Source organism: Nicotiana attenuata, chromosome 1, assembly GCF_001879085.1.
Source record: "Nicotiana attenuata strain UT chromosome 1, NIATTr2, whole genome shotgun sequence".
In the NCBI taxonomy this organism is placed as follows: Eukaryota; Viridiplantae; Streptophyta; class Magnoliopsida; order Solanales; family Solanaceae; genus Nicotiana; species Nicotiana attenuata.
In genome coordinates this window covers 109,157,382-109,229,470 of record NC_031989.1, presented here as the reverse complement: position 1 = coordinate 109,229,470, position 72,089 = coordinate 109,157,382, and the positions used below count along the sequence as shown (strand labels likewise).

Genomic DNA, 72,089 nt, shown 5'->3' with positions numbered 1-72,089 from the left:
CTTTACTTTAAAGTTTTTATTTTATAACAATATTATATTTATTGCAACTTAACCTGATGATTAGGGGTGTTCATAAAAATCCGAAAAATCGAACCAAACCGAAAACCAAACTAAACCGACCAAAAAACCGATACTTTTTGGTTTGGTTTGGTTTTGGTTTTGAATTTTAAAAACCGATCAAATTTGGTTTGGTTTTGGTTTTAATCAGGAAAAAACCGAACAAAACCGACTATAGGAGTAGCTATTTTAAATTTATTATTACACCTATATATATATATATATATATATATATATATATATATATATATATATATATATATTTATATATATATATATATATATATTATTATACAAAGTTTCAAAACATTTATGGTAAATGTTACCTAATAGTTTGCACTTTTAATATAGTTCTTTACCTTTACATTATAGTTTGATTGGTAGTTTTTGTTTAGTGTAAGAATCCATTTCGTGTTAAAAATCACAAATTTTTAATTGAGTCCTTAAATTTTTCATCACTATTTGATTCAATTATCATCAATATATTTTGGTAAATAATAGATTTCTCAAAGGGCAATTGATTTGATAGTGTTACATTGAAAATGTGGTCGCCGGAATATGTGTTTGGTAGTGTATGTCTTATATTGAATAAAAAACCGATAAATAACCGAAAAAACCGACATAAACTGAATCGAGAAAAATCGAATTAATTGGTTTGGTTTGCTTCTAATATCTGAAAAACCGACTTACTTGGTTTGGTTTCTTTTTAGGAAAAAACCGATCCAAACCGAACCATGAACACCCCTAGTGTTCGCCATCAGTAAAATCATAGACGCCAGGTGGTCCAGACCTGTACAATCAGATCCTTCGCTAAGGAATCATAACTTGATGTGTTAATTTCACAACACGGACGGTCACGGGACCGAGGATTACCACCAGCTCCGAGAAGAAGTAGCAAGACTACTCAATAAAGGTCACCTCCGAGAATTCCTAAGCGACCGGGCCAAAAATCAGTTTCGGGAAAGTGGGGCAGCCAAGAAGAACGAAACAAATAAGACACAACATGTAATCCACATGATCTCTGGAGGCATCGATTCCCCACAGGAGCCCGTGATGAGAAGAACAAAAATATCCGTCACCAGAGAAAAGCGAACCCGAGGTTACATACCCGAGGATGCTCTCACGATCAGTGACGAGGACATTGAGACCTTGTCTTAGCCTCACAATGACGCACTGGTAATCTCTTTCCTTGTAAATACATTTCAAATTAAACGTGTACTTGTGGATCCAGGTAGCTCGACTAACATCATCAGGTCGAGGGTAATAGAGCAGCTCGAACTTCTTCACCAAATCGTTCCCGCCACTCGAGTCCTAAACGGATTCAACATGGCAAGTGAAACAACGAAAGGAAAAATCACCCTCCTAGGAAACGTGGCCGGCACAACCCAAAATGTCAAATTCCATGTCATCGAATGAGACATGAGGTACAACGCATTGCTCGGGAGGCCGTGGATACACTGCATGAGAGAAGTACCATCCACCCTCCATCAAATGATAAAATTCCCACAAAGGACGGGATTAAAACTGTCTACGGGGAACAGCATGCGGCAAGAGAAATGTTCGCGGTGCACGATGCGGCGCCGACACCAGTACCTCCGCCTTCAAAGGAGCCAAAGGGTAATCAAACAGTAAAATAGCGATAGAAAACTACATCTTCGGTTAAACCCAATTAAACAAAGCAGAGGACCGTACCGCGTCCTCATCACAAGCGACTAAAACATATCGGAGCTCGAAACATCGCCGACACATTCCACACTGAGGTATGGCCATCTCCCTTTTTATTTTAATATATACTCCATACTAACCTTTATGCAGACGTCCGACCGAGGCAATCGAAATGCTAAACCAACTCGAAGACCTTAAGGTTTTAAAGTATCTGTTGCACTCTTTTCCTTCGACCGGGTTTTTATCCCAAAAAGGATTTTACCGGCGAGGTTTTTAACGAGGCAACATCCACATGCTACCTAAGGAAGACTCAATGAGTATTCAAGGCTTCTTTTGCAACCACCTCGAATACTGGTGGGCATATATATATAAAATACCCACCTAAATAATGTATCGTAGTTAACCCATTTGAGCCTATAATCCTGTTTCTTTGCTAACCACATTACAAGCCATACCCATTGTTTGAATAGACCATATATTCAAACCTTGTCACCTATTGTGAGCACTTGAATTGTGATGAACTATGAAAAGTTAAAGTGTAGGGTGGTGGGTTTGCTTTTGAGTGGAACAATAATATAAGGAGAAAGGTGCACCGGATAAAAACAATTGTGTCAATAAAAGCCATTTGGATAGAAAAAGAAGAATAGAAGAAGAGAAAAGAAAAAGAAAGAAAAAAAATATATATATATATATATATATATATATATATATATATATATATATATATATATATATATATAGTAGTGCTGACCCCAATACCACTATTATAATGTTTTTCCCTCAGTTTAGGGATGTGTTTAGTAGTGTAAGCGTAGAGGTGAATCCAGATTTTAATTTCTTTGGATTTAACCTTTAAGTTTTTTATAATTAAACTCATTGTATTTTTGAAGGTATGAATTCATATGTATCTACTATTTATTATAATTATAGTGAATTCACACAAATTTTAAACTACACGTCGAAATTGCTAAATTCACATGAACTTGGTACCAAAAAACTACATCCGCCCTATAATTAAGCGAATAAAAAATGAGTCATTGATACGTGAAGAAAAAGACACCAAAGTTTTTTGACCAAATTGAATTGGAGGATGAGGGTGACACTCTTAATGAAATTTATCAGAGGGATTGAAGGGCCAAGATTTACACAAAGAGATTTTTTCCTATAGATACTATAATAGTAAATATATTACCTAGTTAAGCAATAATTTTCAATTTACCAAAAGTATACAAATTATACAATTGCGCGAAGATAGATCTTATCGGCTAAGTGTTAACTTGTTTAAATAAGTAATTAGTGTGAATCACTAATATCTTTCGCTATAAAAAAATAATTCACATACAGATTTGGACGAAATCCTCACCCAAAATATCCCATGTTTCTAGTGCTGCCATAGACGTACTTAATTTAGCATTCAAAGTTCACAATTTCTCCACAATTTGTTAGACTACAACATAAATTGTATTTCAAATGAGAATTCACAATTAGTTAGCTTTAAATCACACGGATTCTGATACAAATGGAAAATCAATTGCTATCGCACACTGATATAGCTTTATTTTTTGTACTTCCATGACGACAATATATGGCAATCATGCTTCTACTCAATGATCGATGGAATAGTAGCCGGTGGCGGCCCAAGGGTAAAGCGGCTAAAGCAGCTGCTTTAGGCCCCCTATTTTTTGGGGCCCCAAATTTTCCTAATAAATGTATATTTTATTTTTTTTTAAAAAGATTTAGTGTTTTAAATGAGAAAGTATAGTTTTTCATAGTAAAAAAAAGATTGAACCATTGAGCATTGTAACGACCCGACCGGTCATTTTGAGCTCTAGCGCGTCGTTCAGCAGTTTGAAGCCCTGAGTAGCTTCACTTCAGGTATTATGACTTGTATGCGTGGTCAGAATTGAGTTCCGGGAAGTTCAGAGTTGATTTGGAGAGAGAGTTCTCATTTCGGAAGCTTTAAGTTGAAAGAATTGACTAAGATTGGATTTTTGAGTAAACGACCTCGGAATCAGGATTCGAAGGTTCCAGCAGGTTCGTATGATGATTTCGGACTTGGGCGTATGTCCGGATCGGGTTTTGGAAGACCCGAGAACGTTTCGGCACCTATTGTGGAAGTTAGAATTTTTTTAAGAATTTCATAAATTCGGGTTGAAGTGCATTTCAGTGTTATAAATGTCCGTTGGGATTCCGAGTCTAGGAATAGCTCCGTATGGTGATTCTGGTGTTGGGAGCGCGATCAGAAGTGAATTCGGAGGTCCGTGGGTCATTTTGGAAACATTTGGCTAAAGATAGAAATTTGAAGGTTTTCGAGGAGTTTGACCAGAAGTGGACTTTTTGGTATCGGGGTCGGAATCCAATTCCGGAAGTTGGAGTAGGTCCGTAACGTTGAATGTGACTTGTTTGCAAAATTTGAGGTCAATCGGACGTGATCTAATATGTTTCGACATCGAATGTAAAAGTTTGAAATTCTAAAGTTCATTAATCTTGAATTGGAGTGCGATTCATGTTTTAGTGTTGTTCAGTGTAATTTGAGGCATCGACTAAGGTTGTGTCATGTTATGGGACTTGTTAGTACACTTGGTTGGGATCCCATAGGGCTCGGATGAGTTTTGGAGCAGTTTTTGGAAGAGTTTGGCGTTTTGAGCATAAGCATGTAACGATCCAAAGGTCCATTTTTAGTTCTAGAGATCGAAACTCGATTTCGAGACTTCCGGGATTTTGATAATGAATTATAGGAGTGATCTGGAAAGTTTGGTCTAATTTCATCAAGTCGCGATTGAGTTTTTAGCGCAAAACATGAGTTAATTGTTTAACGAGCGAAATTGGTATCGCATTGAGTAAATGAGCTCTGAATTGAGTTTCGATTGAAGGAATAGATTGGTATTATTATTTGTGACTTACAGGAACAAGAATCGTCGAATTCCGAGTTCGTATGAGGGAGTTAGAGCATTTTTAGTGAAATTAAAAGCTGCTGAAATTTCTGGGCAATTGTTGTGTTTTTCGCAGGTGCGTGAACAGTACCGCACCTGCATGAACAGTAATCGCAGATGCGTGAACAGTACCCGCACCTGCGTGAACAGTAACCGCAGGTGCAAAAATGCTGGACAGCGTATAAATTGAGCAGTCCGAGATTTTTACACATTTTTGGAGCTATGGAGCTCGGATTAAAGCGAATTTTGAGGCGATTTTCACCATATGAATTGAGGTAAGTGTTCTATATCCAAAAGTGATTATATTTAATGATTCCATGGTTATTTTCATCAAGTATTAGTGAATCAAATGGAAGAAATTGGAGAAAGTTTGTAAACTTTTCAAAAACGAAAATTCTAGATTTGGAGGTCGATTCGTTATCGGAATTTGATAAAATTGGTATGGTTCAACTCGTATCGGAATGTATTGTTGGATTTTGTGAGTTTTGTTTTGGAATCCGGGCACGTGGGCCCGATGACGATTTTGTCAACTTTTCGAGCGGAGTTAGGAATTTATCTAAATTGAATTGTTGTGAGTATTAGAGCCTATATTTATGGATGATCTCATTTTTTTGCTAGTTTTGGAGCGTTGCGAATCGATTTGAGTCGTCGGAAGGGCTTGGAAGCCGGTTATGGAACTTCGGAGCGAGGTGAGTCTCCTTTATAACCTTGTAAGAGGGAATTGTCCCCATAGGTGAGTTAATTGGTTATGTGCTCCTATTTGTAGGGGCTGCGTACGCACGAGGTGACGAGAGTCCGTGCGTAGCTACTATTATGTTATTGTCTGGGTAGTCTAGGACCCAAAAGCATGCTGTACTTGGAATAATTGTAATGTTGTTTACAGTTGAATTGCTTAAATCCTGTCGAATTGGTAAATGAATTTCTAAAAGGATTAAACTTCATTTTTTCAAATCGTTAAAAGAGAATTGGCTTTTATTTGGATAAATGTTCCCGATAAATTCTTAGTTGGCTGTTTGAGCATGTATTTATATGTGTACCTTCGTCGCATGTATGATTCGCGAGCAGGATGATTGTTTATTTAAGTTTGACCGCGTCGCACGTATGATTCGCGAGCGGGGTAATAGATGCATCTATGGTTCGCGCCATTCGACCCTCTGGCAGTGCACAATTTAAATATTGTTGGATCGAGTCGTACGTCCTCGACATGATTTGCGCATGCTTGTATTGCTGCCTTGAACTTGTTAAAGTTGTTATTGCCTCTTCCTTGCTTGAGAATATTTGTATAAAGGACTTAAAGTAATTGGAAATTTCCTATAAAAAGAAAGAATTTTTTATTTGCTTCATTCCATTGAATTACAATCATGTTTATAAAAATCCACGATTTAATGTATTATTGATATCACATTATTGGACCACTAGTAAGTGTCGAAGTCGACCTCTCGTCTCTACTTCTTCGAGATTAGACGGGATACTTACTGAGTACACGTTGTTTTCGTACTCATGCTACACTTGATGTGCATTTTTGTTGCACAGGCACATGTACTTCTAGTGGCCTACAGGGCATAGCAGCATGGATGATACAGGGACTAGGTGAGCTGCATTACTCGAGGCGACCCGCAGCTAGTTTAGTCTCTTTCAGTGTATTGTATTTACTTTCTGTCCAGTTTGTATTCCGGACGGATGTTGTATTGTATTGTTTCTTAGAAATAGCTCATGCACTTGTGACACCAGATTCTGGGGATGTCTATGGGTTTATTCAAAATTTTAAAAGTTGTTAAATGTTTCATTTCTTATTTAGTGAAATTTACTATGTGTTGTCTAACCGTATTAAAGAAGTGATTTTGGAAATAGTTAAAACGAGAATTTAATTGAGTATTTTGGTTGGCTTGCCTGACAGCGGTGTCCGGCGCCATCACGATCCTTAGCGGATTTTGGGTCGTGACAACATGGTATCAGAGCACTAGGTTCCCTTAGGTCTCACGAGTCATGAGCAAGTCTAGTAGAGTCTCGCGGATCGGTACGGAGACGTCTGTACTTATCTTCGGGAGGCTACAGGGCTGTTAGGAGTACTTCCCTTCTTGATTCCTCATCGTGCGATTTGATTCCTTGAGGCTTATGCCCTTGTTTCTTTCCTACTCAATCTTACGCGGCGTGAACCGCTTATTATAAATCGAGAATTGAAGAATTTTGATGGTACTACTGAATGTGGTGTGGGGTGTTTATCCCTGCGGGGTTGTTTGAACTATTATCGTCACCTTGTGGAAAGATATTCTGTCATTTCAGCTCAGTAGCGGTACTTCTTAGAGCTCTGAGGCTAGGCACCAGTTGCCATGATGTTTATGAATGATCGTCTCGCAGTATTGATGTGATGGTAGGATGCTTGCCTATGTGTTGGGACAGTGAATGACTTGAAGGGAGGTTTACTCAGTGCATGATTTAGAGATTCGGTATATTATTCCTAGCAGGGGAAAGGCAATCGGGCTAAGAATGTTCAGATTTGGGATGATGGAGTAACGAGGCTTGGTATTTGCCAGCGTGGAGGAATTCTCATCTGTGATGAGGTGTCATTGTCCTTGTTGAATGTACTAAGTTCGCCGGTGTTAAGATCTTCTACAATTCGCCTTAGGGAAGGATATTGTAAGGTGGTATTAGAGAGGCGGCTGTTAGAGATCGCAGGGTGCGGTGGTTCAGGATTGAATGTGAATTTCTAATGCTGACGGCTCGAGAAAGACAATTCTTCGGAAAGATTTAAAAGTTAGTAGCGACCTATTAGTTCCAGTGCTACTGAGATAGATTTTGATCTAAGGCATTAGCTGAGCAGCAAAGGATGAGGAAGGACGTGGGGGGAAGTGTCATGCGGGGGTTAAACTTCCAGAAGGCCAGGTGTAAGAAGTGGAGGTCGAATAGTTTCTTAAAGAAGTGAGTCTGCCCAAAGTGGGAGAGAGGCAGAGCGGTATGTGGATTCAGTGGCTGGGTCTACGGACTTAATTTGAAATATCGCCTATTATACGGCGGGAGATTCGATATGGCGGAAATGAGCTTCTTGATATGGGGGAGGATACAACATAACTTTGAATTGGAGGATACTGTCGCATATTTAGTTGATGTCCACGGGGAGTGAATGGACTTGTGCAGCTGGTGAATGAGCACGGGCTCGGGTGAGTTATCTCCTGTGAGCAGATCAGCGGTCGCATGGTTGGCAAAGCTTCTGGAAGAATCCTACTGACTATCTAGTAAGAGGTCAAATATGCGAATGTTGCTAGAGATTCAAAGCATTCATGAAACACTAACGGAAGGATTCGAGGAATCTGGTGGTTTGATTGCACTAGGTCATGTCAATAAGAGATAAAGAATCTTGGTGGGTTCCGGAGTTGTGTAATAGTGGCTTCAAGCTAAGTGGGAGAGTCCCACCGCCTACGATTGGGTTGTATGATTATGTTCTTGTGAGTTTTCGGGTTATCGGCGTATTGGTAAGTTGTTTCAGCTAAGGGAAAAGGAACATAAGTGGCAATTTGAGCAAAGGAATTGAAGAATGTGTTCTATAATTGGCATCATCGATTCATGTTCGAACTTTGTGAAGACTCAGGAATTAAGCTTCGTGTAGAAGTGAGTTGCAAGGAAAGTGATTCGGCCGGGTGCTTCTTTGAGAGGGTGGTCATGGGCTAGCGGAGCCTTGCAGTTGATTATATTCGGGACCATGTCAGAGTGGGTGACTCTCAATAACGGTCCCAGTGAATTCAAAGGTTAAAAATGCGGTGCCTAAGGATTCAAGCCCGCAATGTGTTTAGGAATCGGGATTGTGAAGCAGCTTATGATAAGAGGCTCTGAATGTTCTATGATGTTTTGACGTGCAGTGCAGCATTAGGAGGAAAAAGAGAAAAAGATTTCGGATTCATAGAGGAATTATCATAATGGATGTATCAGTCGAGATGCGAACATACACACAAGGAAGGTATGAGATGGTTCGTGGGATTTGAGACAGCATGGTCTCGTGTTACAAGGACACTCGGGTTGAGTGCGTTATATGTTGAATGAAGTTATTATTGTTCTAAGGCAATTAAGGATAAATTGGAAGAGGCTGGATTGGTTAGCCATGATTGAGTTGGCATATTGGTGGCTTAGGCCAATACTTGAAGAATTACATCTTCTACGGTTGTGAGAATTCACTCGTGTCTTGCTAAGGTTCTCTTTTAATAAAAAGCTTCCATGTGAGGAAGTGTTTACCATGTTTGTGGTTCAGGAGTTGTGATGAAATTCTTGTGCTATCGCATGCTGGCTTGTTAGGTGCAGTAAGCGGTATGAAATTTTAAAGTGAGGATCAAGACTGCGGTTCGGTGTTTGACGAGGACGTCACGAGCTCGGATGAGCAGGAAGGGGATTTGGATATTTGGAGTAAGTTGGTATTATCTACAGTGTCGCCTGAGATCGGTGATTTGTGAAAAAGGCTTCGCACCCAGTATGAAGATTGTGGTGATATTGTTAATTTGAGAGTTTATGCCTGGAGGGCACTCGATTTATTGGGTTGTGGAGTGTGGAGGATTACTCGGGTTATGATGGTTGTTCCTGTGTGTTATGGGAAAAAGAGAGTTATGATGGACCCAGGAGAGATTATGGACTTAGTTCGGTACAATCAAAATCGGCTTGAGATCTGTGGATGGATTTAAATATGAATATGCTCTATATCAGGCCAAATAAGTTCATTTCAGCATAGCTCCCCTTATGGAGGAGTATTCGGAAGTTGGATGTTATTTCGTCGCCGGCTATTTCATGTAATACTATATTGTGCCGTGTGAGTTGCGAAACGGCTAGGTAAATTTCTTATGTGTTGAGGTTCCGCGTATCGATGGTGTTATGTGAGCAGGATGGCTCTTTAGTTTCAGGACATTTATCGCACCTTAGTTATGCTTGAGTTGTTAGCTTATGGCGCTATATGTCTCCCCATGGATAGTATTATGCACTTAGTGTGCTTGTGACTGATATTCGGTATTTTGTTGTAATGAGAAATTTAGCTCAGGGTGTATCTCCTTATGTGAATTTTATGTGTGGATCGGGTGGCACGCCGCCATGGGTATGTTGTGTGGATCGGGTTGCGCGACACAACAGTGTGATGTTGAGTACAGTTACCTATACTTGTTTCTATGTGTTTTGTTTCCCATTTTCTGAGGAAAGTCCATATTAGCAGCGTGAGTTGAGTAGTCCCTTCCAGAGTTCGGTTTCCTTATGAATCATGTTCGAATTGGTATCCTATTGGCACATTGTGGCATCATATGAGACTTTTGGTCCTGCCTGGGGTGGCTTGTTGCCTGAGCATTTTGTACTGGATAAGACAAGGTTATTGGATCTAGGATCAGTGCAATCGGATTATGTGAAGTATATTAAAGAGCAAATACCATTATCTGGTTCAGAATGAAGTAATGCTCTTGTCAGGAGTGTAGCCTCAATGATTTGTTGACTTGACAGTTGGTTATGAATTTCTACACCTCTTTTGTCGTGGCGGAATTGCGAGAGTTGGAACAAGACACACACACACACACACACACACACACACACATATATATATATATATATATATANATATATATATATATATATATATATATATATATATATATATATATATATATATATATATATATATATATATCTTGAGGTGCGTTATGAGCACCAGATTCGGGAAATGTTGGTTATTTATGATCAGAGAATGTTATTATGGTCCTGTGGATGATGTGGGCATGGTGAGAATTCGGCAAACATGTTCTGGTACATCGTGTAGTGATTGATACGATGTTCATATATTGGAAGCAGGCCTGGCAGAGAATTCTGGATGTTGGAATTGGGCTCTAAACTTATTTGCTTGAATAAAAGGGAATATCTTCATAATTTATCGAGCTAATGTGCTCAACTGAGTTGTCGAAGCACGGGTAGGTGCACAAGGTGTTTAATTGTGATTTCAGACAACTCTAGCGCAGTTCTTAGCACGTTCGAGGACGAATATATGTTTAAGTGGGAGAGAATGTAACGACCCGACCAGTCATTTTGAGCTCTAGCGCGTCGTTCAGCAGTTTAAAGCCCTGAGTAGCTTCACTTCAGGTATTATGACTTGTATGCGTGGTCAGAATTGAGTTCCAGGAAGTTCAGAGTTGATTTGGAGAGAGAGTTCTTATTTCGGAAGCTTTAAGTTGAAAGAATTGACTAAGATTGGATTTTTGAGTAAACGACCTCGGAATCGAGATTCGAAGGTTCCAGCAGGTTCGTATGATGATTTCGGACTTGGGCGTATGTCTGGATCGGGTTTTGGAAGACCCAGGAACGTTTCGGCACCTATTGTGGAAGTTAGCATTTTTGGAAGAATTTCATAAATTCGGGTTGAAGTGCATTTCAGTGTTATTACTGTCCGTTGGGATTCCGAGTCTAGGAATAGCTCCGTATGGTGATTCTGGTGTTAGGAGCGCGATCGGAAGTGAATTCGGAGGTCCGTGGGTCATTTTGGAGTCATTTGGCTAAAGATAGAAATTTGAAGGTTTTCGAGGAGTTTGACCAGAAGTGGACTTTTTGGTATCGGGGTCGGAATCCAATTCCGGAAGTTGGAGTAGGTCCGTAACGTCGAATGTGACTTGTTTGCAAAATTTGAGGTCAATCGGACGTGATCTAATAGGTTTCGACATCGAATGTAGAAGTTTGAAATTCTAAAGTTCATTAATCTTGAATTGGAGTGCGATTCATGTTTTAGTGTTGTTCAGTGTAATTTGAGGCATCGACTAAGGTTGTGTCATGTTATGGGACTTGTTAGTATACTTGGTTGGGATCCATAGGGCTCAGATGAGTTTTGGAGAAGTTTTTGGAAGAGTTTGGCGTTTTGAGCATAAGCATGTAACGATCCAAAGGTCCATTTTTAGTTCTAGAGATCGAAACTCGATTTTGAGACTTCCGGGATTTTGATAATGAATTATAGGAGTGATCTGGAAAGTTTGGTCTAATTTCATCAAGTCGCGATTGAGTTTTTAGCGCAAAAGATGAGTTAATTGTTTAACGAGCGAAATTGGTATCGCATTGATTAAATGAGCTCTGAGTTGAGTTTCGATTGAAGGAATAGATTCATATTATTATTTGTGACTCATAGGAATAAGAATCGTCGAATTCCGAGTTCGTATGAGGGAGTTAGAGCATTTTTAGTGAAATTAAAAGCTGCTGAAATTTCTGGGCAATTGTTGTGTTTTTCGCAGGTGCGTGAACAGTACCGCACCTGCGTGAACAGTAATCGTAGATGCGTGATCAGTACCCGCAGGTGCGTGAACAGTAACCGCACCTGCGTGAACAGTAACCGCAGGTGCGAAAATGCTGGACATTGTATAAATTGAGCAGTTCGAGATTTTTACTCATTTTTGGATCTATGGAGCTCGGATTAAAGCGATTTTTGAGGCGATTTTCACCATATGAATTGAGGTAAGTGTTCTATATCCAAAAGTGATTATATTTAATGATTCCATGGTTATTTTCATCAAGTATTAGTGAATCAAATGGAAGAAATTGGAGAAAATTTGTAAACTTTTCAAAAACGAAAATTCTAGATTTGGAGGTCGACCCGTTATCGGAATTTGATAAAATTGGTATGGTTGAACTCGTATCGGAATGGGTTGTCGGATTTTGTGAGTTTTTTTTTGGAATCCGGGCACGTGGGCTCGAGGGCGATTTTGTCAACTTTTCGAGCGGAGTTAGGAATTTATCTAAATTGAATTGTTGTGAGTATTAGAGCCTATATTTATGGATTTTCTCATTTGTTAGCTAGTTTTGGAGCGTTGCGAATCGATTTGAGTCGTCGGAAGGGCTTGGAAGCCGGTTATGGAACTTCGGAGCGAGGTGAGTCTCCTTTCTAACCTTGTAAGAGGGAATTGTCCCCATAGGTGAGTTAATTGGTTATGTGCTCCTATTTGTGGGGGCTACGTACGCCACGAGGTGATGAGAGTCCGTGCGTAGCTACTATATTATTGTCCGGGTAGTCTAGGACCCAAAAGCATGTTGTACTTGGAATAATTGTAATGTTGTTTACAGTTGAATTGCTTAAATCCTGTCGAATTGGTAAATGAATTTCTAAAAGGATTAAACTTCATTTTCTTAAATCGTTAGAAGAGAATTGGCTTTTATTTTGATAAATGTTCCCGATAAATTCTTAATTGGCTATTTGAGCATGTATTTCTATGTGTACCTGCGTCGCATGTATGATTCGCGAGCAGGATTATCGTTTATTTATGTTTGACCGCGTCGCACGTATGATTCGCGAGCGGAGTAATAGATGCATCTATGGTTCGCGCCATTCGACCCTCTGGCAGTGCACAATTTAAATATTGTTGGATCGGACCGTACGTCCTCGGCATGATTTGCGCATGCTTGTATTGCTGCCTTGAACTTGTTAAAGAAAGAATTGTTTATTTGCTTCATTCCATTGAATTACAATCATGTTTATAAAAATCCACGATTTAATGTATTATTGATATCACATTATTGGACCACTAGTAAGTGTCGAAGTCGACGTCTCGTCTCTACTTCTTCGAGATTAGACGGGATACTTACTGAGTACACGTTGTTTTCGTACTCATGATACACTTGCTGTGTATTTTCATTGCACAGGCACATGTACTTCTACTGGCCTACTGGGCGTAGCAACATGGATGATACGGGGACTAGGTGAGTTGCATTACTCGAGGTGACCCGCAGCTAGTTTAGTCTCTTTCAGTGTATTGTATTTACTTTCTGTTCAGTTTGTATTCCGGACGGATGTTGTATTGTATTGTTTCTTAGAAATAGCTCATGCACTTGTGACACCTGGTTCTGGGAATGTCTATGGGTTTATTTAGAATTTTAAAAGTTGTTAAATGTTTCATTTCTTATTTAGTGAAATTTACTACGTGTTGTCTAACCGTATTAAAGAAGTGATTTTGGAAATAGTTAAAACTAGAATTTAATTGAGTATTTTGTTTGGCTTGCCTGACAGCGGTGTCCGGCGCCATCACGATCCTTAATGGATTTTGGGTCGTGACAAGCATAAATCGAGAAAAGGAATAGTCTTTTTGGGAATCACTCTCTATACCATAAATTGAGAAAGAATTTGATTACAGTCAAACCTCTCTATAATAACCTCGTTTGTTCGGAATATTTTTGGATGTTATAGCGAATTGCTGGAAACATATATTATTAGAGAACATGAAACTTGGTTATGGAAATTTTTGGCTTTTATAGTGAATTGATTCTATATAAGGATTCTGTCTGAATGTATTCATAACTCAAAAAAGATTGAAACTTTAATACAATCCCAAAAAGAACCCTTGATAAATTTTTGACGAATAATAAATTAAAAATCCTAAATTGGAAAGTATGTCTCAAGATAAATTAAATAAATTAGATGTATTAGAAATTAAAAAAGTTATTAGAATGAAACAATTATAAAAATTATTAATAACTTTACATATAAAAAAGCTAGAAAAATGATCTTCAAACGAAATTATATATGAAGTTTTTTTTTTCTAACAAAAAGATTAAGGCCTCTTATTGATGTTTTGCTTTAGACCACCATGTTTATTGAGCCGCCCCTGATAGTAGCGGTCGATATATTAATTTAAATGTCGTTGGTACTGTAATCAACTCATATTCAAGCTATTATGCATTAGTTTTAGCCATTGCAGAGCATCTATTAATACATTAGAAAAGTATAAAAAATTAAATACGAAAAAACAAGGGGATTCAACATATAATATATATGCATAAAATAAAAATTTTACTTAGCAATACAATGTAATTTCCGGCAAAAGGGTGTCAGTTAACACCCTTTCATATAACGTGGCGCTTCCATTGTATCAATAGACACCTCTGTTAAGGTACTGAAAATCAAGTATCGATTCAATGAAAGGTGTCCTTCAATGGATTTTCGCAATGATATGGGAGTACTGAGTGTTTGAGGTGTTTAATCATGTAAGAAGACTAAGTAGGGATACAGCAAGAAATCAACAACAATGGCAATTGAAAACTCCAAAGTACCTTTGTTGTTTGATTATTCTGTCTGTCTTCTAAAATACGTTGAGATAGTTACAAGTTAATGGATTGTTGCAAGCAAGGGTGAATCTAGAATTTAAATTCTATGGGTTCAACTTTTAAAAAATTTAACATTAAATCCATTATATTTTTAAAGTTATGGGTTCATATCCATTATTTTTGCAACTTTAATGAATTTTTATACATAAAATTTTACTGCGCGTAGAAAGTTATGGGTTAATACCTATTATTTTTACAATTTTAATGAATTTTTACACACAAATTTTTACTCAGCATCGAAAGTTATGGGTCCCAACACATACTCGACTAATTTGGATTCACGCTATAAAAAGTCTCATATTAAAGATTTAGTGCTACCTAGCAAAGAGGACTTCATTCCATGACTCGAACCTAACACATACCTTTTAAAAATTGATTATTTTAGGCTCTTTTATTTTTCAATCCCCCACCCTATCCCTTTCTACTTGCCTCGATTATTCAATGAATAGTTAAGAAACCAGGCTCCATTATGAAGTCTTTGTCTTTTTGTTGGTTAAAAAGTCTTACTTCTTGAAAAGAAAGAAAGAGAGAGATATAAGGCCTTCTAAGAAGCACATGTAACTTTTGTTAAATCACGCACACAGCTAGCATACACTCTGAGCATTCTTCCTGTAGTCTTTTATATATACTTGGTTCATTCAAATTCCCACAATTTCTAAAAAAAATTCATGATATATATCACTTGAATGAACAACCAAAAGATGTGGTGTAGTGAATGAGACTGTTCTTCCCTTAACCAACGGTATCGGGTTCGAGCCCTAGATATAGAAAAATCCATGGTAGGAAGCGGTGATCACGCCCAACTATGCCTTATAAAAAGGACTAAGCGGTCGTTGCAAATATAATCCGGTTTACAAGTCCGGAGTCGAATCCCACACAGAACTAAGGCTTAGCTACAGTTGTTCACTATCACCAAGAATACAAGCTTGAACAATTCCTAACTTATAGATATTAAGATTCTTGTGTTTAACTAACTAACTAACAAATAAAAATAATAAATTAACACTAAAGATACTACATGTTGGAGAAAAGATTAAGGAGGTCTAGAGTTATGATTTCCCCAATTGTCGGAATCCTTCCCGCTATGTCTTCTATAATTTCGCCTAAGTATTCTCTACCGATCATGAGCGCTCTGCGTGTTGTAATTCTCTCCCGAGTAAGTACGACAATTTACTAGACATAATCTCCCGAGTTACGCTAGCTGGCTTTAATTACAGCTCACTTAGATCGCACCCAAGGTTTCGTTATCCCTAATCCCACCTTTAAACCCTTGGTTATTGATTCCTCACATACGTCGGGAGTGATATCCAACAACTACCTAAATATGCACTCTCTCCCGAGTAATACATACTAAATAGGCACAGCTAATTGAGGGCCCTTCAATCAACCACAAGAATAATATAGTTGAGCAAATAGAGAAAATACTATGGCTCAATTATATAAAACATAACAAGAATTTATCCTACAAAAGGTTCCATCAAAACCCTAGATAACAAATTAGCTATTCATAATAGTATGTAAAACTACAATACTAAAAGTCATAACCAACAATGAAAAATAGGAAGAGGAAAGAAAAACTCGTAGAAGAATTCCCCGCCTTGCTCCTATTGTGTCTCTGCCTCCTTAGGCCGAATCTGTGTCTCAAATCTGTCCAACCTCCTCAAAATACCGTTTTTCCATGTATATATACCAAGTAGGGTCGGGCACAAACAAATATACCTTCTCCTACGCGAAAAAGGACAATTTTTTGGGCCTGGTCGTCCGCGTCCCCGGTACGGGCACGATACTTTCCCAGTGTACTGCCTCAGTCCGCGTCAAGTCTGCAGTTGCGATTTCGACCGCGTTTTTTGCCCTGTTACTTTTGGAATTTGGAAAAACGTAAAACATGAAAGTTGTAGCCCTTTGAGTTAGCTTTCGATCCATATATTTTGGAGCCCAAATGGAGCTCTGAGCAAAAAGTTATGTCCATTTTACTAGACAGTGCGCAATATGCCTACTCGATTCTTCGTTTCGTTGCTCTATCATCCGTTGATCCCCGAATACGATCCCGGCTTAATTCCTTGGGATTTTACTCAGACTTCAAAGCTCCAAATCACTTGAATTCATTCCATAACTTCTACATAGCTCGGAATTACTCCTACAAGGCATAAAACACACAATTAGTGCAAGACACTAGCGATCAAAGCGCAAACTCAACCAAAGTGCAGTAAATTAGAGTGTAATAATCAACTAAAATACGCAATTATAGCCTATCATCAAACGGTTCCCCCCGAATGGGGCCCTATATGGCGTGAATCCAGATATAGTCGGGCTCCAATACGGATACTGGACACCGAGTGAAAAAAAAAAATTATCACTACAATGAGCTGTGGAAAAGTAAATGAAACAAAAGGCACACCTAACACATCCCCTACACACAAATTTATCATTTTAAGATCTTTCATTTTTCAGTCCCTTTCTACAGTCTCAAGTAGCTTTCCTCAAGTAGCTTTCCTCTCTTGTCTCAATTATTCAGCTGATGAATAGTCAAGAAACAAGACTCCATTACGAAGTCTGTCTTTTTGTTGGGTAAAAAGTCTTACCTTTAATTGAAAAGAGAAACATGGACAGTTTTGCTTCTTTCTTTCTATGTGTCGAATTTAATAGCAAGCATAGCTGTAAGAATTACTAAAAGATAAGGTCTTTCTAAAAGAGGGAAAGTGATATTCGCTAAAGCTTGAAGTTAGGGGTCGGTTGGTATGGTATATAAGAACAATATTGAATAGGATGTATTAGTAATGTCGGGATTCGTAATGTTGAAATTAGTTATACTGAGATTAGTTATGCTAGAATTATTTCTTATCGACTGTTTGGTTTGGTGTAACAAAAGCTATGAAAGTGCAATTATGTCATTATACATGCTTATCCATGTATAAAAAGTCATGGTATTGCTAATATCATATGTTTGCTATGTATAAAAATAGTACTGAATAGGGTGTATAACTAATATCACATAGTTTGAAAAATAATACCAAACAAGGAATTAATAATGACAAAGCTAATACATATATTATTTTCCCTAATACATTCTATTAAACGACCGAGGTCTTTTACTTAATACATTTTCAAATAACTTCAGTTTGATTAGTTAGGATAAGGGTTCCATAGACCTTGACATACAAGTCAATAATTCTAAAGAATTCCAGTAGGTAGGACAAAAAGGAAAAAAGGTCTTTGTTTTCGACTGATTTATTCATTTTTATTCTTTTTCTTAATAATTTGCAAACATATCAATCCACAAAAAATAGTAGTTGTAAAGATGACGAGAATGTCAAAATACTCCTATTTGGTATATCCTAGTACAATTTTTGCAGATCATGCTCAGAGATTAATTGATTTTCACTGTTAGAATCTGAAATATATACTATTTGTTGTAGAGGAATCATCAACTTATGTGATATTATACAACTATGTTAATTGATTTTGATTGATATAAAGCTACCCATTTTTTCCTGGTTTACTCCATCGTACAGTTTCAATGTAGCAATTGTGCTTTCTAGACAATTGATATAATATTCCAACAGGATTAAGATAATTTGTCGTACTTCCTACGAAGTCTTCTTTGCCGTTTAATTTTCTTCACGTACCACTGACTTGTTTCTATTCATTCAAACCCCCATTTTAGGGCAGAAGACCTTTCCTTCATCGTCTCACACTTTTGATGCACTAAGCCTTAGTTTGCTTAGCTTTTTGTTCTACCAATAAGTCCTTCAATGTTATTTTATGAAGTCAATGATGTTTTCTTTTCTTCATTTGAAAGCTTGTGTTTGATTTGAAGAAAGAATTTTTTGATTGGAAATTGGTTGGTGAATATAAAAGATTTAAGAGAGTGTTAAGAAAAATAACTTTTGTCAATAATTTTTAAAGAAGAGGAATATTTACCTATTGTTGAAAAATATTTACCTGCAAAATATTTTTCTCATTGAAAATAATTTTTTAAGTAATAACTGCAGTCGTACCAAACACGCTCTTGTGATCTAGCCGGGTGGCTTTCACTTCATCGATAGGGGAGGCGTACATGTGGACCCAAATAGGAGCATGATAAAGTTGTGGATACAATTTGCTGGATTTTTCTTGAATTTCAAAAATATTACTCCCTCCGTTCCTTTATAGTCTGTTTCAAAATGAATGATCTCTTTCTAAGTTTGAAAAAATATTTTAACTTAAACTTTCAACTCTACCCTTAATGGGAATAGCTTTTACATGCTTGTTTCTTTAGGCTGTCCAATGCTCTCTATACATTGCAAATAACCAGTAATTAAAGACACATTTCAAAATGTTTGAATGTTTAATTTTCTAAGTTATCAGATCAACAAATTGTAACAATCCAACTTGTCGTTTTAACAATTAATGCCCCGTTCAATGAATTAAGGTCTCGAGCAACTTCGTAATATATATTATGACTTGCGTGTTCGGTAGAGTTTGATTTTCGGAAGATTCCGAATTAAATTGAAAGAACAATTCTCAGTTTTGAAGCTTAAATTAAAAGAGTTGATCGGAGTTTGACTTTTGAGCAAACGGCTCCAGAATGGAGTTTTGATAATGTCAATAGCTTCGTATGGTGATTTCGGACTTAGGCGTATGTCCGGATTTAAATTTGGAACTCCGTAGGACAATTTGACGCATTTTGGCGAAAGTTGAAAAATAGAAGATTTTTTGGAAAGCTCGTCCGAAGGTCGAATTGTTGATAACGAGGTCGGATTTCGATTCCGGAAAATAGACCAGCTCCATTATGTCATTTATGACTCATGTGCAAAATTTGAAGTTATTCCGTATTAATTTGATACGTTTCGGCGCAAAATATAGAAGTTGGAAGATTTAAAAACTCATAATTCGATTCGAGGTGCGACTTATAATTTCAGCATTGTTTGACGTGGTTTGAAGCCTCGACTAAGTTCGTATCATCACAGAAGCGTCCTGGGCAGAACTGGAGGGAGGTCGCATATGCGGACAGTCTTGCGCACCTGCGCAATCTCAGGTGCGATGTCTTGAAGACGCAAAAGCGGACTGAGGCAGAAGCTGGGCATGATTTTTGCAGAAGCGATCCGTCGTCGCATAAGCGACATCGTAGATGCGTTGCTTCTCTCCGCAGGTGCGAAAATTGGATTGCCAGTGAGGATCACAAATGCGATGTTTGTCTCGCAAAAGCGAGCTCGCAGAAGCGCAAGAATCTGTCCGTAAAAGCGAACTGGACAGAAACATTTAAGGACCAAAAATCTGTTGGGAAATAATAAATAATTATATCCCACCCAGGAATAATATCCATGGTAAAACACAAGAGAGTAACAACGACGCCAAATATTTTAACGGGATAAAATATAATACCCCAGCGGAATAATATTACCACTATAATATTACAACTTAGTAGTGTCAAGAGACTACTACAACTTCGAAAGAAATAACACTCTTTGTTTTAAACACCTCACTACAATATTTATCTCGCAGACTACAATCTGTGGATTACTCTCTCTAACTCTCTGTTGCTTCTCTCGATTTTTGGTGTGCTTACAATGAGAAATGCAGCTGCTATTTATAGTAGTAAATGGCCACCCAAGGAACCAATCAGAATGTTTGGTTTGTTGCAAGTTGTAACATGGGCAATGCCCAAAACCAATTCAAAATTGGTTTTGCAAATTGTTCTGCAGAGCCAACCTTTTGCCTCTCTTTCAACCAATCACTATTTTTTTTCTTTTTTGTTTACTTATTATTTGAGGACCGGACCCCACAAATCTCTCCTTTAATTTTGATTTTTCCTTTTCATTCCAAGACAAGATCTCAATCTCTGGAAATCTTCAAACTTGAGAGGCTTTGTGAAGATATCTGCAACTTGATCATGAGACTTCACATATTTGAGCTCGATTTCCTTCTTGGCAATGCATTCTATGATGAAGTGATACCTTGTGTCTATATGCTTGCTTTGATCATGATACACCGGATTCTTTGCGAGTGCCTGTGCAGATTTGTTGTCAATACAAATCTCCGTAGCTTCAATTTGTGGCAAATTGAGCTCCTTCAATAATCTTCTCAACCAAATAGCATGACAGGTACAAGATGTTGCTGCTATATATTCAGCTTCACAAGTCGAGAGAGTAACAATTGATTGTGTCTTTGAACTCCAAGGAATAACAGAATCACCCAAGAAAAATACAAAACCAGTTGTACTTTTTCTATCATCAATATCTCCCGCATAATCACTATCACAAAATCCCATAAGGTTGAAATCATTAGAAGAAGAATAAAATAACCCAAAGTCAATCGTACCTTTTAAGTAACGAAGAATTCTTCTAGTGACTTTCAAATGAGTGGAGGTAGGAGCTTCCATGAAGCGGCTTACTACTCCAACTGCAAAGAGTATATTTGGCCTGGTACAAGTCAAGTACCTCAAACTTCCCACAAGACTTTTGAAAAATGTGGGATCCACTTTTTCTCCTTCATCAAACTTGGACAATTTTGTCCCACTCTCCATCGATGTGTTCACAGGGTTGCAATCGAGCATGTTGAACTTCTTCAATATCTCTTTTGTATAGCTTTCTTGAGAGATAAAAATTCCATCCTCCATCTGCTTCACTTCTAGGCCCAGGTAGTATGACATGAGCCCTACGTCTGTCATCTCAAACTCACGGGACATATCTTTCTTAAAAGCTTCAAACAAACTTGAGTTATTGCCCGTGAAAATAAGATCATCAACATAAAGACAAACAAGTAAGATATCTCCATTAGTATGAACTTTAAGGTAAAGAGCATATTCATGGAGACAACGAGTAAACCCATTGTCTTGAAAATATTTGTCGATGCAGCTATTCCATGCTCGTGGGGCTTGCTTTAATCCATATAAAGCTTTCTTCAACCGCAACACTTTATCTTCATGGTTTTTGACCACGAAGCACAATGGTTGTTCAAGATAGCCATTCAAGAAGGCTGACTTGACATCTAGTTGATGGATCTTCCACTTCATTTGCGCCGCCAAAGAGATCAGCAAATGAATCGTCTCCATGCGGGCAACAGGTGCATAGACTTCTTCATAGTCAATGCCTTGCCTTTGCTTGTAGCCTTTAGCCACAAGTCGTGCCTTGTATTTCTCCACATCTCCATCAACATTCTTCTTTATTTTGTATACCCATTTCACTCCAATTGCTCGATGACCCTTGGGAAGAGTTGTTAACTCCCAAGTGTTGTTCTTATCTATTGACTCAATCTCCTCCTCCATGGCTTGTCTCCACTTTTTATTTGTAACAGCTTCATCAAAGTTCATTGGTTCACTGTCAGCAAAGAGACAACATAAAAAATCAAAATTAGTAACTTCTTCTGTGTCCTCATAGAGCTCTTGAATACTCCTTGTCCTTTGCGGCTGTTCATTTGAACTTTCTTGAGAAGAGGGAGATGCAACATGGGTTGAAGAAGGAGGTGGAGTTGTATCCTGCACAGGTTCCACGGTCTCTGGTTCTTCTTCATCACCAAAATATGGAAGAAAATCATATGAAGTTTCTTCTTGAGCTTCCCAATCCCATGCCAATTCTTCATCAAATTCAACATCGTGACTTACCACCACCTTACCGCTGCTTGGGTTGTATAACTTGCAGCCTTTTGAACTCGTATCATAGCCAACAAACACATGCTTGACACTTCGATCGTCAAGCTTCGCTCTCCCTTGCTGTGGCACATGAGCATATGCTATGCTCCCAAAGATTCTCAAGTGTTTGACACTTGGCTTTCTTCCACTCCATGCTTCTTGAGGCGTTTGATCTTTAACATTCCTTGTTGGAGACCTGTTGTTCAAATAAACTGCACAAGAAACAGCTTCGGCCCAAAATTCCTTGGGCATACTTTTAGCTTTCAACATACATCGAGCCATATTAAGAATCGTTCAATTCTTTCTCTCTGCAACTCCATTTTGTTGGGGTGAATAAGGTACCGTTAGAGGGCGACGAATTCCATGAGACTGACAAAAGTCATTAAATTCGTTTGAAGTGAATTCGCCTCCTCTATCGGACCTTAGAGCTTTAATTTCATAGCCACTTTCTTTCTCCACAAGTACTTTAAAATTTTTAAAAGCAGCAAAAGCTTGAGATTTTGGGTTCAAGAAATAAACCCAAGTCTTTCTACTAAAGTCATCAATGAAAAGCAGAAAGTATCTACTTTTACCAAAAGAATGTGGATTGATTGGTCCACACACATCAGTGTGACCAAGCTGGAGCGGCTTGGTTGACCTTGACATGGCCTCCTTTGGAAAACTCCTCCTTGCATGTTTTCCAAGAAGACAAGCTTCACACAATTGATTTTGATGGTTGATTGATGGTATCCCATGTACCATGTTCTTTTCTCCCATTGATTTGAGCATTTCAAAATTCAAGTGCCCAAATCGCATGTGCCAACACCATGATTCATCTTGCACATTATCCTTCAAACACTTTGCATCAATTGTTTTAAGATTCAGAGAAAATAATCTATTCTTTGCCATATGCACTTTAGCAATTAGAATTCCACTTGAATCTCTAAGCCAAAGATGCATATTTTTCATGTGGATGTCATATTCCTTTTCAAAAAGTTGGCCCAAACTCAAAATATTACTTTTTAATTTTGGCACATAATAAACATCTTGAATTAGCTTGTGACTACCATCTTTACAGGAGATCGGAATCGTACCTATCCCTTCGATTTGAATCTTTGATGTATCTCCAAAGGACACATTACCTCTCACCGTTTTATTGATTTCCACAAACTTTTCTTTGCATCCACACATATGATTGCTTGCTCCATTGTCCAAATACCACGAGCTGCAATCATCTGTGTCTTCTTCCTTGAGTGCCATCAACAACGTTGACTCAACTCTTCTTTCTTGTCGTCAACAAGGTTAGCTTTTTCTTCAACATTGCTACGATATTCCCAAGAGTAATGGCCAAATTTATAACAATTATAACACTCAATTTTTGATTTGTCATACCTTTGTCCATTATTTTCTTGGTAGTAGCCACGTCCTCTTCCTCCTCTTTATCCACGACCACGACCTCTGAATCTTTGGTGGATGTTAACTTCACTGTTGAAGTTGTTACTATTAGTTCTTCCTCTTCTATGACCGCCAAGGCCTCGTCCTCGTCCATTCCCTCGATAGCTTTTTTCACCTCCATAATCCTTAAAGGATGCCTGAGTTTTAAGAAGTTGCTCCAGTGGCACTTCTTGTCTCCTCTTGATCTTTTCTTCATGAGCCTGTAAAGAACCCTCCAATTGCTCCACCATCATTGAGTCTAAATCTTTGGACTCTTCAATAACACACACCACAAAATCAAATTTAGGTGTTAAAGTGCGAAGGATCTTTTCTACCACACGGACATCTTCTATGTCCTCCCCGTATCTTCTTAATTGATTCACAACAGCCTTCACTTTTGAACAATAATCCGAAATGCATTCGGATTCTTTCATTTTTAAAACTTCAAAATCAGCCCTTAGAGTTTGAAGTTTTACCTTCCTCACCTTGTCAACTCCTTGGAGAGAATTTTGTAAAATCTCCCAAGCTTCCTTTGAGGTGGTAGCATCTGCCACCTTCTCAAACATCGCATCATCCAAACATTGGTGGATGAGCGTGAGGGCTTGTTGATCCTTCTTCCTTGTCTTTGCCAAGACATCTTTTTCATTTTGAGGCAGAGCTTCCTCATTATCGGGTTTTGCATACCCTCTGTCTACAATTTCCCACACATCCTGGGAGCCAAGAATGGCTTTTATACGTAGACACCATTTTTCATAATTATCTTTTGTGAGACGGGGGTACTGAAAAGACAGTGGACCATTATTCGTCATGGCTCTGATACCATGTTGTTGGGAAATAATAAATAATTATATTCCACCTAGGAATAATATCCACGGTAAATCACAATAACACAAGAGAGTAACAACGGCACCAAATATTTTAACGGGATAAAATACAATACCCCAGCGGAACAATATTACCACTATAATATTACAACTTAGTAGTGTCAAGAGACTACTACAACTTCGAAAGAAATAACACTCTTTGTTTTAAACACCTCACTACAATATTACTCCCACTCACGTTTTATCTCACAGACTACAATATGTGGATTACTCTCTCTAACTCTCTGTTGCTTCTCTCGATGTCACGACCCTAAACCCAGACCCGGTCGTGATGGCGCCTCTCGTGAAGACAAGGCCAGCCGACACATTTCCAATTCTAAGTTAAATAGCTAAACAGCAATACAACAGGCTAAAACATGATTTAATAACGCTAAACAACGAATAATATCATAACAATGCGGAAGTACAACCTAAACACAGCCCAAACCGGGGTGTCACGTCATGAGCATCTACGAAGTCTAAATACAACTGACAAGGTATGAAATGTACTCAGTACAGTCTAATAGAATGAAGAGAGGGAAAACAGTGCTGCGAACGCCGGCAGCTACCTTGCTAACTCCACTGACAACTGCTACCAAGCTCAGAAAATACCTGAATCTGCACACAAGGTGCAGGGAGTAAAGTGAGTACTCCAACTCAGTGAGTAATAATCATAAATAAAGACTGAGTGATAAGAAATTACGAAAAGAGCATCAACATGCTATATAGAAGCGGTTTCAAAACCAGTAAGAGAAGCAATGAAGCTGTAAAATCCTTTAAAACATCTTAGCTCAGTTTAAACCCTTTTGAAAATACCTTTTTCAACAGTTACGCAAATGAATTAGTGCAGATAAGCACAGAAATCCGTCCCTCGGGCACAAATACACAATTAAGCAAGTAAATGACAGGCAAATAAGAAAGATAAGCACATAAGGTTCGCCTCTCGGGCACAATGTAAACAACTCCGCCCCTCGGGCAATATCTCAGAACGGTACCAGGCCCTCGGGCAATCACATAGAACAAAACCAGCCCCTCGGGCTATATCACACATCACACTGGGTACCCGTGCTCATTGGGGGTGTGCAGACTCCTGGAGGGGCCCCTTACGGCCCAAGCGCAATATCAAGCCATCTCGTGGCATTATAAACAGGTCCTCGACCTCATATCAATATCAAGCCACCTCGTGGCGTAAAATCTCAGGCCCTCGGCCTCATAATCAAATAAGTGTATTACCGTTGTGGCGTGCAGTCCGATCCTAAAGATATGCATCACCGCTGCGGCGTGCAGCCCGATCCCAAAGATATGTATCACTGCTGCGGCGTGCAGCCCGATCCTAAAGATATCCTCACAACACAGGCCCTCGGCGTTACTCAGTCAAAAATCACATAAGCCTCTCGAGCAAACAGTAAAACAGTATTTCTCAGCCCAAAACAACATTTAAACATCATTTGAGTATTAAAACAGAGTAAACATGGCTGAGTATTGAAAACAGTGGAAATAACATGACTGAGTTCAAGTATAAAGTCAAAACAGTGAGGAAATATCAACGAAAATCCCCGAAGGGTTCAAATAGTTGGCACGAAGCCCAAATATGGCAATCAGCCCAAATCATAATGATAATAAATAAGTTTCAGTCAAATACGCGGTAAAATCATCAACCGAGACGGACCAAATCACAATCCCCAATAGTGCACGACCCCACGCTCGTCATCGAGCGTGTGTCTCACCTCAATATAGCACTACAATGTGCAATCCGGGGTCTCAAACCCTCAGAGCATCATTTACAATCATTACTCTCCTTAAACCGGCTACATCTCTAGCCCGCGACGCCTTTGCCCCTCGAATCGGCCCCCACGCGCGTCGAATCTATCCAAAATCAGAACGAATACGTCACAATTTGCTAAGGGAACAAAGCCCAAGCGAAAACAATAAAAAAAATACCAACGATCCTGAAATTAGCAAAACCCGAGCCCCGGGCCCACTTCTCGACATTCAGAAATTTTTACATCAACGGGTTCCTTATCCCCCCACGAGTTCATACATACTAAAAGTTCTCCAATCCGACCCCAATTGGTCCTCCAAATCCCCAAATCAAAATCCCAAAATTCCAAGCCCTAGTTCTTCCATTTTTAGCTTAAGTTCCATGATTTTCTAGGTAGATTCCACAATAGAAACGAGTTTTAAGTTCAAAAAACTTACCTCCAATCGATTCCCTTTGAATCCCTCTTTAATCTCCACCAAGAAGCTCTCAAAATGATCAACATTGGGTGAAAATAGACCCAAAATCGCGGATGAAATGACTTAAAACATTCTGCCTAGTTCTGCCTTTCCTTCATCGCGATCGCGGGCCGCGATCACGAAGCACAAATTTTTAATTCCCAAAAAAATAACACTACGCGAACGCGACATGGACCCCGTGAACGCGATGCTTCCTCCACCCAAACCTTCGCGAACGCGATAACACCTACGCGAACGCGATGCACTGCTTACCAACCTTCCGCGAACGCGAAGACTTATTTCCTGGCCTTCCTCAATCCTTCTACGCGATCGCGAAGGGAAATTTTTCTGCAACACTGAACCTGCAATTTCTGCAACTTTCAAACTCCAAATATGATCCGATTGACCACGCGAAACTCACCCGAGGCCCCCGGGACCTCAACCAAAAGAACCAACACATCTTAAAACCTTATTCAAACTTGTTCCCATCATCAAAACACCTCAAACAACATCAAACTACTCAAAACACATCGGATTCAAGCCTAAGTTTCTAAAATCTTCCGAAATACGCTTTTGATCAAAAACCCAACCAAATCACATCTGAATGACCTGAAATTTTGCACACATATCCCAAATGACATAACGAAGCTAGTACAACTCTCAGAATTCCATTCCGACCCTCGGATCAAAATCTTGCCTATCAACCAGAAATCGCCAAAATATCAACTTCGCCAATTCAAGCCTAATTCTACTCCGGACTTACAAAACCCATTCCGATCACACTCCTAAGTCACAAATCACCTCCTGAAGCTAATCGAACCATCGGAACTCACATCCGCCCTCTAACCCATAAGTCAACATCCGGTTGACTTTTCCAACTTAAGCTTTCTTAAAAGAGACTAAGTGTCTCAAACCTCACCAAAATCAATCCGGATACAATCCAACCAACCCGATACCTCAAAACGCAGATAAACAAAGCAACAAGAAGTAGAAATGGGGAAAACGGAGCGGTAACTCATGAGACGACTGGCCAGGTCGTCACACTCGATTTTTGGTGTGCTTACAATGAGAAATGCAGCTGCTATTTATAGTAGTAAATGGTCACCCAAGGAACCAATCAAAATGTTTGGTTTGTTGCAAGTTGTAACATGGGCAATGCACAAAACCAATTCCAAATTGGTTTTGCAAATTGTTCTGCAGAGCCAACCTTTTGCCTCTCTTTCAACCAATCACTATTTTTCTTTTTCTTTTTTGTTTACTTATTATTTGAGGACCGGACCCCACAAAATCAGTCATTTTGCCATTATCGATTAGCATTTTGGAGCTCGGTTTTGGGGCGATTTTGGAGGAATTCTTCACGGCTTTGACTTGGATAAGTGTCCTATATCCAAAAGTGAATATATTTCATAAATCCATGGTTATATTCATCATTTATTTCGGATTTAAATGGAAGAAATCTAGATTTTTGCAAAACTTTTCAAGAACAAAAAATTAAGATTTGGAGGTCGAGTTCTTATTGTAATTTGATGAAATTGGTATGGTTGAATTCGTATCGGAATGGGTGTCCGGATTTCGTGAAAATTATGTAGGGTTCTGAGAGGTGGGCCCCGTGTTGACTTTTGGTTGACTTTTTAATGTAAAATTTTAAGTCGATATTTTATTATCCGGAATTATTTTCGATGAATTTTAATGAAGTTATACAATTAATTTGGATAGATTTGAGCTATCCGGAGGTCAATTCCAGCAAGAAAGATATTTTGGAATACCGGCCTAACTTCAAAAAGGTAAGTATCTTGACTAACCTTGTGTGGTAGAATTTCCCCTTAGGCATTGTCTTATGTGGAAATTGAGTGATTGGAAACCATGTACGCGAGGTGACGAGTACGTACTTGGTTTATATGTGCAAATTATATCGGTTAAAATTTGTAGACATCCTTATGTAATAAATTGGAAATGGTTGGCACTTAGTAAATCCTTGATTTGTCATGCTTCATTCTTTGTTTGTCGAGTTTGTATTTATATGATAATTTGGTGTGATTGCCACTTGGATTTTTATGAGAATTCCGTGTGTTTGTTGATTTTATATTTCCTGAAAATAATTATATTATGGATTTTTCCATTTGCAAATAATTAATTAAATAAATTTAAATTGAGGCATTAATATATTTTTCTAAAATTTGGGTTAAGTAAGGCGCTGTCCTATGCTAAGCTATTTTTCCATCCTTGTTGTTTTTGAGGTTTATGTCTTTGGTTTCTTGACTAAGCCTGGGGTGGTGGCAAATTACCACAATTGGGTTAAAATTGTTTTGTGGCAAATTAAGAATAACTTTTCTTTTTTCTTCTGTTTTGTCAGGAATGATTTGACTACAGTATGATCAATCGCTTTGATCTATTTTGAGAAAGATGGGATAATGATACACTTCCATTTCCTATTGGAATCTTCTTTCAGTTTAAAACGACTAGAATTCCGAATCCATAAACTTGAAATGCTGGCTCTGCCTCTTAGTTGATAACAGCAAAAGAGAGACTGTTACACATGTGGTAACAATCACTTCCTGTGCAACCTTAATCCCTCTAACTGTTGTAGTTTTCAGGTGATGCTAATTTCTTCTGCTGTTTCGCATTTCTGTCTTTGCTTCTTGCCTAATCCGGGGTTGGATAGTTAACTTGTCATTTCCTCATGTAATGTTCTTTCAGTTCATCTCTATTCTCTGTTTATTAACCTATTTTCTCCATCAAATCTTGCAGACTGGAAAATAAATCGCCATCATGAAAGCTGTTAAGCTTAGTTCCACAGAGATAAATGGTTCTATCGATTTCTAAGTTGTAGATTCTATTGACTCTCTCCTATCAGCATTATCGTTGTAATTATTCTGACTGTGTGATTTTATGTAACAAGCTAGCAGAATTATATATTTAAGTATAATTTATGGTATTAGTTTAGCATGGAATAAGTACTTCTAAATCACAATTTTTTTTTAGAAGAGGAAATCATTTTGTGCAACTGATTATTGCTGGAACATGTTTTTTCAAAAGGATGCCACCCAAAAGCTAAGTCATGTATACTTTCATGTGTTGCACTGGTTAATCATTTCACCCTATGCTACAACATTGTTTGCTACTGGTGTCGATGATCAGATTCTCCCAAAGTCATTCAAGACTGATCATAACTGAACATATTATTGACTTTTCTTCCTTAACTATTTCATATAACCATCCATCATATGAGCTTTGATACACCAAATGAAAAGGCCTGAGATTGATTAATGTTGAGGCAATCCAGTTCTTTTAGCTTATTCTTTAAATACACTGACATAGTTATAAGTTAATCCATTTTAGCATGTGGACTGCTGTTTATACGAAAAAAACAAGATACCGACTATTATTGGCAATTGAACCTCATAAGTAGCTTTATTATTTCATTTTTCTGTTTGACAAGGAAAATGTGTTAACATAGTTATAAATTGTAAAGACTATCAAATACCATATAAGGATATCACACAACACATTCCCCTCAGCCAATGTGGCGCTGAACATTCGCTGGTTATAATCTCACATTTCCACTCTTCATTTTACTACCGACGAGAGGTCCTCAGTGCCTCACATCGCTTCGATGTCTATGGATCAGCGACGTCTCTTTATTTTTGGTTACTTCTATTGGCTTGTTTGTTAATTCTTTTCCTCTGTTAAAGTCTTGTTGAGCAGTGTGTAGTGTGTCCATTGCCACAGTGAAGCCGAGGAATCATCTTGAGGTCGAGATGAATTTAATGTTAGTAATTAACATTCTTTTGCTCAAATAAAGTCATTATATAAAAAGCATATGCAATAACTGAATAAATATCTTACCAAATCAGAAACCGATGTTTGACAGAATGGAAAGCATTTTCGACGATACAAAGTCATTTCCACATGGAATGTTTTTTCCGTTTTTAGCTGAAGTTTGCGCTCTCTATTAATTGTAGTATTCAATGTCTGCAAGTGAGTCCTTTGCAGTAACAAAAGAGAGATTGAAACAGAGGGATTATTTATTTTCAAATCTTTTGTTATCTTTTTTATAGGCAATAGTTATGCAATTCCTTTGATCTGTTGGCAGCGCGCATAGTTGAAAGGATATTAACTTTGCAATTTTTAACAAGTTTACATTTGTTTCGTTTCCTTAAATAGTCATTTGTGAACCGTCATAATTTGCGAACAGTTATCTACTATAACTAGGGAGATTAAAATAAAATGCCTAAACAAAATATCAACTGCAAACAGCCTTTTATTATTTGTTGAAGGAAAAGTAAGCATAGAATAATACTTTTGAGAATTACAATCTCCTCAATCATATCCATCCCCATATTTGTAACTTTATACACAAGGATTCCCAACAACTATCTAAAAAACGATAATAGGCATGTCTCCACGATCTCTTGAAAAGCAAACAAGAACATACTCCCCAAAAGCTAAGACCAAATCCTATTGACATTACAATGTAGAACCAATCTAGTTCATCTTCATCCCGCTCATCCTTTTCGGTATCAAAATGAGGAATTTGACCACCTAAACTGCAGTTCACCAAGAGTGGAAGCCTGCAAAGCTCATATCCCTGGAAACTCGAGGAATTAAAGCTTTGAAGTTGAGTGCTCACTGGTATTTTTCCTGACAAATTGTTATAAGACAGATTCAGGAAGCTCAAAGTTGACAAACTCGATAAGCTTTGCGGGATTTGACCGGAAAGTTGATTTTCTGAAAGATCAAGGGATTCGAGAACTTTCATGTCGCCAATTCCATTTGGGATCCTACCTGTCAAATGGTTTTTTGAGAAATTACAGAATCTCAACCCTACAAGACTGGTAAAACTTATGGGAATATCTCCAGAGAGATTATTGTTAGATATATCCATGCTTGTAACCAATGCCAATATTTTATCGTACTGGTAAATATTGCATTTAGTTGTCACCATTGCTCTTTCTCTCACAGTTTCTATATATGAACCAAAATACTCAATATCAGCTCCCCCCCCCCCCCCAACTTATTTCCAATGACCATTGCTGTTAAATTGCTAATACACCTTGGTATAGTTCCAAAGAAACTATTGTTTGCAAGGTCTAAGATCTGAAGATCTTTGAGGTAACAAATTTCTGGAGGCAATTCACCATAGAATCTGTTAGAGCTAAGGCTAAGGATTATCAAATCTGAAAGCCTCATTCCCAACCATGGTGGTAACTATCCAACAAATTCGTTCTCAGCCAAATCAACTTTCTCCAACCGTGTACTGTTTGCCAGTGACGAAGGTAATGGACCAGTAAGTCTATTTCTTCAGAAGTCCAAAGAAAACAAATTAATTACCTCCATGGATCTTGGTATGCCTCCAGTCAAGTTATTGTCCCCCAAGTTTAAAAGTAGCAACTCTGGCCAATTCATCCAACAATCAGGAATTTCTCCTGACAAATCATTTCCCTCGAGGTTTAAGAACTCCAATAAGTAGGATACGGTCTCATTTGTTTCACACAAGAAGTGAAATAAACCTCTTGAAAAGCAATTGTTCGAGAGGTCTAGCTCATTCACATAGGGTGAAATCTGCGGCAGCGGACCACTAAAATTGTTGAAACCCAATAACACAAAAGAAAAATTTAAAATATTGAGAGACTGATGAAATCGGGAACAAAACCAAGTTGGAACCTCACCAACAAATTGGTTGTGAGAAAGATCGAGAGACTGAAATCCAGAAGATATGTTCCAAAACCAAGTTGGAACCTCACCTTGTATTCCACTATTTGATATGTCCACACGCTGTATATTCTTTTGAGCCTGGAGCCACATTGGAAACTGAGGACCTATGTTCCAGCCGCTTATAAATATCAATGGCTTGAAAAGGTGGAATTCAGTTTTGACTCACTTTTAAAGTCAGATTATTGTTAGATGCATCGAAAATCGTTAATTGTGTCCAGTTGGTGAAATGACTTTCTGTTACAACACCTTCCAACCTATTGTTAGAGATGTAAAACCAATAAAGCATTGGGAGTTGGCCAAGACTTTCTGGGAGTGTTCCAGTCAGTTTATTGTTTTCTAGTCCCAATAGCGTCAAAGAAGAACTATTTCTCAATCTTGTTGGAAGGAAATTACTCCTACTGTTGAACCATTCAAATACTTCTCCCTCGAATAGATTTTCTTAGAGATCAAGCGAATGTAATTTCGATAACTTTCCAATTACATTTGGTAATTTTCCAGAAAGCATATTTCCATAAAGGTCAATTCTAGTTATTGAGCTCAAATTTGAAATCGCATTTGAAACTACTCCCTCAATATTGTTTCCACTAAGACTAAGTGATTCCAAATCTTTGCATCGATATAACCATTCGGGATAGTGGAGTTGAGCTTGTTGTATGCAAGATCAAGATATCTAAGTTTTGTCACGTTTCCGGCCTCATTCGGCATCGCACCTTCAATACCACTATAATGAAGCTCGAGACTTTCAAGATTATTAAGATCAAACAACCATCTGGGTAAAAGACAATTGAAAGAGTTGGAACCTGCACTGAAGCTCGTGAGAGAAGTAAAGTTAACAGGACCGTCGGGAAAAGGGCCAATTAAATTACTATAACTCAAATCAAGAGAAACAAGACTAGGGAGATTGAAAATCCATTTGAAAATAGAAGAACTAAAGTTGTTCATAAAAAGGTCGAGTGTTTCAAGTGAAGAAAAATTATGATAAAGTAGAGGTGGTATATGTTGAAGACTACAATCATATAAACGAAGATAAGAAGGAAGCATATTAATGACATGTAGCCAGTTAGTTGCATTGCCGAGATCCACACTAGAAATATTAAAGTTCTCAAGATTGAAAAGACTTGGCAGCCACTCAAAGTTATTGATCCTTAGATCATAACTTCCGTTCAAGTCACTACCTATGTGAAGCTCAATCACATGACGAGTCAGATTGTGGCACACAACCCCTTCCCATTCACAACTATAAATAGGGGTCTTCATAACACAGAAAAGGGACCAAGAAGTTATAACAAGAAGCAAGAAAGAGCTCGTGGATCAAACGCTGCAAATTCCTCCACAAGTTTCAAGCTTCAAGCAATCAAGTTCAAGCTCAAGAACGAAGAACAGATCAAGTATTCAAGCTCAAGAATGAAGAACAATTCAAGTATTGAAGATCAAGAACAAAGTCTAATCAAATACAAGGCGTTCAAGATCAAGGCTACTTGTTCGTGATAAAATTCGTGGCAACAATCAAAGTGTTCGCGACGGATAAATCAAATTCAAATTCAAGATCAAGCTCAAAGGCCCTTGAATTTATACTAGAAATGTAGAATCAGAGGATCCATAGAGATTGTAATACTCAAATATTTGAAATAAAATACTACGATTATTGCGATATTTTCGGTCTTGATTTTATTTTCTCGACGCAAATTTATATTCTACACATAGAATAAGACTTTTGAGAATAACAATCTCCTCAATCATATCCATCCCCATATTTGTATCTTTACACACAAGGATTCCCAACAACTATCTAAAAAACGATAATAAGCATGTCTCCATGATCTCTTGAAAAGCAAACAAGAACATACTCCCCAAAAGCTAAGACCAAAACCTATTGACATTGCAATGTAAAACCAATCCAATTCATCTTCATCACTCTCATCTTTTTCGGTATCAACATTAGGATTTTGACCACCTGAACTGCAGTTCGCCAAGAGTGGAAGCCCGCAAAGCTCATTTCCCTGGAAACTCGAGAAATTAAAGCTTTGAAATTGAGTGCTCACTGGTATTTTTCCTGACAAATTATTGTAAGACAGATTCAGGAAGCTCAAAGTTGACAAGCTCGATAAGCTTTGGGGGATTTGACCGGAAAGTTGATTTTCCGAAAGATCAAGGGATTCGAGAACTTTCATGTCGCCAATGCCATTTGGGATCCTACCTGTCAGATGGTTTTTTGAGAAATTACAGAATCTCAATCCTACAAGACTGGTAAAACTTATGGGAATATCTCCAGAGAGATTATTGTTAGACATATCCATGCTTGTAACCAATGCCAATGTTTTATCATACTGGTAAATATTGTCTTTAGTTGTCACTATTGCTCTTTCTCTCACAACATATCCAAGTCCATCAAAATCATACTCAATATCAACTTTCTCCAACTTATCTCCGGCGACCATTGTTGTTAAATTGCTAATACACCTTGGTATGGTTCCAAAGAAACTATTGTTTGCAAGGTCTAAGATTTGAAGCTCTTTGAGGTGACAAATTTCTGGAGGCAATTCACCATAGAATTTGTTAGAGCTAAGGCTAAGGATTATCAAATCTAAGAACTTCATTCCTAACCATGGTGGTAGTTGTCCAACGAATTCGTTCTCAGCTAAATCGATTTTCAGCAACTTTGTACAGTTTGCCAATGATGAAGGTAATGGATCAGTAAGTCTATTTCTTCGTAAGTCCAAAGATTTCAAATTACATAAAACCTCCATGGATCTTGGTATGCCTCCAATCAAATTATTGTCCCCCAAGTTTAAAACCATCAACTGTGGCCAGTTCATCCAACAATCAGGAATTTCTCCTGACAAATCATTTCCCTCGAGGTTCAAGATCTCCAATCTGTAGGATCCGTTCTTATTTGCTTCGCACAAGAAGTGAGATAAACCTCCAGAAAAGGAATTGTTCGAGAGGTCTAGATCAACCACATTGGGTGAAACCTGAGGTAGCGGACCACTGAAATTGTTGGAACCCAATAGCATATAACAATAATTACATGTTGAGATGGTTGGAACCTCGCCAACAAACTGGTTGTGTGAAAGATCGAGAACCTCAAATTGAGAAGATATGTTCCAAAACCAAGTTGGAACCTCACCTTGTATTCCACCATTTGATATGTCCACATGTTGTACATATTTTTGAGTTTGGAACCACATGGGAAATAGAGGACCTATATTCCAGCCGCCTATTGCAATATAAATGACTTGGAAAGGTGGAATCCAGTTGTGACTCACTTTTAAAGTCAGATTATTATCATATGCAAAGAAATACCTTAATTGTGTCCAGTTGGTGAAATGACTTTCTGTTACAAAACCTTCCAACCTATTGTTAGAGATGTCAAACCATTCTAGCATTGAGAGTTGGCCAAGACTTTCTGGGAGTATTCCAGTCAGTTTATTGTTTCCTAGTCTCAATCGCGTCAAAGAAGATCTATTTCTCAATCCCGCTGGAAGGAAATTACTCCTACTGTTGAACAATTCAAATATTTCTCCCTCAAATTGATTTTCAAAGAGAACAAGCGAACCTAATTTCGATAACTTTCCAATTACATTCGGTAATTTTCCAGAAAGCATATTTTCAGAAAGGTCAATGCTAGTTATTGAGCTCAAATTTGTAACCGCATTTGAAACTACCCCCTCAATATTGTTAATACTGAGACTAAGTGACTCCAAATCTTTGCATTGATATAACCAATTCGGGATAGTGGAGTTGAGGTTGTTCCATGTAAGATCAAGATTTTTAAGTTTTGTTACATTTCTGGCCTCACATGGCATCGCACCTTCAATACCACTAGTACGAAGCTCAAGATATTGAAGATTATTAAGATCAAACAACCATCTGGGTAAAAGACAATTGAAAGAGTTTCCACTTGCCCTGAAGGTCGTGAGAGAAGTAAAGTTAACGGGACCTTCGGGAAAAGGGCCAATTAAATTACTATCACTCAAATCAAGAGAAACAAGACTAGGGAGATTGAAAATCCATTTGGGAATAGAAGAACTAAAGTTGTTCATAGAAAGGTCGAGTGTTTCAAGTGAAGAAAAATTATGATAAAGTAGAGGTGGTATATGTTGAAGACTACAATCATATAAACGAAGATCAACAAGAGAAGGAAGCATATTAATGACATGTAGCCAGTTAGTTGCATTGCCGAGATCCACACTAGAAATATTCAAGTTCTCAAGATTGAAAAGACTTGGCAGCCACTCAAAGTTATTGATCCTTAGATCATAACTTCCGTTCAAGTCACTACCTATGTGAAGCTCAATCACATGACGAGTCAGATTGTGGCACACAACTCCTTCCCATTCACAACAGTCTTTTCCAACAATCCAGGAGGAGAGAGAATTTGTGGGATCATATACTTCTTTCTTTAGACTCTCCAACGCTTGCTGTTCATTTTCTCTACAAAAGCCAATACAAACACTAAACTTGGTGTTTGTCAAAATGAAAAAAAAGAAAAAACAGAATGTTATTGCTAACACCTTCATGATGTGCAAAGGTTTAGACTAGGAACTGAAAAGTGTGTATTAAATAGCTGTTTGCTTGTAGATTGTTACTAGGCAAGGCATACATATATATAGCATTTAGAACTGTAGTTGAAGAATACGTTGTCTAGAAAGATATTGACCGTAAAATTCTAGGACTTGTTGATTTTAAAGTATTTTTGTCCTTTTAAAAACTATAAAAAAAGATTATAAAATTGACGGACCTTAATTTCTTGCTAAGTCAAGTCTTCTGCAGAGTAAAATAAGTGTCCTTGTTTGGGGCCATAACACCGTCCTAATTGATCATTTTGTTTAGCTCCTTTTTGTTTGTACTGATCATTTTATAAATTCTTTAATTGGAGGAAAAATTACCTTTTTTTTTAGTAAATAAAATTACCTTTACTTGGAAGTAATTTCTTAGTTAATTCCATGAAAAATAATGATCTCTCAACTCTAAAGAGATTAAAATGTAAAATATTTTCAAACCATCAGATTAGCCATAAACAAATGCCTCTAACTTTTGGATAAAATATATTATAAAAGGTACTCTATCAGTGTCCAAAAACTATGCCTTTGAAGTTTCCAACAAGAAGATGATAGCGTTGAAAAAAAATTTGAAGTATCAAATGTGTGTGAAACAACTGTCACATCAACGACAAAAATAAATTCCTCCGACCCAAAAAAGGGTTTAATCGAGTAAAAAAGAGAACTATATATTATATAATGGACAATTGCCATAAATCTTATAACGAAAAAATTATCACATTAATTAAAACCAAGATAATATAGTAATTTTCCTTGTTCATAAAATAGTCTTCGTCGAACAAGTCTTTCTACAAAGTCTTCCTTGCACATGGTGCCCTTTTTTTTCACGTACCAATGACTTGTTTCTATTCACTTAACCCCTATTTTGGGATAGAAGAATTTTCCTTCATTGTCTCACACTTTTGATGCGCTAAACCTCATAGATTTGGGACCAAAAAGAGCTAGCGATAATCATTGAACAAGTTTCGTCGGGTTGAAGTGGATTAAAAGCGCGAAATGTATTTGCACCATCACATTCTTTCTAAGTTGTATATAGCTTCTTTTTAGATACTTCGCTTGTCTAATTTATACAATTCATCATTATTAAACTTAACATGATCAGTTACGTATAAATATCTAAACTGAAAATAATATTTAAGTAGCAGCCTGAAAGTACTCCCTTCTTGCAAATTTCCCCTTTCTATTTGGCTAGTAGATCCAACATGGAAAAAAGGTCTTCTAACATCAATTTTATATGAAGTTAATGATAAATATATTTATCAATTTATTATCTATTTGATTTTTATCTCTTTTCTTTTCTTCGTTAGGAAAGGACAATAATTGATGAATCTAGTATATACCTTTCATTTCATCAATTGGGGAGATGTACATGAACGCGCACACACTCCATTATGAAGTCTTTGTCTTAGTTTTTTTCTTCTTAATTAATAATTGACAGGACATTATGAAGTCTTTCTACGAAGTCTTCTTTGTTGTTTGATCAAAGAACTATACGTACCACTGACTTGTTTCTATTCGTTCAAATCCCTACTTTAGGGCAGAAGAACTTTCCTTCATTGTTTCACGCTTTTGATGCGCTAAACCTTAGTTTGCTTAGCTTTCTAGTCCACCAATATAGCCCTTCAATGGTTTTATGAAGTTAATGGTGTTTTTTTTAAAACTCTTTTCTTTTCTTCGTTTGAAAGCTTGTGTTTGATTTGATGAAAGAATTTTTTGATTTGAAATTGGTTGGTGAATATAAAAGAGTTAAGAGAGTTGTAAGAAAAATAACTTTTGTCCATAAGCGAGGGAAGTCATTTTCCCTCACTTGATGAAAATATTTCCCTGCAAAACATTTTTTTTCTCATTGGAAATAATTTTTTAAGTAATAACTAGAGACATACCAAACATGCTCTTATGGATCTAGCAGGGTGGTTTTCACTTCATCAACAGGGGAGGTGTACATGTGGACCCAAACAGGACCATGATAAAGTTGTGGATACGATTTGCTGGATTTTTCTGACTTTGAAAAATATTACTCCCTTTGTTCTTTTTTAGTCTATTTAAAAAAGAATGATCTGATCTCTTTCTAAGTTTGGGAAAAAATTAAGTTAAATTTTCAACTCTACTTTAATGAGAAGCTTTTATATGCTTGTTTCTTTAGTCTGTCCAATGCTTTTTATACATTACAAATAACCAGTAATTAAAGACACATTTCAAAATATTGGGATTCACTTTCCAATTTCCTGGCATTTGCATAAGTAAGAATAGTTGACCACGATATTTGAATGTTTAATTTTCTATGCTATCAAATCAACAAATATTTCCACAAGAGAGAAAGTCTAACTTTCTTTGATGAAAGTGAAGGATGGCTATAAGAAGACTAAGATGATAAAGCAAGAAATCAACAATAATGGCAATTGAAAAAAATCGTACCAACTTAGTTCAAGATGGAGGACTTATAGTATAAGCTTAATTGACATAATCAACCAAAATTTACACAAATATCTAACTCCAAAGATTTTTTGTAAGAGTCGGCTTCTAACTAAGCTCCCGTTTAGACATAAATTTAACTACTTTTTTTCCAAAAAATATTAGAAATATTATTTGTTCATGGAATTTGATCAAGTTCTAAAAATTGGTTTGGGCTAGTTTTGGAGTGAAATTTTTTTTCTCTACTCACAAAACTTCAACTTTTTTTAAAAAAAAAAAAAAGATGCATGTCCAAAGATAACCTCAGTTTCCAAAATTATTTTTCAATACAATTTCAAAAACTGTTTTTATTTCAAGTTTCAACCAAATACTAACCAACTGTTTGGACATTTAACCCAGCTCTTATTCTTCGTAATAACGGAGATGTGTAATATGCACGGTTGATGGTATAAAGAATATCTATATCATCAGGTCACATTTACCTGTTGTATACGTAAATTTATCGTAATTATAAATCTCATATTTTAAAGAGATTCACCTATAAATATTCTTTAGATGATATTGTTATGTCGAGGAAGAGGCAAATCCGAAAATAAAGAAGATAAAGAACACCAAATTTTAACGTGAAAAACCCTTCAAATCGAAGGTAAAAACCACGGGATCACAAAGATCCAAAAAACTCCACTATAACAATAAGAGGGTTACAAAAGTTCTCCAAATTGGCTACACAACAAGGGCCAAACACGGAGCAACAATAGCAACAAGAACAACAACTAATCAATTGAAGAAAGAGTATAATCCACAAAACGAAGCTGCTGTTCGAGGCTCGAAATCAGATGCTACGAGCCTCCAAATCCGATCTCCACCATTCAAACTCAAGACCAAGATGTTACGAACACTCAGTCAAACTTTCAGCCCGATCCAAACTGGTCGGAATAAAAATCTGCAGCAAAACAAATACTTTTTTTCTCTCTTCTCTCTTGATGAAAGCTCTCTCAAAACCCACTCTTATGTGCTTAAGTCTTTCAAACACTTGTATCAATGAGCATAGAATAATTCTCCAAGGTTGTCCTATTTATAGATCATGAGTGGTGCTTTCTCTTAAAGCCAAAACCCACTCAAAATAGGAATAAACCGAATCCAATTCCAAATAGGATTGGAAACCAAAAGAGAATAGGATTAGGCCATTGGGCCTTTGGCTGGACAACATGGGCATGTTCCCAACAAACTCCCCCTCCAGCCAAGGGGCCAAATGTGCCTTCAAGTAGAGGAACTATTGACAGGCTTCATGCCTGCCAATTTTCTACAAAATTCATGTTTATCTGCAACCACCGCCTTTGTCAGCATATCCGAAGGATTTTCATCAGTGTGTATCTTCTCAACCTCAAATAATTTTTCTTCCACGGCCATTCTTATCCAATGATACTTTCTATTTATATGTTTGGTCTTAGAATGAAAAGTGGAGTGCTTGGTGAGACAGATAGCACTCTGATTATCACAAAATAAGATGTACCGTGGCTGCTCAAAGCCAAGATCATTAATAAACTCCTTCATCCATAATAGTTCTTTGGCACCTTCTGTGACAGCAATATATTCGGCTTCTGTGGTGGATAGGGCTATGCACTTCTGTAGTCTAGATTGCCAAGAAACAGCTCCCCCTGCAAAAGTGATCAAATAACCGGAAGTGGATCTTGAATTATCAAGATTGCCTCCTAAATCAGAGTCTGTGTAACAAACAAGTTCAGGCTTGCCATTGCCAAAGCACAGCTTTAAATTTGCAGTACCTTTTAAATACCTTAATATCCATTTTACTGCATCCCAATGTTCTTTTCCAGGATTGGAAATGAATTTGCTAACAGTGCCAACGGCATGTGCAATATCTGGTCTAGTGCAAACCATAGCATACATCAAGCTACCAACGGCAGAAGAGTAAGGAATACGAGACATCTCCTTTTTCTCTTCATCAGTAGATGGACTCTGACTAATACTCAATTTGAAGTGTTTAGCAAGAGTAGTACTAACCACTTTTGCATCTGTCATATTGAACCTCTTGAGTACCTTCTCAATGTATTGCTTTTAGGACAGAATAACTCATTTCTATCTCTGTGTCGGTGGATTTGAATGCCCAAGATTTTCTTTGCTGGCCCCAAGTCCTTCATCGCAAACGATTTGCTCAACTGCTTCTTAAGGACTGCAATTCTGGATTTATTCTTTCCAACAATAAGCATGTCATCCACATAAAGCAATAAAATAATAAAATCATCATCAGAGAACTTCTGGAAGAATACACAGTGGTCTGAAGAAGTTTTCTTGTACCCTTGTTCTTCAATGACAGATTCAAACTTCAAATACCATTGCCTTGGAGCTTGTTTCAATCCATACAAGCTCTTTTTCAATTTGCAGACAAAATTTTTTTTCCCTTAGTTACAAAACCCTCAGGTTGCTCCATATAAATCTCCTCATCTAAATCACCATGAAGAAAAGCAGTCTTGACATCCATCTGCTCAACTTCTAAATCTAGACTTGCGGCTAAGCCTAGAACCACACGAATAGAAGACATCTTCACAACAGGGGAGAAAATTTCATCAAAGTCAACTCCCTTCTTCTGGCCAAAACCATTAACAACTAACCTCACCTTGTATCTAGGCGCAGAGGTATGGTTATCTTGCTTTATTCTGAATATCCATTTGTTAGATAAAGCTCTCTTACCTTTCGGCAATTTCACTAACTCATATGTGCCATTCTCATGGAGTGACTTCATCTCATCTTCTATCGCTTTGATCCAATGATCTTTGTGATTATCTTGCATGGCTTCATCATAATTCTCAGGTTCTCCCATGTCAGTCAAAAGTACATACTCATCAAGAGGATAGCGCATGGATTTTTGCTTCTCCCTTGTAGATCTTCTAAGAGAGGTTTCAGGAGAATTCGTAGTAGTTACCTGTGCAGGAATTGGTTGCTGATCAACCACAACTGCATCAACTGGAACATCCATAACATCTACACCATGATGATCATTTTGATCTTGATCACTATCTCCATCATTGTCTTGGGTTCCTTCATGTGCAATAGGTGCCTTAGCAATTGAAACTGGATCAATATCAACTAAGCTCTCATTACTCTGAGAATCTATCTTCTCAGCTTTGTCAATATCTTCAATAGTTTGGTCTTCAAAGAATATTGCATCACGACTTCTAATAAGTTTATTATCAATTGGATCATAAAAACGATACCCAAACTCATCTTGACCATAACCGATAAAGATGCACTGCTTAGTTTTGACATCCAGTTTCGATCTCTCATCTTTAGGAATATGCACACAAGCTTTACACCCAAAAACTCTCAAGTGATCATAAGAAACATCTTTGGCAAACCAAACTCTGTCTGGGACATCACCATCCAAAGCAACAGCAGGAGACAAATTGATAACATAGGCAACAGTGTTAAGTGCTTCCGCCCAAAATGTATTTGGAAGTTTAGCCTCTGAAAGTAAGCATCTAACTCTCTCAACTAGAGTTCTATTCATCCTCTCTGCCAAACCGTTCAATTGAGGCGTCTTGGGCGGAGTTTTCTGATGACGAATTCCTTGTTCCTTGCAATAGTTATCAAAGGGACCACAATATTCACCACCATTGTCAGTGCGAATACATTTTAATTTCTTCCCCGTCTGTCTCTCAGCTAAGGCCTGAAATTCCTTAAACACGCCAAGTGCTTGATCTTTAGATTTCAAAAGATACACCCAGATCTTACGAGAATGATCATCAATGAAGGTCACAAAGTAAAGTGCACCACCTTTTGACTTTACTTTAAAAGGACCACACAAATCAGAGTGTACTAGCTCTAATAAATCGGGTTTTCTTGAGGGAGGATGGCTATGAAAGGAAACCCTTTTCTGTTTGCCAGCTAAACAATGTATGCACCTTTGCAGCTTTGCTTGTTTTACTCCAGAAAGCAAACTTTTCTTAGCCAAACACGTAATCCCTCTCTCACTCATATGACTCAATCTTGGATGCCACAATTCTGACAAACTATCACTTTCCACCAGATTTATTGAGTCATTAAGAATAGAGCCTTGGTTATTTATCCGGGTTATTACGGAATGGAGGCGAATATGAGCAAGACGGTATGTTTAAATGGGAGAAATTATGGAGAAGCAAGATGAAAGACTTGTTGTTCGTGAAGAAGATGCATCTACCCGTTTTTTTCAGCTCATAAACCCGAGAGTATATCCGATGAAGATTGGGATTTCGAGCACCAACAAGTATGTGGATATATACGGCAATAGGTTGAAGATAATGTTAGAAACCATATTGTGAACGAGATACATGCGAGATCATTGTGGGAAAAGCTGGAGACTCTTTATTCTTCAAAAACCGGGAACAACAAATTGTTTCTACTAAAGCAATTGATGACCTTTAAATACAAGGAAGGCAGCCCTATCCTTGATCACATAAATGATTTTCAGGGCGTCCTTGATCGGCTATCTGGAATGGGGGTTAATTTTGATGATGAGATACAAGGACTTTGGCTTCTTAATACTCTGCCAGACTCTTGGGAAACTCTTCGTGTTTCTTTGACAAATTCAACTCCTGGAGGTAAGGTGACCATGGAATATGCCAAGAGTGGTGTGTTGAACGAGGAAGTAAGGAGAAAATCGCAGGGTTCATCCTCACAAGCAGATATCTTGGTTACAAAAGACCGGGGGAGAGATAGAACAAGAGGCTCAAGGAATAGATTGTTAGGTGTTTGCCATACTTTTCTTACCATATTTGGTTTTCCTATCTCTTGAAGGAAAAGGGCAATATAATTACCTTAACTGGGTTTTCCTTTTTGTAAAAGGAAATTATAAATCTCCAATATTTGGCTAGTCCTTTTTCTTGCAGGAAAAGGTTTGGACTTCTATAAATTGAGGATCCTTCCTTCATATTCAGTAGCATCCACAATGTAGCCATTAGGGGGCTTGAGAGTCTTGTTTAGGGGGAGACCTTTATGGGACAAGTGTTAGTGTATCACTTGTGTTTGCCTCTTCGTGAGGTTGTTCTCTCGATATTTTGTACTCTCTTTTTATTATAGTGGGTTGCTCATCTCCGTTGTGGACGTAGGTCAGTTGACCGAACCACATTAAAATGTTTGTGTCTCTTTTGGATGATTTCTATTTTGTTGTTCGATTTATCGTCGCTTAAGGTTTGCTTTGCTAGCTTCCGCATGACACCTGATTATTTCGGTCCTAACGAGTGGTATCAGAGCCAGCTTCGAGCGAGGTTCAAGACAGGTTCATCTTGGCGTGTTCAGTTCTAGCTGCAACATATTTGACGATAATCGTGATTTTTTGTTCTGAGAAATTTGACCGGAGTACTACGCACATTGAGACAAACTTTGTGGCGGAGATCTGGAGATGCGACCTGTTGAAGGCTATGTGAAGAAGGTGGATCAAGTTTATTTTGTCAGAAAATTCAGGCCAAGGGGGAGAATTGTTAGGTGTTTGCCATAATTTTCTTACCATATTTGGTTTTCCTATCTCTTGAAGGAAAAGGGCAATATAATTACCTTAACTGGGTTTTCCTTTTTGTAAAAGGAAATTATAAATCTCCAATATTTGGCTAGTCCTTTTTCTTGTAGGAAAAGGTTTGGACTTCTATAAATTAAGGATCCTTCCTTCATATTCAGTAGCATCCACAATGTAGCCATAGGGGGCTTGAGAGTCTTGTTTAGGGGGAGACCTTTATGGGACAAGTGTTAGTGTGTCACTTGTGTTTGCCTCTTCGTGAGGTTGTTCTCTCGATATTTTGTACTCTCTTTTTATTATAGTGGATTGCTCATCTACGTTGTGGACGTAGGTCAGTTGACCGAACCACGTTAAAATGTTTGTGTCTCTTTTGGAAGATTTCTCTTTTGTTGTTCGATTTATCGTCGCTCAAGGTTTGCTTTGCTAGCTTCCGCATGACACCTGATTATTTCGGTCCTAACAGATATGAGGTATAAAAAAAAATTACCAGATGAAATATATAACTTTAAACTCTAAAAACCGCATTACTTCTTTATACATTATCAATCCCTAAAGCGAAAAAAAGTTGTTTGATTTTCCTGTCTGTCTTCTGAAATACGTTGAGATAGTTGCAAGTCAAAGGATTATTGCAAGTAGAGGTGAATCCCAAATTTAAATCTATGGGTTAAACTTTAACAAAAATTTGAACCCATTATATTTTTAAAGTTATGGGTTCATATCTATTATTTTTGCAATTTTAATAAATTTTTATACATAAAATTTTACTCCGCATAGAAAGTTATGGATTCATATCTATTATTTTTATAATTTTAATGAATTTTTACATAATTTTTACTCTGCGTCAAAACTTATGGGTTTGAAATTGAACGGACCTGACTACTCTAGATTTATCGGAAAAATAGCACGGTATAGCTAGTTTTCGGACTGGTCATTCAAAAATAGCCAGCGTTTACCAAGTCAATAAAAAATAGCCACTATTTTGCTGCAACAGAGACCGGTCCAGCATAATATACTGGAGTTCGGTGCACCTGTGTATGAACTCCAGCATATTATGCTGGACCGGTATACTTTGTTGGCTCCAGTATAATATATTGGAGACTGGAGCACCGGTGCTCCAAACTCCAGTATATTATGTTGGAGTTCTAGTGTACTTATGCTGGAACTCCATCATATTATGCTGGAGTTCCATCATACGTATCCTGGAACTCCAGTATAATATGTTGGAGTTCAAGTATACTTATGCTGGAACTCCAGCATAATATACTGGCATATTTTTCGGGTTTTGAACAGTGTTTTCCATGGATCAGGTATATCATGGCGAATTCTTCAGAAAAAATTGTGTCTTCCACAATGGAATCTGATAAGTGAGATCTCGAGTAAGTGTTTACATAATCTTCTTCTGTCCGAAGAAATGATTCATCGAAATAATGAGTCACCATTGATATCGACACATCTGAGATCGCCAAATGCTCGGGAGTTCCTCTATTCAATCCTTTTCCTTCTTCTTGTTGCTGGATATCTCGTTCGTACACATCTTCTCTTTGTTTCCCGGGCCTCTAGTGAGTTACAGACAGAGTTCGAAAAGGTCAAATCTTTGATGATTCCACTCAGATTTATCTTTACATGAAAAATGGCTAAATTTCGATTACTTTTAAAATTGGGCTATTATTGAACGATCAGTTGTAAATCTGACTATTTTTGATTCGAAATTCACATGCTCGACTAATTTGGATTCACGCTATAAAAAGTCTCATATTAACATTTTAGCACTACCTAGCAAAGAGGATTTCATTCCAAGACTCGAACTTCACACATACCCTACAGAAATTGACCATTTTAGGCTCTTTTTATTTTTTAATCCTCCGCTCTGTCCCTTTTTACTTGCCTCAATTATTCAATGAATGGTTAATTCCATTATGAAGTCTTTGTCTTTTTGTTGGTTAAAAGATCTTGCTTTTTGAAAAGTATGTATTAAATAGTTGTTTGCTTATAGATTGTTATTAGGCCAGGCATACGTGTATATAGCATTCAAAATGTAGTTGAAGAATATATTGTCTAGAAAGATGTTGATGGTAAAATTCGAAGACTTGTTGATTTTAAAGTATTTTGTCCTTTTAAAAACTATGCAAAAGAATATAATTGGCGGACCTCAATTTCATGCTAAGTCAATTCTTCTGCAGAGTACAATAAGTATCTTTTTCGGGGCCATAACACCGTGCTAATTGATCATTTTGTTTAGCTCCTCTTAGTTTGTAGTGATAATTTTATAAATTCTTTAATTGGAGAAAAAATTGTCCGTTTGTTAGTAAATAAAATTACCCTTTCTTGGAGATAATATTTTAGTTAATTCCATGAAAAATAATGATCTCTCAATTCTAAAGACATTAAAACGTAAAACATTTTCAAACCATCATATTAGCCAAAAACAAATGCCTCAGCTTTTGGATAAAATGTATTATATAAAAGGTACCCAATCAGTGTCAAAAAAACTATGCTTGTGAAGTTTCCAACAAGAAGATGACAGTGTTTGAAAAATCTGAAGCATCAATTGTGTGTGAAACGACTATCACGTCAACAATGAAAATAAATTCGTCCGACCCAAAAGGGTTTAATCGAGTAAAAAAAAAACTGTTGCGGAATATCGTGGGTTAACTAGCACACAATCTCACACAAAGCAAATAGAGAAGAAAAATCAACACAAGGATTTAACGAGGTTCGGCTAAGCCTAATCCTCGGGGCAAAATAAGAGAGAGTTTTCCACTATGAATGAGAAGAAAAGCACAATACAATCTATAGAATCCCCAATTACAACCCCTATATATAGATCCCAAAAGGTCCCAAACATATATGAGAAAGGTTTCCCAATTTGACAAGGACTATAGGTTTTCCTTTCCCAAATTTATTAGGACAATGGGTTTTCCTAAACCTATAGGGACTATAGATTTCCTAAAAATACAAGGAAATAATTCAAACCACAAATAACAAATCTTCCCCCTGGCTTGAATTCTCTTCATCAACAGGAACAACGTCTCTCTACCTTGCCCTCAGCCCTCGCAAGGGCTCAATCCATTGCCGCACACATCAACAAAGTTTAGGCAACGCCTAAACTTGATAAGAGACTCAACCTCTTCAGCCATAGCACTAATCCATCGATTTGGTTCTGTACTCTGAATAGCTTCTGAGTAGCTATAACACTCAAATGCATCAACGGTCTCTGCAACTGCCAAAGCAAATCCCACTGGATTCGTATATCCAAGAAGATTCTCATCAACTACGTTTGCAAACCTTTTCAGTCGGTTGATCACTCTCTTCTCTCTGCCTGTTGCAATGCTATAGGGTTGTTGCGCAGGTGCATCAACATTATCGTCTTGATCAATATTTTGCACCTCCTCCACTTCCTCTACTTTAGAACTACTGGGCTGAGCTAGTGGAGATTCAATTTCTAGCTCTATGCGGTCACTGACACCACGATCTGTTTCTGCTATTATCTTCTCCCTCTAACTGTCCAGTGAGGCAGATTCATTGAATGTTACATCCCTACTGATAATTAGCCCTGGAGTCTTTTGATCTGTGCACCATAATTTATAACCTTTCACTCCAGTTGCATACCCAAAAAATATGCACTTCTTTGCCCTTGGCTCAAGTTTTCCATCCCTCACATGAGCATAAGCAGGACAACCAAATATCCTTAAATTTGATTAATCAGCAGGCGAACCGGACCATACCTCAAAAGGGGTTTTGAACTCAATAGTTGTTCATGGAGATCTATTGACCAAATAACAAGCTGTATTGATTGCTTTAACCCAAAAATCTTTGCTAACACATGAGTGTGAAAGCATGCTTCGTGCCCTATCACAAAGCATTCTATTCATACGTTCTGCAACACCATTTTGTTATGGTGTTCCGACACAAGTGTGGTGTCTCACTATGCCCTTCCTGCTGCAAAAATTATCGAACTCAGAATTGCAAAATTCCAACCCATTGTCAGTTCGAAGACGCTTAACTTTTCTTTCTGTCTGCCTCTCAACCATCGTCTTCCATTTAACAAATGTCGAAAATGCCTCATCTTTTGTTTTCAGAAAATACACCCAAACCATCCTTGAGTAATCATCAATCAAAGTCATAAAATACCTGGCACCACTCTTGGAGGGAACTCTGTTTGGACCCCACAAGTCAGAGTGTATATAATCTAACTTGTCTCTGGTCTTGTGCTCGGCCTTCTTGATGAACTATACCCTTGTCTGTTTACCAAACACACAATGCTCACAAAAATTCAAAACTTGATTTTTGTAAACATTCAGCAAATTCTGCTTACTCAACAAAGACAATACATTATCACTCATATGGCCAAGTCGCAAGTGCCACAACTGAGACTGATTCAGATCACTTTTCCCAGAAGCTACAGCAGCTTCCCCTTCAACTACTCTGGCCTGAAGCTGATACAATTTAGAATGTAGTTTACCCTTCATGAGTACCATGGAGCCTTTACACACTTTAAGTATTCCATTCTCGGAGTGAAATTAACACCCTTGGTCATCCAAAGTCGAAAGAGAAATCAAATTTCTCTTTATCCGAGGAACATGCCAACACTCAATGTTTCTGATAATTCCGTCGAACATTCTCAATTTGAACCCCCTCTACTGGTAATGGATTATCATCTTCCATATACACAGTCACACTCATTTGTTTGTAAGTTGCAAACCAATTCTTGTGTGGACACATATGGAAAGTAGCACCAGAATAAAGAACCTAAGAATTTTGCCCATGACTAGAACTCACAGCACAAACTTCCCCTACATAATCACTATCATCAGAATTATTGCCAGTGTCAACAATATTTGCCGAATTATCTATTTTCTGCTTCCCTCTTTTCTCCTTCAGCTTAGGACAATCTCTCTTGTAGTGACCTTGCTCCCCGCACTCATAACAGTTTTGCTTCCTTGCTCTAGGCTTTGATCTTGTAGTTGACTTTTTCCTGTTAAAGTCCTTTCGTTGTGTTCTTCCTCTAATCACAAGACCCTCGCCCTCAATTCTATTGTTTGGAAAGCTCTTTTTCAACTCTTTAGATTTTAGTGCATTACTAACATCTTCTAGTGAAATGCTATCTTTCCCATATAGCAGTGTATCGGCAAAAGTCTCAAAATACTGTGGTAAAGAACATAACACAATCAAGGCCTGATCCTCACTCTCAATTTTGATATCCACATTCTTCAGGTCCATTGTAATTGAATTAAACTCATCAAGGTGAGTTTTAACAGGTGTACCTTCGTTTATACGGAGATTGTATAACCTCTTTTTCAGGTAGAGGCGGTTTGACAACGATTTCTTAGAATACAGATCTTCTAGCTTCTTCCATGCCGTTGCTGCAGATGTTTCTTCAGCAATTTCCCGAAGAACGCTATCTGTGACGCTCATGAAGATCGCACTCAAAGCCCTCTCCTTTAGGTCTTCCTTCTTTGTCTCTTTCATATCTTCAAGAAAATCCTCAGCAATTGCTTTTCATAATCCTTGTAACACCAGGGACGATTTCATCCTAATCTTCCATAGACTGAAACTAGAACCTCCGTCAAATTTCTCTACTTCGTACTTTGTTAAAGATGATGAAGACATCTTAACCCTAAATTATGTGTAGAAACCCGAACCTTGCTCTGATACCAATTGTTGCAGAATATCGTGGGTTAACTAGCACACAATCTCACACAAAGCAAATAGAGAAGAAAAATCAACACAAGGATTTAACGAGGTTCGTCTAAGCCTAATCCTCGGGGCAGAATAAGAGAGAGTTTTCCACTATGAATGAGAAGAAAAGCACAATACAATCTATAGAATTCTCAACTACAACCCCTATATATAGATCCCAAAAGGTCCCAAACATATATGAGAAAGGTTTCCCAATTTGACAAGGATTATAGGTTTTCCTTTCCCAAATCTATTAGGACAATGAGTTTTCCTAAACCTATAGGGACTATGGGTTTCCTAAAAATACAAGGAAATAATTCAAGCCACAAATAACAAAAACTTTATGTCATATAATGGAATATTGTCATACATCTTATAATGAAAAAAGTTATCACATAAAGTAAAATCAAGATAATATAGTAATATTCCTTGTTCGTGGAATAGTCTTCATAGAACAAGTCTTTCTACAAAGTCTTCTTTGCCCATGATGCCTTTTTTTTCAAGAGAGAGAAAGTCTAATTTTCTTTGCCCATTTGAATGTTTAATTTTTTAAGCTACCAAATCAACAAATATTCCACAAGAGAGAAAGTCTATTTTCTTTGATGAAAGTGAAGGATGATTGTGATGGCACTCTAGATGAATTATGAGAGGGAAAAGTTGACCACCATATTTGAATGTTTAATTTTCTAAGCTATCCGATCAACAAATATTTCCACAAGAGAGAAAGTTCAATTTTCTTTGAAGAAAGTGAAAACTGCAGCTCGGACTATTCATCGGTTTTGCTACTTTGAGAATATTCTATTTAGTTTCCCCCTTTCAGAATATCAAGATTCTTGTGCAATAATTATCTTCCTTAATTTTTTCTCGAGAATCCATGTTGTAAGACACTGAGCAGTGGGCAGTTAACTTTACCTTCTAGCATTATTCAAAGTGATTCATGTTAAAGAAGGCTTCAAACGTTACCTTCTCCTTTTGCTTCTTTCTTTGTCGATATTTTCAAAACGTAACTTTTGCAAGGTGATCACTCCAAAAAATTGCATTTGAAGTCAACTCGTATATTATCTTAGTAATCAATTGTTGCAAACATCAATGATCAATAATAAAAGAACTGTTACTATTCCCTCTGTCTCAAATTATCCATCGTGTTTCTCTTTTATACATCCCTTAAAAAAATATTAATTAGGAAAGGAATTAGACTATATTACCCTTATTTATGTCGTAAGATAAAATCTCTAGCTCTTCATTGAATATTTATTCTATTTATGTGTTGTCTTCATTTCAAGAATAATTGTTATTAAGGGTAAAAAGGGAAAAAATAGTTAATTTTGTTTTGAACTTCTAAAATCACAATAACTGGAGACAAATATTTTTAAACCACGATTGATAATATGAGAGATGGATAGAGGGAGGCAAAGCTGCGTTGTGTTTTTAGAGACTAGGACAGAGTATACGTTATGTTTTGGGAAAACAGAGAGTTTCTTTAATTTTAAGAATTTTTAATTTTAGTATATTAGTTTTGGCTCCTATTTTTTTAGAAAATAATAACTTTTTAATATTTTAGTATTATATTTGGCGGTATTCTCTCCCGCTCATGGCCCCTCAATTATAATTTGGGACCAGTTACTAATTTCTTTAGGGACCAGATTTAGTACCTTCGCAATAAAATAAACCATTAAGGACCACAATATAATTCCGTCCCAATACATATACTTTTAGAGACGAGATTATTAACTCGTCCCTAAATGTTGGTCGCAGATAAGGCTTTTTCTTGTAGTGCAAGTGGTAGACAAAACCAAACTATTTTGTGCAACCAAACAGTGAAAAATGGGAAAATATTTTCCGTCATACCAAACACACCCTTAGTATAAAATATTTTTCTCTAAAAATCACTCATTTTTAGCACAATAGTTAAAACATTAGTTTTTCTTTTGAATATTCAAAGGTTTGGACTGGAGATGTAAACATTAAGCTGATAATTTTGGAGATTAAGATTATGGAGTTCCTTCCAAATTCTTTCTATTACTCAACCTCAATTAGCACCTCAGAACTAGGGGAAAGGCAATGAAGCTTATGCTACTCGGAATGACTTCAAGGTTAGATAACAAACAGTGATTCAGTCATTTACCATAATCTTTATATTTTAGTGGTAGTAGGTTCCAATTTACTCGTTAGACTTGACAGTACAACCAAGAATATGTCACGACTCCAAATACCCGATCGTAATAGCGCCTATCACAATTCTAGGCAAGCCAACCCAACAAGTAACCACAGTCAATTTCTTTTACTAAAAATATTTTTCTAACATCTAGTTAAGTCTCAATTTTCATAAGGAATTTATAAATCACTGAAATGTACGGAAAACATTACAGAAAATAAACCAACACATCCCAAACATCTGGTGTCACGAGTCTAGAGCCTCTAAATATATAAATCCGACTGTTTAATACATAACAAGTCTAAAATGCGGGAAAAACAAGGATAGGAAGGAAGAAAGCAGGGATGCGGACTCCATGCAGCTACCTTGCAGTCTCCGGCAAACTCTGATAATGCTGAGGACACTCACTCTGACGCTCGGGCACCTGGATCTGCACTGTGACGACCCGACCCGTCGTCTCATGTATTACAGCCCCGTCTTCCCCATTTACTGCTTCTTCATGTTTCATTATCAGCAACGAGTGAGTTATAGTTGAATTGAATTGGTTTGGATAGGAAATGAGACACTTAGTCTGTTTAAGGAAAGCTTAAGTTGAAAAAGTCAACCGAATGTTGACTATTGAGTTAGAGGGCTCGGATGTGATTTCCGGTGATTCGGTTAGCTTCGGGAGATGATTTGTGACTTAGGAGTGCAATCGGAATTTATTTTGGAGGTCCGGTGTAGAATTAGGCTTGAATTGGCGAAGTTAGTATTTTGGCGAATCCCGGTTGATAGGTGAGATTTTGATCCGAGGGTCGGAATGGAATTCCGAGAGTTGCTGTAGCTTCGATATGTGATTTGTGATGTGTGTGCAAAATTTCAGGTCATTCGGAAGTTGTTTGGTTGGGTTTTTGATCGAATGCGGGTTTCGGAAGTTTTAAAAGAACTTAGGCTTGAATCCGATGAGAATTGATGATTTTAGTGTCGTTTGATGTGTTGTGATGATTGGAACAAGTTTGGATTATGTTTTAAGACATGTTGGTGCTTTTGGTTGAGGTCCCGGGGGCCTCGGGTGAGTTTCGGGGTGGTTTCGGACCATTTCTAGGCCATTTTTAACTGCTGGTTTTTGGCTACAGCAGCGTTCTATGCGATCGCGGGGAATTGGTCGCGATCGCGGTGAGTAAAATGTGAGAAACGTGCCAATGAATCGCGATCGCGGAAAGCCTTTCGCGATCGCGGAGAAGAAATATCTTGTTGTGTTGATCCCACTTCAGAAGCTTATATCTCACAATCTATAAGGAATTTGGAGATGATCCAAAAACAAAAATTGTAGCCCATTGTGTCTAGTTTTTAGGAATGTAAATTAATTGGAATTTGAAGTTGTGTACAAAAAGTTATGGTGGTTACACTATAGGCTGCCTGGGAAGGTCTCTAATACACAGGGATGACTTTGGAAGCTTATATCTCACAATGTATAAGGAGTCAGGAAATGAACAACATACGAAATTACAGCCCTATGTGTCTAGTTTGCATAACATCAAACCATTCATAATTTGGAGTTGTGTGCAAAAAGTTATGACCATTATACTGGAGGCTATCCGGAAGAGCTGGGAACTGTTCATCGCGATCACGAAGCATTGTCCGCGATCGCGAAGAGTAAATTTTGGGCTGGAAAAATTTTTCTCCGCGATCGCGAAGCATTTTCTGTGATCGCGAAGAGTAAATACCTGGGCAGAATGTTTTAAAACACGCCAGTCGCGATTTTGGGGTCATTTTACACCCATAATTGCTCGTTTTTGGAGATTCTTGAAGGAGATTAACGAGGGATTCAAGGGGGAACGTTTGGAGGTAAGTTTCTTGGACTTAAAACTCATTTTTATTGTGAAATCTACCTAGAAATTCATGAATTAAGCCTAAAATTGATGAACTAGGGCTTGGAATTTTGAGAATTTAAATTGGGATTTGAGGGAGCATTTGGACTCCGATTTTGGTAAATTTGATATGTACGGACTCGTGGCGAGACGAGGAATCCGGTGATGTGAGTTTTGTAATTTTTCGAGAAGTGGGCCCGGGGCTCGGGTTTTGCTAGTTTCGAGATTTTTGCTATATTTTGATTGTTTTCGATTGGGTATTGTTCCCTTGGCATAGTGTGATGTATTCGCTCTGATTTTGGTTAGATTCGACGCGCGTGGAGGCCGATTTGAGGGGCAAAGGCGTCGCGAGCTAGAGATTTCACCGGTTCGAGGTGAGTAATACTAGTAAATGATATCCTGAGGGTTTGAAACCCCGGATTTACACATCATAGTGCTGTATTGTGGTGACTTGCACGCCAGGTATGAGCGTGGGGTAGAGCACCGTTGGGGATTGTGACTTAGTCCGTCCCGGTTGTTGGTTTTATTGCGTAATTGACTGAAACTACTTGTTATCGTCATTTGGATTGATTGCCATGTTTTGGGCTTCGTGCCGAGTATTTGAATCCTTTAGGGATTATTATCACTGTTTTCATGACACTTAGCATATTAAATGATTCCAGTCCTGAGTTAAACCCTGTTTTGAAATGTGTAGTCATATTGCTAAAGTTTAAAGACTTAAATTGCATTTTTCTGATGTTTTGAGTTAAAAGCTATTACCTGACATTGCCCGAGTGGCTCATTTGCATGTTCTGGACTGAGGATGGATCGGGCTGCACGCCGCAGCGATGCTATGATGATATTGCGCTTGGGCTGTAGGAGCCCCTCCGGAGTCTGAACCCCCACAGTGAGTGCGGGTACCCAAATGGATCGGGCTGCACGCCGCAGCGGTCATATGCATTGCATTGCATTCATGCATTGTTTCCTGTTTGTACTACGTGGCATGACATTCAGCACTCTCATTTCATTGGCATTTATGCTACTTCTTGCACTGCTTACCAGACGCCCTGGTATTAATTGTTAGTGTAGTGTTGTGCCCTAGGGGCTGACTCATGTGCGGATTTGCACTATCTGATTATGCATTCATTTGCTTGACTGTTGGAAAAAGATGTTTTCAAAAGAGGTTTTAAAATGAGTCAGATATTTTCTAAAGGATTTTTCACGGTTTCATTGTTTTTCTGAGAGAGTTGTACTGTCCTATATAGCGTGATGGAGTGCTCTTACGTGATTTCTTGCCTCTCAGTTATTATTTACTCTTATTACCACTGAGTTGGAAGTACTCACTTTACTCCCTGCACCTCGCGTGCAGTTGCAGGTATTGTACACCCGGTAGCGGGTTATTTAGCTGATTGAAGGTATGGCTATTGTAGCTGAGTAAGGTGACCGCCAGCGTTCGCGGCACCGGATGTTGTCCTTTGATTTCCAGAATTTTCCATATATATTATTATCGGCCCTGTAGTTGTGTTCAGGTTTTTCTTTAGATGCTCGTGACTTGTGACACCCCGGTCGGGTAGAAATTAACAATTTTAAATGCCATTAAGTTGTATCTTCTATTTATTTATGTTTGATAATTGTTAGTGAAAGGATTTGGGTTAGTTGGCTGGCCTTGTCTTCACGAGAGGCGTCATCACGACCAGGTTGGGAATTGGGTCGTGACATGCACACAAGGTGCAGGGAGTAACGTGAGTACGCCAACTCAGTAAGTAACTAAAGTAAATAAGGTCTGAAAGCAGTGACGAGCAGTTAAAAATTATATAGAAGAGTAACGACAGAATATCAAGTCAAACTCAACAGTTTTAAAACTAGTTTCTTCATAAAGCTTCAGTTTCAATTGAAAAACTTTGAAATCATTTACTTAGCAGCTTTCAACATAGGCTTATTTTAAACGAAGAGTGAAATCAACAAAAATATCATAAATGGGCCCCTCGGGCAAGGTATCACTCATAAATATAGCCTCTCGGGCAAGCCTCTCAGTCACTCGTGACTCAGCTCTACTCACTCAGTACTCACACTTAACACTCAGGCTCAATAATATTTCATAATAGTAATAATCATAATAACCGCTGCGGCTTGCAGCCCGATCCATAGTTTATAGTCGACTACGCTCACTGGGGGTGTACAGATTACAGAGGGGCTCCTACAGCCCAAGCGTCATATCACTGCGGCGCACAGCCCGATCCAATATATATATATCGCTGCGGCGTGCAGCCCGATCCATAATACATACATATAATATTGCTGCGGCGTGCAGCCCGATCCATAATATATATATAATTCTCACCATTAGGTCCTCAACCTCTGTCACAACCCGGATTTCCTACCCTCGAGAGTCGTGATGGTGCCTACTCGTGAAAGCTAGGCAAGCCGCGTATTTAGATTCACTAACTCATTTATTTAGCCCTTTTTAACAATTTAAATCAAAATACGATCAACGGTGAAATATTAACGATAGATAATTACATGCGGAAGACGTAATCTCATAACTTAGCCAAAAACCAGTACGACAATACCAACATACAGCTCTACCCGGAATCTGGTGTCACAATATCACGAACCATCAACGAATACTACATACAAATGTGTGGAAAGAAAGGTACAATCTGTCTCTGAAGTAAATGAAAACAGAATACATATAAAGATAGAAGAGAACGTCGGGCCTGCGGACGCCTGCAGGACTACCTCGAGATCTCTGACTGGACTGAAGGCAGCCACCCAAAACTATGGTCCAAAATCTGCCGCTCCGGGATCTGCACATAGTGCAGAGTGTAGTATCAGCACAACCGACCCCACGTGCTGGCAAATGCCTGGCCTAATCCAGCGAAGTAGTGATGAGGCTAGGACCAGACTACCAAATAAACCTGTGCAGTTATATAATATGCAGCGGAAAATAAAACAGGAATGAACGAGTAAGGATGGGAGGGGGTACATGCTGCAGGGAATATCAGTACCAACAGTAAATTAAAAGAAAGGCATGAGGGCAATTTATAATTTACAGCAAAACAATAATAACATTGTTGCGGCGTGCAACCCGATCCATATCATTTATCACTGTTGCGGCGCGCAACCCTATCCAATTATATTATTGTTGCCGTGTGCAACCCGATCCATTTATATCATTGTTGCGGCGTGCAACCCGATCCAAGCATAATATTGTTGCGGCGTGCAACCCGATCCAAGCATAATATTGTTGCGGCGTGCAACCCGATCCAAATATAATATTGTTGCGGCGCGCAACCCGATCCACATATACAGTTCAACACCAATCACAACAAGAGTCCCGGCAAGGGACCAACAAAGAAACAACACTATCCCGGCAAGGTAATCGACAGTATAAGTAAATACGTCCCGGCAAGGGAACAATCAGCTATAACCAAACTTGTTCCAACATGTAACTACCTCAACTAGAACCAATACTCAATCATAAGTAATCTCCACGAGAATAAACATAATCCTTGCTCAACACAGAGATTCAACAACTTAGGCATTCGTAACATTTATTAAGAACACAACAATTTCACTTTAAGACTCATGGTCATGCTTGACACCAACGTATAGATACTCGTCACCATACCTATACGTCGTACTCAACAAGTAACACGTAGCAAATAGGAGACAACTCCTAATCCATCAAGCTAAGGTTAGACCAAACACTTATCTCGAACATACACGGCCAACTCAAGCCTCAAACACCGCTTTTCCTTTTGAATTTGGCTCCAAATCAATTGTATCTAGATATAATCGACTTAATAACATCAATAAACGCTAAACAATTCAATTCCAATGCTTAATTATAGATTTCCTATCATTCTTCCCAAAAAGTCAAAAATCGACCCCGAGCCCGCTTGGTCAAAACACGAGGTTCGGACCAAAACCCGATCACCCATTCACCCACGAACCCGAATATGTAATTAGTTTCGAAATCCGACCCCAAAACGAGGTCTAAATCCCAATTATGCAAAAAGCCATAACTCTACCCAAATCCCTAATTTTCTACCCTTAAGAACATGATATAGGCCTAGAAATCTAATGGGTGTTAATGGAAATTGAAGAAAATAATTCTAAGATTACATAGCTATGAATTTGTGGTGAAGTTCTCTTTCAAAAATCGCTCAATTTGGAGTTTGGAAGAAGAAGTTATGAAATTTTGGTTTAATCCCGAGTGTTCTGTTACTGTTTAAAAATCGCTGGGCAGACCTTCATCGCGTTCGCGATGGGTCTGCCGCGTTCACAAAGAGCAGCCTTCCTCAGGCTTACGCGATCGCGAGTCCTCTTACGCGTTCGCGAAGGGTTGGCCCCCCTGACCTTCGCGTTCGCGGGCCTGTGCACGCGTTCGCGTAGAGGAACGATTATTTCCCAGACCAGCCCCCCATTTACGCTACGCGTTCGCGGAACGTGGGTCGCGTTCGCGTAGAGCAACCCCCCCCCCCAAGTGCTCCGCGTTCGCGTCCCTTACCTCGCGTTCGCATTGAACAAAATCCACCCTTGCCCATTTTCCCTTTCGCGATCGCGAAGCACAGAAGGCCTGTGCATCAGAACAACAGTTTCTGCAATTTTTCATAAGTTCAAAACCTTCCGAAACCTATATGAAACTCACCCGAACCCTCGAGGCTCCAAACCAAACATGCATACTAACTCAAAAACATCATATGAACTTATCCGTGCGATCAAATCGCCAAAATAACCTCTTAAACAACGAATTTAGCACAGAAATCTAAGAAAAATCTCAAAACTTTCAAAGTATTTATTTTCACAACTACGGGCCCGAATCACCTCAAACGACTTCCGTTTCTTACCAAATTTCACAGGCTCATCTTAAATCACATATATGACCTGTACCGGGCTCCGGAACCAAAATACAGGTCCGATACCATCAAGTTTTAAACACGTTTCATTTCCAAAAACTCATAAATATTCCAGAAAATAATTTTCTTTAAAAATTCATTTCTCGGGCTTGGGACCTCGGAATTTATTTCCGGGCATACGCCCAAGTCTCGTATTTTCCTACCGACCTCCCGGACCGTCAAATCACGGGTCCGGGTCCGTTTAGCCAAAATGTTGACCGCAGTCAACTTAAATTCATTTTAAAGTTAAAATTCATCATTTTTCATAGATTTTCACATAATGGCTTTCCGACTATGCGCCCGGACTGTGCACACAAATCGAGGTGATGCTGAAAGAGGTTTTTAAGGTCTCGGAACATAAAATTTGTTTTTAAAACAAGTGATGACCTTTTGGGTCATCACATTCTCCACCTCTAAAACAACCGTTCGTCCTCGAACGGACAGAAGAAGGAAGTACCTGAGTCGTGGAAAAGATGGGGATAACGTCTCCGCATATCGAACTCGGACTCCTAGGTCGATGCCTCAGCGGGATGACCTCTCTACTGAACACGAACAGAAGAAAAACTCTTTGATCTCAATTGACGAATCTGCCGGTCTAGAATAGCTACCGGCTCCTCCTCATAAGACAAGTCCTTGTCCAACTGGACAGTGCTGAAATCTAACATGTGGGATGGATCGCCGTGATACTTACGAAGCATGGACACATGAAACACTGGATGCACGACTGATAAGCTCGATGGCAACGTAAGTCTGTAAGCCACCTCTTCCACTCTATCAAGAATCTCAAACGGACCAATGAACCTAGGGCTAAGCTTTCCCTTCTTCCCAAATCTCATCACGCCCTTCATAGGCGACACTCGAAGCAATACCCGCTCACCGACCATGAAAGCCAAATCTCGAACCTTGCGGTCAGCATAGCTTTTTTGCCTGGACTGAGCTGTACGAAGCCTATCCTGAATAATCCTGACCTTGTCCAAGGCATCCTGAACCAAATCCGTACCCAACAATTGAGCCTCCCCTAGCTCAAACCATCCAACCGGCGACCGACACCGCCTACCATACAAAGCCTCATAAGGAGCCATCTAGATACTCGACTGGTAGCTGTTGTTGTAGGCAAACTCTGCTAAAGGCAAAAACTGATCCCACGAGCCTCCAAAGTCAATGACACATGCTCGGAGCATATCCTCCAAAATCTGAATAGTTCGCTCGGACTGCCCGTCCGTCTGAGGATGAAACGCTGTGCTCAACTCAACCCGTGTGCCCAACTCTCGCTGAACTGCTCTCCAAAAATGTGAGGTAAACTGCGTACCTCGATCCGAAATGATAGACACGGGCACACCATGAAGACGAACAATCTCCCGGATATAGATCTCAGCTAACCTCTCGGAGGAATAGGAGACTGCCACAGGAATGAAATGTGCTGACTTGGTCAGCCTATCAACAATAACCCACACTGCGTCGAACTTCCTCTGAGTCCATGGGAGTCCAACAACGAAGTCCATAGTAATACGCTCCCACTTCCACTCAGGAATTTCAATCTTCTGGAACAACCCACCGGGCCTCTGATGCTCGTGCTTAACCTGCTGACAGTTCAAACACCGAGCCACATGAGCAACAATGTCCTTCTTCATTCTCCGCCACCAATAATGTTGCCGCAAATCCTGTTACATCTTAGCGGCGCCCGGATGAATAGAGTACCGGGAACTATGGGCCTCCTCTAAAATCAACTCTCGGAGTCCATCCACATTAGGCACACAAACTCGACCCTGCAATCTCAGAACTCCATCATCTCCTAAGGTAACCTTCTTGGCACCTCCGTGCTGCATCGTGTCTCTAAGGACACACAAATGGGGATCATCATACTGCCGATCTCGGATACGCTCCAATAAAGAAGAACAAGCGACCGTGCAAGCTAACACACGGCTGGGCTCAGAAACATCCAACCTCACGAACTGATTGGCCAAAGCCTTAACATACAAAGCAAGCGGCCTCTCACCGATCGGAATATAAGCAAGACTGCCCATACTGGCTGACTTCCTACTCAAGGCATCAGCCACCACATTGGCCTTTCCCGGATGATATAAGATGGTGATATCATAGTCCTTTAATAGCTCCAACCACCTTCTCTGCCTCAAATTTAGCTCCTTCTGCTTGAACAAGTATTGCAGACTCTTGTGATCCGTGAACACCTCACATGACACGCCATATAGATAATGCCTCCAAATCTTCAACGCGTGAACAATGGCAGCTAACTCCAAATCATGAAGCGGATAGTTCTTCTCATGAATCTTCAACTGCCGCGAAGCATAGGCAATGACCTTTCCATCCTGCATCAACACCGCACCAAGTCCAATACGAGATGCATCACAATAAGCTGTATAAGGCCCTGAACCTGTGGGCAAAACCAACACCGGTGCCGTAGTCAGAGCTGTCTTGAGCTTCTGGAAGCTCTCCTCACACTCGTCTGACCATTCGAACTGGGCACCCTTCTGGGTCAACCTGGTCATCGAGGCTGCAATAGGCGAAAACCCCTCCACGAACTGACGATAGTAGCCTCCAACCCCAAGAAACTCCGAATCTCTGTAGCTGATGCTGGTCTGGGCCATTTCTTGACTGCCTCAATCTTCTTCAGATCAACCTGGATACCCTCTGCTGATACCATATGACCCAAGAATGCAGCTAAGCTCAACCAAAACTCACACTTCGAAAACTTGACATACAACTGACTATCCCTCAAGAGTCTGAAGAACCACTCTAAGATGTTACTCGTGCTTTTCCTGGCTGCGGGAATAGATCAAAATATCATAAATGAAGACTATCACGAACGAATCCAAGTAAGGCCTGAACACTCGGTTCATCAAATCCATAAAAGTTGTTGGGGCATTTGTCAACCCGAATGACATCACCAAGAACTCATAATGCCCGTACCGAGTGCGGAAAGCTGTCTTAGGGACATTGGATGCCCTAATCCTCAACTGATGGTAGCCAGATGTCAAGTCAATCTTCGAAAATTCCTTGGCACCCTGAAGCTGATCAAACAAATCATCAATCCTGGGCAATGGATACTTATTCTTGATTGTAACCTTGTTCAACTGCCGGTAATTAATACACATTCTCATCGATCCGTCCTTCTTCTTAACAAACAACACCGGCGCACCCCAAGGCGAAACACTAGGTCTAATGAACCCTTTTTCAAGCAAGTCTTGCAACTGCTCCTTCAACTCTTTCAGCTCAGGCGGGGCCATACGATACGGCGAGATAGAATGGGCCGAGTGCCCAGAGCCAGATCAATTTAGAAGTCAATATCCCTGTCGGGTGGCATACCCGGCAGGTCTGAAGGATATACCTCAGGGAACTCACGAACAACAGGCACAGAATCAATAGAAGGAACCTCAGCGCTAGAATCACGAACATATGCCAAATAGGCCAAACACCCCTTCTCGACCATACGACGAGCTTTTACATAAGAGATAACACTATGGGTAGAATGACCAGGAGTCCCTCTCCACTCTAAACGAGGCAAACCCGGTAAGGCTAAGGTCACAATCTTGGCATGACAGTCCAAGATAACATGGTATGGTGATAAGCAGTCCATCCCTAGTATGACATCAAAATCAACCATGTCCAGAAGTAATAAATCCACACGAGTCTCAAGACCCCCAATCACAACTATACAAGAATGATGGACTCGATCTACCACAATAGAATCACCCACCGGTGTAGACAGATATACAGGGGAACTCAAGGAATCACTAGGCATGACCAGATACGGTGCAAAATAAGATGACACATAGGAGTATGTAGACCCTGGATCAAATAGGACTGAAGCATCTCTACTACAAACCAAAACAGTACCTGTGATGACTGCATCGGAAGCCTCAGCCTCTGGCCTGGCTGGAAGAGCATAACATCAGGGTTGGGACCCACCACCCTGAACTACATCTCTGGGACGGCCTGCTACTGGATGGCCTCCACCTCTAGGTGCCTGACCTCCACCTCTAATACCTCTACCTCTACCTCTATCACCTCTACCCCCACCCCTAGCTGGCGGAGCGGGCGGTGGAACACTTGGTGCCTGAACCATAGCACGGGAACCCTGCTGCTGCGACTGAGTACCCACCAACCTCGGACAAGCCCTCCGGATATGACCATACTCACCACACTCAAACCATCCACCTGAGTGCTGCGGCTGAGGAAACTGAGACTGACCTTGACGGCTTGAATGACCACCTCAAAAACTCCGGAGCAGTGGTGCAGTGATAGGAGCTGGTGGTGCACTGTAGGAATGCTGATCAGAATACTGCATATGAGAACCACGGCCACCTGAAGTACCGTGAGAAACCTGAAGTGCTGACTGAAAAGGCCTAGGAGGATGGCCCCTACCATACGAATCTCTGCCTCTAGACGAGGCACCACTGAATCTGCCTGAATGACGAGGCCTCTTGTCCGACCCCTGACCACCTCCCTGTGATAGAACCATCTCAACTCTCCTGTCCACATTGGCCGCCTTCTGGAAAGAAGTCTCACTCCCTGTCTCTCTAGCCATTTGAAGTCGAATCGGTTGAATAAGTCCCTCAATGAACCTCCTCACCCTCTCTCTCTCTCTCGGTGGGAAGTATGATAAGAGCATGACGAGCCAAGTCGATGAATTTGGTCTCACACTGAGTAACAGTCATAGAACCCTGCTGGAGATGCTCAAACTGCCTCCGATAGGCCTCTCTCTGAGTGATGGGGAGAAACTTCTCCAGAAATAGCTGAGTAAATTGCTCCCAAGTCAAAGCTGGTGCTCCGGCTGGCCTAGCCAAACAATAATCTCTCCACCAAGTCTGGGCGTGTTAGAACATATTTTAATGATGCAATTAATATGCATGTGCAGGAGTTCAAAGAAGTAAAAAGGAACTATTGGAACGGCTATGTCGAACAAGGAAGGAAATCATTCAGAAGGGAAGCTGCCTGAAATACTTACGATGTACAAGGAAAGAAACAGTACTACATCAGCAAATCAGGATTAGCTCCATGATTTTGGGAAATCAAATTTGCCATAATGGAATAAAGATTCAAGGCAATCTGTGATTAACGAGTCAGATCAAATCACTGAAGAACTATTAAAGCTAGAAGATCCGGACAGCGGTCAAGATTGGAAGGTCCAACAATCAAGGAAGAATCCTGTCAAACCCGTTATCTGCCGAAGGAAAAGGTCTAAAGAGAAGCAACGGATAGTTCTTTATTCTTGGAAAGAATCAACTCTTTCCAAGGATCAAAACCCTTGGGTTGACAAGCCTTCACCATTGATCATTGTATAAATTCACAGTGTAACTCCATCCTTAGTATACTTTGATCAAACCAAAATAACTCTCTTCATTCTACTGCAAACAAGCATAGTAGCCTATATACATCTGCTGTGTAACAAGTCAGGGATAGAAAGAGGGCATACAACTGGTGAGGCATTGTATCAAATGAGTGCTAGAGAAACTGAGCGACATACATCAAATCTGTACTCGAAAGAAAACTTATTCACTTGAAGAGAAATCCCTTCCAACCCAAGGGGACTGGATTAGGATTCACATTGAATCCGAACCTGTATAAAAATTCCTGGTGTCTTTAAATTTTTGCATTTACTTTCTGCTTATTACCTCGAATTACTATATCTGCAAGATTGCCATATTTAGTCGACTACTTAAGTTGTAAGTCAACTTGTTAACGATTAACTTTAATTATCTACAATTCACCCCCCTCTTGTACTTTCAATTGGTATCAGAGCAAGGCTCACACTTTTGTTTTCTGCTTAACAGCTTGTGAGAAAAAGATCATGGCAAATCAGGTTATCATAGGAGCTCTCTTTCAGGAAGGAACTTCACAAGTAAGGCCACCTTACTTCAATGGACAACATTTTTTCCACTGGAAAATTCGAATGGAAATCTTCACCAAGGCATACGACGTCAAGGTGTGGAGAGTTATCAAGAAGGGAAACTATCCACTGCCTGCCAGCACTCCACCACTCTCTGATCCTGATGACATAGACTCATACACAGAAGAACAACTAGAAGTTGTCCAAATAAATCACAAGGCAAGAAATCTGCTTCACAATGTGATAAGTGGTGAAGAATATGAGAAAATATCTAGCTGTGATACAGCCAAAGAGATGTGGGACAAACTTGAGGTTACCTACGAAGGTACCAGCAAAGTAAAGGAAACTCACATCAATATGCTAGTTCACGACTATGAACTGTTCTCAATGAAGGAAGGATAATCCATCGAAGAAATGTTTGGCAGGTTCAGTAAGATAATCGGCGACTTGAAAGCTTTTGGCAAACCTTACACCAATGGCGATCAAGTTAGGAAAATTCTCAGAAGTCTACCAACCACTTGGCAGACCAAAGTGGTCACCCTGGAATCTCAAAGTCTTAACAAGTTATCTTATGATGAACTTCGAGGATAGCTCATTGCTTTTGAAAGAACACACCTGAAAAAGACAAATCAAGAGGAGAAAAAGAAAAGTGTTGCATTCAAAACTACTACTGAAGCGGCTGAAAATGAAATTGATGGTCCTGAAGCCCTACAAGAAGAAATTGCTATGATGTCTAGAAACATGGATGGACTGATGAGAAGATATAGAAATACAAAGAAAGGGAGATTTCCACCAAGAAGATATAGACAATACAACGAACAAGATAAGAATGATGGAAAATGCTACGAATGTGGAAAGTTTGGACACATCCAAGCGGAGTATCCAGAACTGAAAAGGAAGATCTCTAGAGGATTAAACAAAAACAAATCATTTGGAAGCTGGAGCGATGAGGATGACTCAGACCGTGAAGAAATAGCAAATCTCTGCTTCATGACCATCCTAGAAAATGAGATCAACAAAACTTCAGGATGCTGGACAGATGAAGATGATTCAGACGATGAAAACTGTTTTATGGCAAGAGGAGAAACTAACGAGGTAAGACTTATGATTGTGATAGATGTAATGAATTGCAGGACATTCTTGATTCCACCTTAAAAGAGTCTCAAAAAATGATGAATGAGCTTAAGAGACTCACTATGGAAATCAAAGACTAGAAACTCAAACATGAAGTATGTGAAATTGAAAAGGACGTACTTCAAGAAGAGTTTGAGGAATTGCAAATGCAGCTTAACAGCTTGCGCAAATCCACCAGTCACAGTTCTGTTAGGTCAAACCAGACGACTTACAAGTCAACTGGAAAGGAACCAATTAGAACTAAATCGACCAGTCGGTCGGACCAGTCGACTTACAAGTCAACTGGAACGGAATCAGCTAATCTCATGATAGCTAGTTCCAATGCTTATGAAAGACCTGAAAACAGGTCTGCGGCTAAATGTCACTACTGTAACAAAAGTGGGCATAAATATTCTGGTTGTCAATTTCTTAAACATCATATGTCTGGATGGGTTTGGAAACCTAAAAACTCTGAACCCAGTAACACTAACTCACTAGGACCCAAGAAAGCTTGGGTACCTAAAAGAAAGTAATTATTATGTATTGCAGGAACACCACAGAATAAGTCACAAAGGAAAATGGTACCTAGATAGTGCGTGTTCTAGTCACATGACAGGTGACAAAAATCTTTTTAAGGAGGTTACAAAGATTGATGGAGGAAGCGTCAAATTTGGAGATGATACAAGAGGCAAAATAGTTGGAACTGGAACTATTCCTTTCAACAACAACTGTGACATTACTGAGATATATCTTGTTGATGGACTAAACTACAACCTCATTAGTATAAGTCAACTCTGTGACTCAGGATATGAGGTAAAGTTTAAGAGAACAGGCTGTGCCATAGAAGACGAATCAGGTAAAATAATTCTTCCTGGAAAAAAGGTACGGAAATGTTTACATACTTGATGGATTTGAATATATAGTGGTCACATTTGCCTAACTTCTATATCTGATGATCCCTGGTTGTGGCACAGAAGACTAGGACATGCCAGCATGCATTTGATTGAAAAATTATCCAAGCATGATTTAGTTATTGGCTTACCTGAACTGAATTTCTCCAGAACTCATTTTTGTGATGCATGTCAGATGGGTAAGCAAACTAGAAACTCTTTCAAAAACAAAGACATAGTGTCTACTTCAAAACCGTTGCAATTACTTCATATGGACTTATTTGGACCTACTAGAACTGCTAGCATAGGAGGCAAGAAATATGCTTTTGTTATTGTTGATGACTTTTCACGTTTTACTTGGGTAATTTTCTTATCTCATAAAGATGAAGCCTTAAGAAATTTTGAAGTTTTCTGCAAGAGGATTGAAAGAGAAAAGGGCTATCTGATCTCAAAAATCCAAAGTGATCATGGAGGCGAGTTTGAAAGTAAAGCATTTGAAGATTTCTGTAACGATCAAGGTTACACTCACAATTTCTTCGCACGCCGCTCACCACAGCAAAATGGAGTTGTGGAAAGGAAGATCAGAACACTTCAAGACATGGCAAGAACCATGTTATTAGAACATTCACTCCCAAATCATTTCTGGGCTGAAGGTGTGAGTACTGTGTGTCACATTCTCAACTGTTGTCTCATAAGGCCTATTCTGAAAAAGACTCCCTATGAACTCTGGAAAGGTAAACGTCCAAATATCAGTTACTTTCATCCATTTGGAAGCAAGTGTTTCATTCATAACAATGGTAAGGATAATTTTGGAAAATTTGATCCAAGAAGTGATGAAGGTATCTTCCTTGGTTATTCATTAAATAGCAGATCTTTCAGAGTCTTTAATAAACGTACTTTATGCATATAAGAATTTATTCATGTTATATTCGATGAAAATAATCCCTTGGTCGAGAAAGGCATTAATGCAGGTGACAAAGATCAAACTCAAGAAGTTCAAGACAAAGGAAAATCATAGGAGTCAACTAATCCTGCAGAAGTGGTTGAGTCGACTGAACAAATTAGCAATAATGCTCCAGAACAATGTACGGAGTCAACTACAAGCACTGTTCGACTAAATGAATGGAGAAATGAAACTGAATATCCACAGAAATATATCATAGGAGATCCAAACGAAGGAAAGGGCTGCCCTTAAAAAGAAAGCAAACATTGCTTTAATCTCTCAAATAGAGCCAAAAAAGGTAGAGGAAGCTTTGAAGGATTCAAGCTGGGTGAAAGCCATGCAAGAAGAACTAGATCAATTCAGCAAGAATCAAGTATGGAAGCTGATACCCCGACCTGAAAATGTATCCGTCATTGGAACAAATGGGTGTTCAGGAACAAACTGAACGAAGAAGGACAAGTCATAAGGAACAAAGCCAGATTAGTTGCTCAAGGCTACTCACAACAAGAAGGAGTCGACTACGATGAAACCTTTGCCCCAGTAGCTCGATTAGAGTCTATACGAATCCTGTTAGCTTATGCATCATTTAAGGGATTCAGACTGTTTCAAATGGATGTCAAAAGCACTTTTCAGAATGGATTCATCGAAAAGGAAGTTTTGTGAAACAACCCCCAGGCTTTGAAGACTCAAAATTCCCTTATCATGTGTACAAGCTTACTAAGGCCCTATACGGACTGAAACAGGCTCCACGTGCTTGGTATGACAGGTTAAGTACCTTCCTTGTTGATCATGGGTTCACCAGAGGTAAAATTGATACTACTCTATTCATTAAACGATCAACGGAAGGAATTTGCAAACCTCATGCAAAGCGAATTCGAAATGAGCATGATGGGTGAACTCACATTTTTCCTTGGGCTTCAAATTCATCAATCTGAAGAAGGAACCTTCATCTGTCAAACTAAATATACAAAGGAGCTGATCCAAAAATGTGGCATGAGCAATGCAAAATCAATTGACAATCCTATGAGTCCGGCTACAAATTTGGATAAGGACGAACAGGGTACTCCAGTTAATGAAACAAAATACAGAGGAATGATTGGATCACTACTGTATCTGACCACAAGTCGACCAGATATTATGTTCGCGTTTGTAAATGTGCCAGGTTTCAGTCGGCTCCCAAGGAGTCACATCTAACTGCTGTAAAAAGAATTATTCGATATCTTATTGGCACAGTATCTTATGGATTATGGTATCCTCGCTCTAACTCGTTTAAATTAGAAGGTTTCTCAGATGCAGATTTAGCAGGTGATAAAGAAGACCGGAAAAGCACGAGTGGCACTTGTCAATTACTAGGAAAGGCTTTAATATCCTGGAACAGTAAAAAGCAAGCATCAGTCGCCTTGTCCACGACTGAAGCTGAGTACATTGCCATTGGTCAATGCTGTGCACAACTCTTGTGGATGTCACATCAATTGGGTTACTATGAACTTTCCTTCAAACCTATACAAATCTTTTGTGATAATTCTAGTGCAATTTGTCTCTCTAAAAATCCTGTGCATCATTCTAGAGCAAAGCATATAGACATTAAACATCATTTTATTAGAGATCATGTTCTTAAAGGTGACATAGAATTAGCTTTTGTTGGCACTTCTGCCCAATTAGCTGATATTTTTACTAAACCATTGTTGGAGGAAAGATTTTGTTCTTTGAGAAAATTACTTGGCATCATTTGTTTTTCAAAAAACTCTTAGGACCAAAGTATTATTTTTCAAAAACTTGTCATAATTACTCCTTTTCAGTGCATTAATTACGCAGTCGTTTTTCCCTCTCTTTTTATTCTGCTTCCGATCAGTCTGCAGTCGAAGTTGGAAAGCCAATCATCACGTCGCTTCGACTGACACTCTTTCCTTTTCTGTACTCAACCGTCAAATCTCTTCTCTTTAAGTTAAGCCTTTTTCGGTCCCTTTCATCTCCACCTTCTTTCTTCAACCTGTACCAACCCTCTCCTCTTCCATGGCAAAATCTTCCAAAAACCCCTCTGCTTCCACCAGAAAAAGTACCCGCTCAAAGGCAAAACCCTCTTCCGCGCCTCCTGAGCAAGTAGATTTAGGGTCTGATCGTTCTGAGGGCTGTGCCTCTTCTCAAGGAGCGTACTCTGAACACTCTCAACTGTTAGGAGAAAAAGCCTCTGGTAAGCGTCCCATGGAGGATCCTCCTGCCTCTTCCACTCCAAAGAAATCGAAGTTCGATTTCTCTGCCTCACTCGATTCCGACCTAAATTTCTGGGACACCCCAAATAGGGATTTCTTTATCTCTCTCAAGGACAAGCCCATCGCCCATGGAAGAGTTGTGGATCTTGATGATATGGAGTCCCTCAACTGCAAGGTAAAGGATCTTTTCGTGTATCAAGGGTGGGAAAAATTTCTCTCTATTTCTCCGCCTAAAGTGTATGAACCCCTTGTCCGTATGTTTTATGCTAATCTTCGTTCTAGTAAACCTGATAGGCTTGAAACTCTTGTTCTTGGTAAACGCATTGTTCTTGATTGTGGTCTGTTCGATTCTCTTTTCTTCTGTCGTTGCTCTGGTTTCCCTACCCTCTTTAAGAATGTCTGGCCTGAGAATTTTGAAATCACCTTTGACCAGGCTAAACAGTGTATTGCTGAAAATCCCTCTGAAACTCTTCCCAATCAATTAGGGCCTAGTGATGTGAGCTTTGAAACTAGGGTTCTTGCCCACATTGTTGCAACCACTCTTCTCCCCAGAACTGGTTCCTTCTCAACCCTCTCTCAAAGGGACACCTTCTTTGTCTACTGTCTCATCTCCAAACTCAAAATCAAGCTGTCCTCCTGGGTCATAAATTTTATGATTGAGAGTGCTGAAGATCCAACCAGTCTTCCTTTCGGTATGGCCATCACCCACATTCTGGAAGCTCATCAAATTCCGCTTTCAGACTACCCCTTTGTTCCTGTCTTCAAGTGCTACAACTCTAGAGCCTTCTCGAGTATGGGGTATGTGAATGTCAAGGGTGCCTGGGTTAAGAAGGGTGAAAGTGATGCAAAGCAAACTCCTGTGGAAACCAAGCCTTCGTCTGCTGTTCTGCCCTCTCCCATTCCTGCCAACCTAAGTGAAAAGCTCAGCTCCATTGACTCCCAACTCTTAGACATCAAGTCTCTTCTGTCCTCCACTCAGTCGACTGTGGATGCTATTCATGCTATTTCAAAGGAAACAGGGTCAGATGTGTCTAAAATCAGGGTAGCTGTGCAAAGGGTAAGGGAGAATGCGGTTAAAGCCTTCAAGGAGGTGCACGACAGGCTGGATGGAATGAGTATTGCTGCCAACACCAGCTTTGAACAGTTGAAGGAGGCGATTTGCAACACTCTTACTTACTTTCTGCGTCGCTGATCCCTCTTTGCTGATGTCAAAAAGGGGGAGAATATATATTCTGGATTGTTAACGGTTTATGTGCAGGGTCCACATATGTATTCTTTATTTGTTATACAGGTTAAGTCGACTATGCTACATGCATAGATATTCTTTGAACAGGTTAAGTCAACTATGCTGCCCATGCATAGACAAGACTATATAGGTACAAGTCGACTGCACACATTGAGGGGGAGATCAAGTTCAGTTGACTACACACATTGAGGGGGAGCCAAGTCGGCTATTACTAAACAGGGAAGTCAACTGTTGTTTACA

At 38.9% G+C, this 72,089-nt stretch overlaps 2 protein-coding genes across 2 annotated transcripts; both read right to left on the bottom strand.

Moving 5' to 3' along the window:
- Window positions 31,165-32,645, bottom strand: LOC109239529 (leucine-rich repeat receptor-like serine/threonine-protein kinase BAM1). The gene is made up of 3 exons (XM_019406110.1): window positions 32,172-32,645; window positions 31,869-32,048; window positions 31,165-31,755 (listed from the first exon to the last, which is right to left on the bottom strand). Exons 1-3 carry the CDS (start codon window positions 32,643-32,645, stop codon window positions 31,165-31,167), a joined length of 1,245 nt encoding a protein of 414 aa, XP_019261655.1.
- LOC109231933 (LRR receptor-like serine/threonine-protein kinase FLS2) lies at window positions 34,262-37,128 on the bottom strand. The gene has a single exon (XM_019397531.1). The coding sequence runs from the start codon at window positions 37,073-37,075 to the stop codon at window positions 34,292-34,294; it is 2,784 nt and encodes a 927-aa protein (XP_019253076.1). The 5' UTR covers window positions 37,076-37,128; the 3' UTR covers window positions 34,262-34,291.

Coding starts and splice junctions, on each gene's coding strand:
- LOC109239529 (XM_019406110.1), bottom strand. CDS start 32,645: ATGTGGCTCCAGGCTCAAAAGAATATACAGCGTGTGGACATATCAAAT. Junction 32,049..32,171: donor GCATACCAAGATCCATGGAG/GTAATTAATTTG, acceptor TTTGTTGGATAG/TTACCACCATGGTTGGGAAT. Junction 31,756..31,868: donor TTAGCAATTTAACAGCAATG/GTCATTGGAAAT, acceptor AATATTTACCAG/TACGATAAAATATTGGCATT.
- LOC109231933 (XM_019397531.1), bottom strand. CDS start 37,075: ATGAAGGTGTTAGCAATAACATTCTGTTTTTTCTTTTTTTTCATTTTG.